The sequence below is a fragment of the Nicotiana tabacum genome, chromosome 14 (assembly GCF_000715075.1).
Source record: "Nicotiana tabacum cultivar K326 chromosome 14, ASM71507v2, whole genome shotgun sequence".
NCBI classification, from domain to species: Eukaryota; Viridiplantae; Streptophyta; class Magnoliopsida; order Solanales; family Solanaceae; genus Nicotiana; species Nicotiana tabacum.
The window spans coordinates 80,623,304-80,695,392 of NC_134093.1; the positions used below are offsets into that span (position 1 = coordinate 80,623,304).

The 72,089-nt window shown below is 39.2% G+C and overlaps 3 protein-coding genes across 3 annotated transcripts; 2 read left to right on the forward strand and 1 right to left on the reverse strand.

The window, feature by feature from the left end:
- Positions 1–31,823: 31,823 nt before the first annotated feature.
- LOC142169012 (uncharacterized) lies at positions 31,824–34,935 on the forward strand. Its single transcript, XM_075230204.1, has 7 exons — positions 31,824–32,462; positions 32,577–32,666; positions 32,730–32,793; positions 32,911–33,104; positions 33,318–33,551; positions 33,856–34,235; positions 34,386–34,935. Exons 1-7 carry the CDS (start codon positions 31,824–31,826, stop codon positions 34,933–34,935), a joined length of 2,151 nt encoding a protein of 716 aa, XP_075086305.1.
- A 3,300-nt stretch (positions 34,936–38,235) lies between these two features.
- Positions 38,236–38,856, reverse strand: LOC142169013 (uncharacterized). The gene has a single exon (XM_075230205.1). The coding sequence runs from the start codon at positions 38,854–38,856 to the stop codon at positions 38,236–38,238; it is 621 nt and encodes a 206-aa protein (XP_075086306.1).
- Positions 38,857–48,584: 9,728 nt separating this feature from the next.
- Positions 48,585–50,097, forward strand: LOC107814531 (uncharacterized). Its single transcript, XM_016639961.2, has 2 exons — positions 48,585–48,641; positions 49,291–50,097. The coding sequence occupies exons 1-2, from the start codon at positions 48,585–48,587 to the stop codon at positions 50,095–50,097; spliced, it is 864 nt and encodes a 287-aa protein (XP_016495447.2).
- The last annotated feature ends 21,992 nt before the right edge of the window (positions 50,098–72,089 follow it).

The following is a 72,089-nucleotide window of genomic DNA, read 5'->3' on the forward strand; positions in this document are numbered from 1 at the left end:
GGTGGTGGCAAGAAACGTTGGGCGGACATAGTTGAGGAGGATGGCAAGTTACAAAGTGATGGCACGCTATCGGACATAGAAGAAGCACCAAGCAGAGGGGTCAAGTTTTCTAGTAAGGTTGTGACCATGGAGGGAAGCCAAATAGGGAGTGGAAGCATGTACCCGATGCTTGAGAAGCTGTTAGACTTGGTCGAGTCATGGGGAGATTCAAGCCAAGAGTAAGGAGAGGCATCCGATGGGCGGATGATCGAGGCCATCATTGCTAGCCGACCAAAGTACAAACAGAGCAAGAAGAAAGGTAACCAGTACCTTGGGACATAGGAAGGTGAACCGCTCCATAGAGCATCATGACTAATGGACAAAGATCTCCAGCGAAACAAAGGCGAGGTACGCGCGTACGTGTCTATGCTTTGTACTGAGGGCGGCATAAAATTTGGTGGGGGAGAGTGTCATGATCTGCCACATCATCATTCCACGTAGGTGCCATTTGGCATATTTTAATGACATGTGAAAGCTTATATATGAAATAGACTAGCACATGTGGGAAGGTTCTAGAGAAATATGGAGATTTCTCATGCGAGTCGCTCATGGACTTCAAGATGGAGCCTGCCCAGTTCAAAGAAGGCAGTGCCGAGAGGGATGGGGGAGATCATGACAAGGACAACGAGAAGGGCATAGCGGAGGTATACATAGGCAATGGCAAGGGGTCATCCCACAATGGACTGGGATCCAATCGAAACGGCAAGGGGCCGGAAAACGGTAGCGAGTACGTGCCTAAGGGAGGGTGACACTTCTGTAAAGGATCACATCGGGCAAGTGAATGCCCAGATTTGGAGAGGCTTACAGCAATGATCGCAAAATTTGCTCAAGCACATAAGGGTGACATAGGAGTGACCGCCTGTATTGGGCAGATGCGCTTGGAATCTAAGCCGAAAGTAGGGGATTCCAAAGCCTATCTTGGCTCCAAGCAAATGGAGCATGGTGGTAGCAAGAAACGGTGGGCTGACATAGTTGAAGAGGATGGGAAGTTATAAAGTGATGGCACGCTATCGGACTTAGACGAAGCACGAAGCAGAGGGGTCAAATTTGCTAGTAAGGTTGTGACCACGGAGGGCAGCCAAATAGGGAGTGGAAGCATGTACCCGATGCTTGAGAAGCTGTTAGACTTGGTCGAGTCATGGGGAGATTCAGGCCAAGAGCAAGGAGAGGCATCCGATGGGCGGATGATCGAGGCCATCATTGCTAGCTATCGTAAGTACTAACAGGGCAAGAAGAAAGGTGACCAGTACCTTGTGACATGGAAGGAGAACTGCTCCATAGAGCATCATGGCTAATGGACAAAGATCTCCGATGAATTTAAGGCGAGGTGCGCGCGTACGTTTCTATGCTTTGTGCCGAGGGCAACACAAAATTGGGTGGGGGGTGTCATGAGCTGCCAAATCATCATGCCACGTAGGTTCCATTTGGCATATATTAATTCCATGTGAAAGCTTACATATGAAATAGACTAGCACATGTGGGAAGGTTCTAGAGAAATATGGAGATTTCTCATGGAAGACCTTAGAACCCTATGGAATTGCTAGGAAAGTCCTTAGAAGATTCTAACTATGTAGAATATTCTAGAGAAGGGACTTACTTATAAATAATAATGGCCTTGTGTAATAATTATTATTTACTCACTAGCCCCTATGAAACTAGTATATAAAGGGGGTTATTCATTTGTAACTCATCAAGCAAAATAATCAAGTTCTATGCAATAAAAAGCTTCCTTTGGAAAATTTCTCTTGTTTTTCTTTCTACCATTTTCTTAGCGATCTTGAGTGTAGTAAGGCTAACTTGGCATAGCAAGAACGTGAGCAAATTTTGCAAGATCGTGAGCGAGCTATCAAGTGCCACACGTGTACTTAGTTAACGACTAAGGACGTGACAGACCTCTTCTAAAAATGTGATACTATGTGCATGTATTTTTAATACTAAATATATGTAAGCAAAAGAGTATGGCTAATATTTTAAGCACAAATAAAAGTAATATAAAATAGAAAAAAAAATATGTGGTCAAGAATGAAACTAACAATCCAAAACCATGGGCCGAATACGGGTACTAAATACCACGGCTATATTACTGTGTACTCTTTATTTATCTATGTATACATATGTATATCAGTATAATTTATTTGTCTTACGGGAGAAGACATACCAATGGTCTTTACCCGTTGGGTATAAATTTTACTAGTTGGACAAAAGATTGTCAAGTCATATCGACATGTCAAGTCATATCACTTGTCACGTGTCATGTCACATCACATGTGTTGTGTTATGGGCTGCTATCCAGCAATGCACCATGACCCCTTGGACACGCCCCGTGGCGTCCTGGCAAGCTTCCCAATGCCTAGTGCTACGGTCGGCCCCGTGGTCTCGGCAACGCCAAGTGACAAGCACGCATGTGCCTCTGTCTCCCTACCGATAGCCCTCGCCAGCGTCCATCAGCTGGCCGATGGCAACAGTGCCGCGCGCACAGACCATGATGATGTTAAGAGTGTCGCGCACACAGATCCTGATGCCTCGCCAGCGCCCAACCGCAAGAAGACTCTAATAGTGTCGCGCGCACAAACAAAGGCGTGCGCGCAAACTCTTATGCTAAAGAAAACATTGTAGCCAACGGACTTGCTTCTACTATTACATCTCGCATTTTCATACGTTAAAATTTCGTCGTAAGTTAATCGACATAAGTTCGGGAAGAAAATTATTTTTAGATTACAAGTATTATGATATTTTAAACAAGGGATAAGTAAATTCGTGAAGGTGAGAGGGTAAGCGAATAGAAGAAAATAAGTTTTGTCAAAGTTTGGCAATTTAGAATAAAATACGGTCCGAGTTATAATACCCGATATTTATGAACTATTACCATACAAAGTACCATATGACCATGATAGTAAGATGTATGAAGTGTGTTAAAAGTGAGTAGTATTTTAAGTAAGTTGAGATAATTCTTAATTATGTGGGTAATTGGTTAATTATTGGGTAATGGGATATTACCTAATTTATTGGGAATATATTGGATAAGAATTAAAATGGCATTATGTGGCAGCACCCCATTCAGATTAAGTGACTCATAATCTAGATTGAAGGTGGCCAACTAAAAGTTATACACATGACACTTACGTGTAAAGACATAATGAGAAGTTTGGCATTTTGGCTTCATTTGGCCTTAAGATAATCAAGTAAAAAATCTTATCATTTTCTTCCTATTTCAAACATTGCAAAACAGACGTTAGCAATTCCTACAAGGATTCATAACATCTTCAAAGAGAATTCATAACATCTTCAACCAATTCCTACAAAAATTCTAAAGAGATTTCTTAGCACCATAGCAACGTGAGATTTTGCGATTCTAAGGGAGTCGGTGCAACCTTTTCCAAGAATATCATACGGATTTTTTCCTACTCCAGGTATGTTAAGGCTAATCCATTCCTTCATTTTGGCGTGATCTCATAATTACATGAGTTTGATAACGAGGCATAAAGAGAAGTTCATACTCCCGAATTTATATACATTATCCTACTCTCATAAGTTACAGCATTCTCCCTTATCGGGACTTTTTATTCAATTGCGTATTGTCTTCTTCCAGTCAATAGAGAAGAGGTTCTATATATACTTATTTATGGACTCTACCTAGCTCGCAGATTCAACAGTTAGCTACATGTAAAAAGGTTATTTGTGGGGACTGAGTCTGCATTACTCTTAGTTGAAGATGGATATTAAAATCAGTGTTTAAGAAATACAGGTCCTTTTATTACGTGACAAAAGTGCAAATGTTCTTTGGTATACAGAATAGCCTATGCTTCTTTTGTTTTCAAATAGCAGCATGCAGTTTGAAAATAAAACAATTGTTGCTTGGTTATGTTATCCTATTTCATTATCTCAAGGCAAAGTATTAACACGCTTCTGACCCTAAAATAGGTTTCCCATTTCTTGTGCATTTAGATATACATTATTATAGTATTTTCACCACCATCGAGCTTTAATCAGTGGGCAGGCCCCTATTGGACAACCTCTGATCAGATGGTAAGTTATATATCGAGCCTACTGTGGCCGAGCGCCTATGAGTGAGCCCAATTGGTCGAGATGCAAAGCCTAGTCTGGCCGATTGCCTATGAGCGAGCCTACTACGGCAGAGCAGTTATATATATAGTGAGCCTTGTAAGGCTAGGCATTTATTTTACTTAATATATTGAGAGAGTTGAGTCAGAATCAGCAGGTAAGTATACCTCCAGATCATCTTTGACTCCCAGTTACTTTTAGTTATTATATTATCAGTTTAGTTGTAGCTTTCAGTTATTTTATCGCCTTGCATACTCGATACATTATTTCGTACTGGCATCCCTTTCTCTGGGACGCTGCATTTCATGCGTGCAGGTTTAGACAGACAGATGAGTAGACCTCCTCGGTAGGTGTTGCCCGAGTTCACCTTTATCGGTAAGCTCTACGTCCTTCGGGGTTGCCGAGTCTAGAGTTTTGTATACATTTTGTGTATATACGTATATAGGTTATGGGTAGGTCGGGGCCTTATTCCGATCACAGTACATCCAGCAGTAGAGGCTTGTAGACATAACCTATCAATTAGTGCAGTATATTGGGCTTGTAGGCCTTGTATATATATTTTGTTGGTTTGTCAGTTGTAGTAGTTAGGACGGCCTTGCCGGCCCAGCTTCATATTGATGTGTAGTCAGTGTTAGTTTCCATTCAGTTTTATATTTTGCTTTGCAAATTGTCTTGCAATATGGCCCATGACCAAAGTATGACATTATATGTTCAGAGTCCCTTAATGGCAAGTTGGTATGCAAGGATAGGTGAGGCACCGGGTGCCGGTCTCGCCCCCCAGGTTCGGGGCGTGACAAAAGTGGTATCAAAGTAGTTCTGTCCTAGGAAGTCTGCAAGTCGTGTCTAGTAGGGTCTTGTTTATAGATGTGTTGTGCACCACATTATATAGGCAAGGGACTACATGGCATTTAGGAGTTGGTTACCCTTCTTTCAAATCTAAATCGTGCTATAGAACTGAGTTATAGGATATTTGAGTTAAACTTACGTGCTGGCATTTGCATGCACAGATGACGGTGACTAGGAAGACTACGGCTAGTTAGAGGAGAGATACAGCAGTAGGTGAGGGAACCAGTAGGGTACCCCAGTTGATGGGGCCTAATCGGAGGCCCAGGGTGAGACCCCTACCCATTCATTGCCGGATCCTCCACCACCTGAGGAGATTCCTAGGGATACCGCACATCCAGTTCCCCATCTGTTTCCATCAGATCAGGGCTTGAGGAGTGCGGTGCATTTGTTGACACAGTTGGTAGCTACCCAGCAACATTCTAAGGCACCCACTAGTGCAGGATCTTCTGAGGGGTCTGGGAGTTCAAGTGTCCGAGAGTGTATTATTTTGAGTCCCCCAGAGTTCATGTGGACGGATCAGAGGGAGGACCCACAGGATTTCATAGATCCGCTTCACGGGATCTTTCGGGTTATGCATGCCACGGAGAAAGAGGTAGTTGAGCTAGCAGCTTTTCGACTCCGAGATATAGCCATCCTTTGGTACGAGGGATGGGAAAGGTCTAGGGGGCGTGATGCACCTCCAGCTATTTGGGAAAAAATTTCAGATGCCTTCCTTGACCAGTACTTACCGCGGGAGATCTGACAGGCTCGAGTCGATCGGTTTCTAGCGCTCAAGCAGGGCAATATGAGTGTTCGAGAGTATAGTCTCCGTTTTGACTCATTGGCTCGATATGCACCATCCATAGTTAGTACTATACGGGACAGGATCCACAGGTTTATAGCAGGGTTGGCCCAGAGTTGACCGAGGCATGTGCCACCGCTGTACTGCAGGATAGTATGGATATCTCCCGGATTCAGGCATTCACCCAGAATATAGAAAGGGGTAGGCATCGGTAGCAGGGTACGGAGAGGACTGAGTCAGGGCAGCGTAAGAGGATGAGATTTGCCAGGTCCTAGGAGCAGTCTCAGGGTAGTTATAGGCTCCAGTACTTCGGACGGCCACCTAGGCCTCCGTGCACCTCAGTTACAGGGTTACAGGTATGACCGTTATACTCAGTCAAGATGAGGTGAGAGCTCACGGGCATCGGGTTTGCAGCAACAGTGAGGTTCAGGGCAGGCATGGTCATTTTTGCTGCGATGTGACATCTGTGGTAGAGAACACTTGGGCTAATGCCGAGCCGATTCTGATGCTTGTTATACATGTGGACGTCCGGGGCATATGATGCGAGATTGCCCAAATAGAGATTCTGGGGTATGGCATAACAAGCGAATTCAACAACATGATCATCTATGTCCGTGAATCCTTTAGGGCGTGAGTCTCAGTCTTCGACTGGTAGAGGTCGAGGCAGAGGTAGAGGTTCCAGTTCAGGTGGTAACCAGAATCGTAGTTATGCTTTAGCGGGTCGATAGGACCAGGAATCTTCACCAGACGTTGTGACAGTTATGTTGACCATTTGCTCTCATGATAATTATGCCTTGATAGACCCAGGATCTACTTTATCGTGTATTACCCCATTTGTCGCGGGAAAGTTTGGTATAGTGCCTGAAATGCTAAGTGATCCTTTTGCGGTATCTACACTGTTTAGAGAATCGATTATTTCTAGACGGGTTTACCGAGGTTGTACGGTGACAGTTTGTGGTCATCAGACCTCAGCCGACCTAGTTGAGCTAGAGATGTTGGATTTTAAGGCTATCATGGGCATTGACTGGTTGGCAGCTTGTTATGCCACAGTTGATTGCCGAGCAAAGACAGTTAGATTTCATTTTTCGGGTGAGCCAGTCCTTGAATGGGAAGGTAATATGGCGACACCCAGAGGTAGGTTTATTTCCTATCTGAAGGCGAGGAAAATGATCGCAAAAGGGTGCATTTATCATATTGTGCGAGTTAGAGATGTAGATGCTGAGATACCTACACTTCAGTCTATTCCAGTAGTAAAAGAGTACGTGGATGTATTTCCAGATGAACTTCCATGTGTTCCTCCAGAGTGAGAGATTGATTTTGGCATCGATTTTCTTCCGGGAACTCAACTAATATCCATCCCTCCGTATATAATGGAACCTGCCGAATTGAAAGAGTTGAAGGAGCAGTTAAAAGATTTGCTGGAGAAAGTTTTATTAGGCCCAGTACCTCACCTTGGGGTGCACCGATACTGTTCGTATGGAAGAAAGACGGCTCGTTGAGGATGTGTATCGATTATAGGCAGTTGAACAAGGTAACTATTAAGAATAAGTATCCACTTCCAAGGATAGATGACTTGTTTGATCAATTGCAGGGAGCTAGATGCTTTTCAAAGATAGATTTGAGGTCGGGGTACCACCAGGTCAGAGTTCGGGAGAACGATATTCCCAAGACAGCCTTCAGGACCTGATATGGCCACTTCGAGTTCCTTGTCATGTCCTTCGGGTTGACGAACGCACTTGCCGTATTTATGGACTTGATGAATAGCGTATTCCGGCCATATTTAGATCTGTTCGTGATAGTATTTATTGATGATATTTTGGTTTATTCTCATTCAGAGGATGAGCATGCGGGCCACCTGCGAGCGGTACTCCAAACCCTCTGTGATAGTAAATTGTATGCTAAGTTTTCTAAATGTGAGTTCTGGTTGAAGTCCGTAGCATTCTTGGGACACATTGTATCCAATGGCGGTATAAAGGTAGATACTCAGAAGATTGAGGCTGTGAAATCCTGGCCTAGACCTACCACTCCAACAGAGGTTCGTATTCTTTCTAGGCTTAGCAGGATACTACCGGAGGTTCGTAGAGGGTTTTTCTTCCCTTTCGGCACCATTAACGAAGTTAACACAGAAAGCAACTAAGTTTCAATGGACGGAGGCTTGCGAGCAGAGTTTCCAGGAGCTTAAGAACAGGTTGACCTCAGCGCCAGTTCTAGCACTTCCAGAAGGTCCAGATGGTTATGCCATGTATTATGATGCCTCAGGTATCGGTTTAGGATGTGTCCTGATGCAACATGGGAAAGTAATTGTATATGATTCAAGGCAGTTAAGGAAGCACAAACGAAATTATCCGACCCACGACCTCGAGTTATCTGCAGTTGTCCATGCACTTAAGATATGGAGGCATTATTTATATGGTGTTCATGTTGATGTATTCACAGATCATAAAAGCCTGCAATATATCTTCAAGCAAAAAGAATTGAATTTGCGACAGAGGCGATGGCTTGAGTTATTGAAAGATTACGATGTTAGCATTCTCTACCATACAGGCAAAATCAATATGGTAGCAGATGCCTTAAGTCGCCGATCTATGGGTAGCTTAGCACATGTAGAGGCCGAGAAAAGACCATTAACTAGAAAGATTCATCAATTGGCTTGTTTTGGGGTTCGGTTAGTAGACTCTAGCAATGGTTGAGTTGTACTCCAAAATACTGCAAAATCATCTCTCATAGCTGAAGTAAAGGATAGGCAGTACGAGGACCCAGAGTTGGTCGAGTTGAGAGAGTGAGTTCTACAGCAGAAGAAGCCGTTGTTAGAGCTCAAGGGAGATGGGGTTCTTAGATACAGGGGTCATTTGTGTGTTCCAGATGTAGCAGGGCTACGAGACAGGATTATGTCAGAGGAACATTATTCGTGGTACTCCATTCACCCTGGGTCGACGAAGATGTACCATGATATTAAGGATATGTACTGGTGGAACGATATGAAGAAGAACATTGCTGAGTTTGTCGCTCAGTGTACTAGTTGCCAGCAGGTGAAGGTAGAGCACCAGAAGCCCGGAGGACTAATGCAGACTATAGAGATCCCGACATGGAAATGGGACGCTATAAACATGGACTTTATCATGGGTTTACCTCGTTCTCATCATAAGTTCGATTCCATATGGGTGATAGTCGATAGGCTCACGAAATCAGCTCATTTCCTTCCGGTCAGATCTACATATACAGTAGAAGACTATGCAAAGTTATATATTAAGGAGATAGTGCGGCTACACGGGGTACCAGTATCTATTATATCTGACCGTTGGGTCCAGTTTACAACACATTTTTGGAGGTCATTCCAGAAAGGTCTAGGGAGTCAGGTGAATCTCAGCATAGCTTTTCATCAACAGACTGATGGACAAGCCGAGTGCACAATTTAGAAACTCGGGGATATGTTATGAGCATGTGTGTTGGATTTTAAAAGAAGTTGGGATGAACATCTACCTCTAATCGAGTTTGCATATAGTAGCAGTTACCACTCCAGTATCCAGATGGCTCCGTACGAGGCTTTGTATGGGCGTAAGTGCAGATCTCCTATAGGGTGGTTTGATGTTGGAGAATCTGGGTTACATGGGCCAGACCTGGTTCAGTAGGCCATAAAGAAAGTAAAGCTTATCCGGGAATGAATGTTGACAACCCAGAGTCGTCAGAAGTCGTATTCTGACGTGCGGCAACGAGACTTAGAATTCGGGGTTAATGACTGGGTATTCTTAAAGGTGTCACCTATGAAGGGCGTGATGAGATTTGGCAAGAAAGGAAAGCTTAGCCCACGGTATATTGGGCCTTATAGGATCATTCAGAGAGTGGGCCAAGTAGCTTATGAGTTAAAATTGCCGTCGGAATTGGAGTCTGTCCATCTGGTTTTTCACGTATCTATGTTACGGAAGTGCATTGGTGATCCTACCCGGGTGGTGCCCACGGATGATGTACAGATTACAGAGGACTTGTCGTACGAGAAAATTCCAATTTCCATCCTAGACTGACAAATCTGCAAACTACGGAATAAGGACGTAGCCTCCGTGAAGATTTTATGGAGAAGCAAGAATGTGGAAGAGAGACGTGGGAAGCGGAGGAAGAAATGAAGTCGAAATACCCCCACCTATTTCAAACTGAAGATATGGCTCGAGGTGGGATACCTCAGCACAGCTCTATTCAGGCCAGTAGGTCATCAGGTAAGCTTTTATTGTTGATTTTCAAAATTTATAATGGATAGCTATGTGAAGCCAAGTGTTTCTATTTATAGACATTGGCCATGTATGGCAAGTATAGTATGTTTTCTGGCTGCATACAGGTTGGCTTTAATCTAATGTACGGAAGAGACTCTGGTAAAGTTTTCCCAAAGTCTCTAAGAATAAACATTCGAGGACGACTATTTCTAAAGGGAGAAGAATGTTACATCTCGCGTTTTCATACGTTAAAGTTTCGTCATAAGTTAATCGACATAAATTAAGGAAGAAAATTATTTTGAGATTACAAGTATTATGCTATTTCAAACAAGGGATAAGTAAATTCATGAAGGTGAGAGGGTAAGCAAATCGAAGAAAATAAGTTTCGTCAAAGTTTGGCAATTTGGGATAAAATACGGTCCGAGTTATAATACCCGATATTTATGGACTATTATCATACAAAGTACCATATGACCATGATAGTAAAATGTATGAAGTGTGTTAAAAGTGAGTAGTATTTTAAGTAAGTTGAGATAATTCTTAATTATGTGGGTAATTGGTTAATTATTGGGTAATGGGATATTACCTAATTAATTGGGGATATATTGGATAAGAATTAAAATGGCATTATGTGGCAGCCCCCCATTCAGATTAAGTGACTCATAATCTAGATTGAAGGTGGCCAACTAAAAGTTATACACATGACACTTACGTGTAAAGACATAATGAGAAGTTTGGCATTTTGGCTTCATTTGGCCTTAAGATAATCAAGTAAAAAATCTTATCATTTTCTTCCTATTTCAAACATTGCAAAACAGACGTTAGCAATTCCTACAAGGATTCATAACATCTTCAAAGAGAATTCATAACATCTTCAACCAATTCCTACAAAAGTTCCAACGAGATTTCTTAGCACCGTAGCAAAGTAAGATTTTGCGATTCTAAGGGAGTACGGTGTAACCTTTTCCAAGAATATCATATGGATTGTTCCCTACTCCAAGTATGTTAAGGCTAAGCCCTTACTTTATTTTGGCGTGGTCTCGTAATTACATGAGTTTGATAACGAGGCATAAAGAGAAGTTCATACTCCCGAATTTATATACATTATCCTATTCTCATAAGTTACAGCATTCTCCTTTATCGGGACTTTTTATTCAATTGAGTATTATCTTCTTCCAGTCAAGAGAGAAGAGGTTCTATATATACTTATTTATGGACTCTACCTAGCTCGCAGATTCAACAGTTAGCTGCATGTAAAGAGGTTATTTGTGGGGACTGGGTCTGCATTACTCTTAGTTGAAGATGGATATTAAAATCAGTGTTTAAGAAATGCAGGTCCTTTTACTACGTGACATAAGTGCAAATGTTCTTTGGTATGCAGAATAGCCTATGCTTCTTTTGTTTTCAACTAGCAGCATGCAGTTTGAAAATAAAACAATTGTTGCTTGGTTACGTTATCCTATTTCATTATCTCATGGCAAAGTATTAACACGCTTCTAGCCCTAAAATAGGTTTCTCGTTTCTTGTTCATTTAGATATACAGTATTACAGTATTTTCACCACCATCAATCTATAATCGGTGGGCAAGCCCCTATTGGGCAACCTCTGATCAGATGGTAAGTTATATACCGAGCCTACTGTGGCCGAGCGCCTATGAGCGAGCCCAGTTGGTCGAGATACAAAGCCTAGTCTGGCCGAGCGCCTATGAGCGAGCCTACTATGGCAGAGCAGTTATATATATACCGAGCCTTGTAAGGCCTGACATTTATTTTACTTACTATATTGAGAGAGTTGTCAGTATCAGCAGGTAATTATACCTCCAGATCATCTTTGACTCTCAGTTACTCTCAGTTATTATATTATCAGTTCAGTTGCAGCTTTCAGTTATTTTATCGCCTTGCATACTCGGTACATTATTTTGTACCGACGTCCCTTTCTCTGGGGACGCTGCATTTCATGCGTGCAGGTTCAGAAAGACAAACGAGTAGACTTCCTCGGTAGGTGTTTCCCGAGTTCAGCTTTATTGGTAAGCTCTACGTCCTTCAGGGTTGCCGGGTCTAGAATTTTGTATACATCTTGTGTATATACGTATATAGGTGATGGGTAGGTCGAGGCCCTATTCCGATCACAGTACATCCAGCAGTAGAGGCTTGTAGACATAACCTGTCAATTAGTGCAGTATGTTGGGCTTGTAGGCCTTGTATATATATTTTGTTGGTTTGTCAGCTGTAGTAGTTAAGACGGCCTTGCCGGCCCAGCTTCATATTGATGTGTAGTTAGCGTTAGTTTCCATTTAGTTTTATATTTTGCTTCTCAAATTGTCTTGCAATGTGGCCCATGAACAAAGTATGACATTATATATTCAGAGTCCCTTAGTCGCAAGTTGGTACGCAAGGATAGGTGAGACACCAGGTGCCGGTCTCGCCACCCGGGTTCGGGGCATGACTTCTACCTTGTAGAATACTAAGTCATTTTCATGGTAAATATAGAGTAGTTTTACTTCACTTACTTTCAGTGTGCTTCTATAGCTTAGATAGGTCAAGTCATGTAATTTTGATTTTTTAAGCATTATTAAGGGGGATCAAGCATTCAAACATTCAAGCAAGCAAACATTTCTCTGTACTGGTGTCTTCTCTCCCCCCCCTCCCCCCTCCCGCCCCCCAACACCGCGTAGTCTTTTGTAATAGCTTTCATTCATTAATGCAATCATATTTCATTCTTAATTGCTCACGGCATTGGTTTTCCCGTACGGCACTGACAATCTCGGCTAGCGTACGGAGGGGACCTCAGTTGGCGAACAACAACCGCACTGACATCGGTTGCTTAACCTTACGTCGCCCTTCCAAGGAATCTCAGGAAAGCGCCGCGTAACAGTTGTCACGTCAGATGTTGACGGAACATTGGGTTTGACTATTTTTTATCCCTATTTTGAGATAAATTATACCGACTTCCTTCTAATTACTTGACTGCGCTATAAAGTTAAAAAAATGATTATTTAATTGGAAAATTTTGTAGTATTTATTTAAAAATATAACTACTAAAATTGTGTCGTAGTAATTATTATTTTATTTTTGAAAAGACAATAAATTGATAGAATATCCTAATATTTGAAAAATATGACAATTATCAATGAATTATTTGAAATTTATAAACATGGTAGTATTTAACCAATTGCAATAAAATAATAAAAAATTCTCATATTTTGTAAAAATAAGAGTAATTATCAATAAATTGCATTAAAGTCAAATAATGTGCAAAAATCATATTTTTATTATTTTTTACTACGAAGCCTGTAGAAGTTTATTTTTAAATACGGAGAAACAAAATTGAGTGTCAACGGGCATTCTTTGATCTTTTTGAGCTTAATTGCTTATCACAAATAAAATATATCCCTAGTAAACCCTTTTGAGCCTATAGACTTTTATTTGGCACTCACATCACGAGCCTATACCCTTTTGTTATTGATTGACATTATTTTGATCATGTTACCTCTGAAAGCACTTTAATTGTGAAATGAGCGCTAGAAGAAGTAAGGACTAAGCATGGGGTGGCTTTCGAGTGGAACCAATAAAAGAAAGTAAGGTGCACTTATTTTGTAAAATAATACACCACTAGCGAAAATTGAAAAAAAAAAAAAGAGAAGAAAGAAAAATCTGTGGGAAAAAAAAGATAAGGAAAAATATAGATGAATAAATTATTGTCTTGTTCTTGCTAGTGGGGTATAAAGTAAATTAGTACTTAAAGAAAGAGGAAATAATTTTTGGGAGTGATCTTGTTTGTGAAATTGAAGTGGATTGAAGAATTTGTGTTTAAAGTTTATTATGTGATGTGTTAAAGTACTTAGGAGGGTGAACCACTAATCCTAAATATATCCTACACGTCTCTTAACCCATATACAACCATGAAAAAGTCCTAATTGATTTTATATCGAGTGAGCCTATATTAGCAGAGATTTACATTATGGGCAAGCCTATGGTACCAATTGCATGCATGTGACTTCTTTGTGAGAGTCAGAGATTTTCTTCGATATGTGTGAGTCCTTAAAATATATTTAAGCATTTAATTTGAATGTGTGGATTCAACTTACTCTCGTGTTCTTGTTGTGAGGGCACATGGTTTCACGAGGGATAGGTGACGTTATTAGATTTCTCTATGATGTAAGTGTTCAAGCTATGAGTACATTGTGATGTTGAGTCAATTTTTGAGGCTAAGATTGTTATGAGCATATTGTCGTGGTTGAGAATATTTCTTTTGAGGCTAAGATTGTTATGAGCATATTGTCGTGGTTGAGAATATTTCTTTTGACGAATGGCATAAGTAAAAGGGAAGTGTATGTGATTGCAAATGCTCAAGCTTAATTGTTGCTATCGATCATAGTCATTTATTTAGTGTGCTTTGATTGTGTAATTGTAAAGTGCTGAAGAATAGTGTAATTTGTTGGTTCACTCGAGGACGAGCAAGAGTTTAAGTATGGGGTTGTGATGTTCGGCCAAAAATGTATATATTTACTCATTGTTGTCTCACATTATAATACTTTTATTCGTGTTTTGAGTATTAATTATATTATTTTTTGCTTAATATTATATTTTAACGGTATAGGAATAAAGCGGTATGAAAACGATAAAATTTGGAGCAAAAATAGTGAAGTTGAATAAAACGAGGTGCATCACGTCCAATATAGTGATGAAGGTTGACAATTAAAATGTGAACAGCACTAAAGTTTGGATGGAAGATTACTAACCTGCATGGAGATAAAACAAAAAAGTTAGATATTATCTTGACTTGAGCTTGCTACTACAAACAAGCACGGAGGATAAAAGGTTAAGGGATATTTGGATAAACATTGAAGGCAACGAAATGAATGCAAAGATAGTTAACAACTAAGGATTTGAAGCAAGCAAAAAAAGCTTCTGCCTCCGGCGCGAGGCGCTGGTCTGGACTCTGTGTGGCGAGTTTCTTTTCCTATTTCTCCCGGGAAAAGGTTATTTCGGTCCTACACAATTTAAATTCATATAAAAAGGGTCTTAAACCTAATTTGAAGGGAATCTAATATATTTTTGGGAGGAGAACAAACCACTTTGGAGGAGAGAACATAAACCACGCGTACCGACCCGATCGGTCATTTTGAGAATTAGAGTCTGGTTCGATGGTTTAAGGTCTCGAGCAGCTTCGTATTATGTGTTATGGCTTGCGTGTGTGGTCGAGTTCGGCTTTCGGATGATTCAGGGTCAATTTAGAAGAAAATTCTTGTGTTAGAAGCTTAAGCGGTAAGATTTGACCGGAGTGTGATTTTTATGAAGACGACTACAAAATGGCATTTTGATATTTTCAATAGTTTCGTATGGTGATTTTGGATTAAGGCGTGCGTTCGAATTTGGATTTGGAGGTCCGTAGGATAATTTGAAGTATTTTGGTGAAAATTGAAAAGTTGAAGTTTTGGAAGGATAAGAGGTTTCACCGGGAGTTGACTTTGTTGATATCGAGCTCAGATTGCGATTCCGAGAGTTGGATTAGCTCTATTATGTCATTTGAGACTTGCATGCTTGCATGCAAAATTTGACGTCATTCCGGGTTGATTTGATGTGTTTTGGCACGAGTTTTGGAAGTTGGAAGATTTGAAAATTTAAAAGTTCGATTCGGAGTGTGATTCGTAGTTTCGACGTTGTTTGATTTGATTCGAAACCTCGAGCAGGTATGTGTTATGTTATGGAATTTATTGGTATATTTCGACGGGATACCGAGGGCCTTGGGTGTGTTTCGGATGGGCTACGGGCCATTTCCTCCTCTTTTGGAATGTTGTTACTGGTGTCTGATGTCCTTCTATGCGATCGCGTAGGTACAACCGCGATCGCAAAGGCTGTTTTGGTGACTGGTCCTTTTTACCTCTTAACGTTCGCACAACTATGCTCACGATCGCGTGCGTATAGGTATTGCTACTTCGCGTTCGCATTTGATCATCCGCATTCGTGTAATGCCTTTTTGGGGCAATGAAATTTCTTCATCGCGATCACACCCTTTCTCTCGCGATCGCGAAGTGTATTATTGGCAGATGTTATTTTTCTTCTTCGCGATCGCGATTCATGTTACCTGGGCAGCAGAATATAATTTTCAAAATCGTGGGTTTTGTCCATTCTTTCATCTTTTAAGCTAGAGGCCTCGAATTTGGGAGATGTTTGAAGGGTTCTTCACGTGTTTGATTGGGGTAAGTGTTCTTTATCCGAAATTGATTATATTTCATGATTCCATAGTTGTTTCCGTAATTAAATTAGTGAATTGAATGGAAGAAAATGAGAAATTTTGTAAAAGTCTTTCAAAATGTAAAATGAGGATTTGAAGGGCGATTCGATGTCGGAAATTGATAATTTTGGTATGGTTGAACTCATATCGGAATGGGTGTTCAGGTTTTATAAATTTTATCGGGTTCCGAAGTGCGGGCCCGGGTGTTGACCTTTTAGTTTTAATTAAAGATCGAAGCTTTTATTATCCGAAATTGTTTCCTATGAGTTTTATTTATGATTTGAAGTTATTTTGGCTAGATTTGAACTGTCCGGAGGTTGTTTCACTCGAGAAGGTCATTTTAGAGTATCAGTCTAGCTTCTTTGAGATAAGTATCTTGCCTAACTTTGTGTGGGGGAACTACCCCTTAGGATTTGAGTCATTTGTGCTAATTGTGTCATGTGAAGGCCGTGTACACGAGGTGACGAGTATGTACTCGGGCTTATTTATGGAAATTTGACCGTTTAGGGCTCTTAGGTTCTTGTGTTCATCAGATGTGAAGTTGTCAATTAAACTCTTATGTGCCTTAATGAAAGTTGTTGCTTCTTTATTTTCCTTGTTGTTTTTTCGTAATTGCTTAACCTTAATTGAAGTTATTATTATCTTCTCCGTAATTATTTAACCTTAATTGAAGTTATTATTATCTCTTCCCTAATTGCTCAACCTTAATTGAAGTTATTATTATCTCTTCCATAATTGCTTAGCCTTAATTGAAGTTTTGTTATCCCTTTCATTATTGACGTATTCTTATTTGGGGTCATTGATTCATGCTCTCTCTTATCGTCGAATTGTATTTTTGTGGAATCGTTGTTATACATTATCTCTTCCTTATTGAGTTGTTCTTGTTGAAACCATTATTCCCTGTTGTGTCTTTCTTTGTGAGCTCGTTCTTCCATTTTCTTGTGTTCTAACGTTCTTGAGTTGATTTACTGGCCGTATTCTCGTGCTATTGTTGTTATTTCTGTTGTACTCAGTGTTATTGAGCGGAAGGCTATGTGTGGTTGTGGTATTGAAACTGTTTTGAGGAGATGTTGTGGCATATGGGCACATGTTGTGAAAGTCATTTTTATTGTGTTGTTATGTTTTGGCACGCGTGGTATTGCTGAGAGGATTATCGGGGTGTTCGCACGTGAGTTGTCTATGCTATTGTTACTATTGATATTTGTACATGCGGCGTGACAAGGCGGGTTTTATATGTGGGTTTGTGCATGTGGCAAGACAATATGGGAATATTATTGTGCACGTGCGGCAAGATAAGGCGGGCATTTACTTTATTATTGCGTACGTGGTGAGATTAAGTGGGCTATATCGGGGAATGATTTGTGCTGACTTGTGATGGTCTGGGGACATTGTTATTATTGATATTTGTGTAGTGGTGTGCCTACCTTGTTTGAGTTGTATCGTGTACATTTTGGAGTGGTCGTTACTTATATGCCATTCATTGTCTCTACTCTTACTTGTTGACTTAAATTATGGTAGAACACTTGCACAAGCATACATGTAAATAAATCACCCATATCGGTTTAAGACGATGAATACTGATGTATTTGACCATTTATATGTACTCCCGTGTACTTGCTTTCTGTGTGAGAGTTATCCTGTTGGCACGTGAGTTCACCGTGCAGTCATGAGTCATTGTTATCGTTGGCATGTGAGTGGTCCGTGCAGATATTAGATATTGTCACTCTCTTGCCACGTGAGTCGTCCATGCGGTTATGAATTATAATGTGGGCATAAGATGCCAAGTAATTAGGGTTCATGAATTGGGACCCGTGATTTATGATTATGAGGTCAGGTACCTCGTGAAACTTCTTGAATAAATCTAGTGTAAAAGTGGTTGTTCTTAATGAGTTGTTACTTGTTTTCCTTTATTTGATTTCACCGAACTTAGACTGTGTTCATCTTACCCTGCAGCATTATTACATGTTTGCTTCTTGTTGCTAATTGTTGTTTCTAGTATTTCATTGCGAGTATTGTTTTGTCGTCCTTACCATGCATAGCTTTATGTTAACATTGTTTCCCCGTTAGTTCACCTTCATACTTGTTCGGGTTGTTTAGCCCAGTAGATGTATTGACTGTCCCTCATCACTACTCCACCGAGGTTAGTCTTGATACTTACTGGGTACCGCTATAGTGTACTCATACTATACTTCTGAACAATTTTTGTGCAGATCTCGATATTTTGAAGTTGGCTGATCACTAGCTAGTTGTTCGGGCTTTGCTGTGGAGACTCAAGGTAAAATTGTCGTCGCGTTCGCAGGCTTCGGAGTGACCTTCTGATATTGTACTTGTACTATTTATTTCTATTCCGAAACAGTTGTACTTAGAAGACTTTCTAGTAAACTCAATAGAGCTTATGACTTGTACTGCCGGTTTTGGGATTGTAAGTTTTGTATAGAGATTTCTATTTCATATTTAACAGTTGTTGGTTGAATTTTGCTATTAATTCAGTAAGTGTTAGGCTTACCTAGTCTTAGAGACTAGGTGTCGTCACGACATCCTACGGATGAAAATTTGGGTCGTGACACCACGCTTGGAGGAGGCTTTCAATTAGTTTTTCTTCTCCTTTTCTTTTAATCTCATAGTTTATTAGTTCTAGATTTGTGGGTGCTACATGAACGTTATAGTTTGAAGCATTAATTGTTCTTATTATTTTATTGTATTAGTTTATTTATTCAATCTTGCGCTTAATTATTTGATTGCTTGATCACCAATTAAATACTATCTATGAATCTAGGATTGAACTCAGGAGAGAATATTCTAGATTGCATATAAGATTGAGTAGAGCGAGATCTTGAACCTTAGTATCGGGAACAGATTTGCGGTTAGGATAGGGATATACCTAATCTCCTTGCTTGGTTATTATACGGAAATTATTAATGTGTTCTTGTTAATCCTAATTCTATAGGAATATAGGCGTCAGGTTAGCTTGAATAGACGAGTAGTACTTCGGGAGAATACTACGAGTAATATTAACCCTGTCAATCGATAAACTAGATAAATTAATTAGACAATTTAAGTGGAAGGCTCAACGGGATTGTTAGCTAACCCATAGCTCTGGAATATTTTCTCCTATTGAATTCGTATCTAAGCTTGCCGACGTATTTTCTTTAATTTCTTAGTTTTTGACTCTAGATTAGTTGTAGTTAATAATCTTTAGAAAAACTCTTGAATAGATTAATTGTCTTAGTTTAATTTAGTAAATAAATCACAAGTCCATGTGGATACGATATCTGGACTTACAATCCTATATTACTTGTCGGCTACGTATACTTGCGTCGTTTTGGAGCAACAACGTACAACTCACGTGCTATCATATCTCAACTGTACGGACAACTCACGTGCCAATACAAATCACTTGCTACCAGTCCAATCTATACACACAAAATGTAGATATATAATATTACATGTACATGATTAATGAATATCAATTTCATACTCCAAGACCGGTATAAGTGATATGCTAAAGAGTATGCATGTGCAAAGTGTGCTATCATAGCTCAAATCAGGTAATTCCATTACGAAAGTAGCATTTATCAGGTTCAATCAGGAGATTAACCTCTATGTAAGCTCAAACATAGTTCAAATAGCTCACAAAGGGGTACAAATATAAGAAACATCACACCTTGAAGCTTAGCAATCAATTCAAGGCATATCATAGCCTAAGCACTACCCCGAGCATGAATAAATATTCCGATGCTCACACATGGGCTCAAACCCCACACATGTGTGCCACCCATAACACGTAGCTATCACGAATAACTCAGACAACTAGTGCCACAACCAAGTTTAGATAAGATACTTACCTCTAGCAAGCCAAATCAATACTCTAAGAAGCCCTTCCCGTGTGAATCAACCTCCGGACGGCTCAAATCTAGCCAAAATAACTTAATAATATCAATAAAAGCCATATGAAACAAGCCCAAACAATAAAGCTAAGATCTTGGTTCAATCATGCAAACCAACCTAAAAAGTCAACCCCCGGGCCCGCACTCCAGAATTCGACAAAACTCATAAATTCCAAACTCTCGTTCCGATACGAGTCCAAATATATGTATTTTATCCAATTCTCCAATCTCAAATCGACCCTAAAATTATCAATTTTCACTCTCCAAAATTATAGTCCAAAAATTCCCAACCCCCAAATCCTACCTCTAATTCATATAAATTAGGTGTAATAATCTATAAGTAATCAATATCTAACACCAAAATCAAGCAAGGATTAGTTACCCTTTCAATTGTGATGAAAAGCCCTCCAAACATCGCCTTCAACCGAGCTACACAACTCCAAAAATGAGAAATAACCAAAACCATTCGAAATATAAATCTGCCCAGCTAATCCACATCTGCGAACACTTGACCTCGTCTGCGGCTACGCTTATGCGGATAAAAGCCCGCATCTGCGACCCACAATCAGCTCCCGACCTCCCGCTTCTGCGGCCAACCCATCACATTTGCGGTCCTTCATCGCAGATGGGGCCTCGCACCTGCGCCTAGCCTACTGTATTTGCGGCATTCTCTAGCCTCCAGCCCAGTCCGCTTATGCGGCTCCAAGTCCGCATCGCGGACTCGCACCTACGGCCACCCTTCGCAGGTACGAAAGAACAAGAACTCAGAGCTCTAGCAATGCCATCAATATTCAAAATGATCTGAAATCAATCTGAAACAAAACCGAAGGCCCTGGAACCCACTCCGTCAAAGCACACCAACCAAATCTCAAAACATAACACAAACCTACTCGAGGCCTTAAACCACACAAAATAATATCAAAATCACGAATCGCACCTCAATTCAAGCCTAAGGAACTAATCCAAATTTTCAAATACAAAACTTACGTCGAACAAGCCTAAATAACTCAGAATGACCTCAAATTTTGCATGCAAGTCCCTAATGACACAACGGACCTATTCCAACTCCCGCAACCTCAATCCAAATCCGATATTAATAAAGTCAACTCTCGATCAAACCTATCAAACTTCCAAACCATCAACTTTCTAACTTTCGCCAATTCAAGTCAAAAAAGCCTAGGAACCTCCAAATCCAAATCCGGACACATGCCTAAGTCCAAAATTATCATACGAAACTATTGGATCCGTCAAAATACCATTCGGGAGTTGTTTGCATAAAAATTAAACTCCGATCTTAAGCCTTCAACCAAGGAACTAAGTGTCCCGATTCAATCAAAAACTCCAATGAAACCAAACCAATCACCCTGGTAAGTCACGTAACCACAGATACATATATGTAAAAGCATCGAATAGGAGAAACGGGGCTAAAATACTCAAAATGATCGGTCGGGTTATTACACTTTTGTGTTAATCCTAATACTTACTAAGTACTCTGTCGATGTACTCATATTATACTTCTGTATATTTTTGTGCATATACTGAACCAGACACCGGTGGGACTCAGGAGCCTGTATAGTTGCTGATACGGAGACTCAAGATTGAGCTGTTTGTTCGTCGCAATGCCTTGAAATTTTCTTCCTTCTTTTTTAATGTTCTTTCTATTTAGACAGTAACGTATTATTCAGAGTTGTGCATTATGTTACATTGTAGTTGCTCATGAATTTGTGACACCGGTCTTGGGGGTGTTCTAGATATTTTCGCATTATTTTAGACTTATTATATTTTTTATCTATGATATGACAGTAAGACTTTATTTATATTGGTTCTCCTAGTCGGCGTGTTAGGTACCAGCACGACCTTAATAGAATTTGGATCGTGACAATTTTATTTAATAAACTTTGCACTTAATATCATTCCATATGTAAGCTCACTGTTATTAAAACCATACTAGCTTAATTACATAAGTAACATGAAATACTTGGAGCCCTTTGCAAGATATGCTCATGCTTCCCAACCAAATTCGAGTTAATAATATATGTATTCAAGGTGAATAAAAGAATATTTAATTCTTTGATTTCTTAATTAGTGGCACACTAATTAGCATTAATTTGAGAAAAACTACAATGATCAAAATTAAGAGTTAGAACTTGACTACCATGAATCTACAAATTGAACACAAAAGCTAGAAACTTAAAGGGTAAGCAAGGGCCAAACTTAGAAAATTAAACCTAAAAAGACATGAATTTGATTTTTTTTTTTTAACACAAACATATATGCTTAACAAATTAACATACGCTAAATTCACAAAAATAAGTTATAACCACTGAATTCATATAAAAAAAAATTACTTCCCTGACCGTTAGTTTCTATCGGAAAGCAATTACGCGAAATTTTGCGCGAAATATGCCGACCATTGTTGTTAAAAATACGAAAGTTTCCAAGAAAATTCAAATTAAAACTTTTTAACTCATCTCCAACTGATGTGGTTGAAAATATGGTCGGATGTCCGTCGACCTTGTTGCCGTCGGAATTCAAATAGTTCCTAGTAGGGGGACTGAAAGATGAGTTAAATATATAACCAAACAATATTTTGAAGATGAGTTTTGAAAAACAAAAAAGAAAAATAATTATGGACAAACGGGTCTTTACACTTTTGAAAAATTAGGTGTGGTAGCGAATTTAGTTGATATTGATATATGAAACTAATTTCAACAACTGAGATAGCAGAAATACCTACATGGGCGTTAGTCATAATAAATTGATTAATACCATGTCCCTTTCACAACTAAGTTGGCAGCATATTTTATGATTTTATTTATCTATCTAATCACTTGTCTTTTATTATTGGGATGATATGAAAAGAAAAGCTCTTTGAACATGTTTCCAGAACAAGAAAATAATGTTTCCATCCCTGTCAACATTGAACATGAAGATGTGCTGTTTTTAAGTGTTACTATTAATTATATTTTATATTAATGTTTAGGAATATCTTTATGTTCTCTTTTCTTAATTCATCTCTTTCTAGAAATAGTTTTGTCCAGTCCTGGTCTTCTAGAAAGCGACTTAATTGCTATTTGTTCCCTCCAGTCTGTTTAGTTACGCGGAGGAAGCTTTACAGATCCCGACACCTTTGTACTAGTTTGTTTAAAGTTCGTGTATACGTACTACGGTTCAAAAATTTGACCTTGACCAACTTAAGTATTATAATACCAAAGTATCTAGAAGTGAATTTCAGTGATTTCACCTACACCTCTGTTACACCTTTATGTTTATGTTTTCATAATTGAACTTGTTGTATTAAAATAATTATTAATTCAGAACATAATATTTATCAAACAAATTCATGTGCATATTTATGTTATGTATAATACTGGGATAAAATCCGAAATTTCACTAAGAATATCTTAATGTTTAAACGATATATATTTTGACCAATATATCAATAAAATAATTTTCTACATACTCATTACAATTGTCATACGAAGGTTATTCAACTGGGCACATTCCACTCTACATGGCTATGCTACTGGTATAATAGTAGAGGTGGATCCAGAATTTAAATACAGGACTAGGAATCCCAACCACTGAATCCATCACTGTATTTGAGTTCTGGGTTTATCATTTAATACTTTTCAGCAATTCCAATAGGTTTTACACAAACAAACTCATATCTAGGCTAAAAGTTATGAGATCAAATAAACCGCATCAATATTACTAAATTTGCCGTTGATAATACATATTAGGTTCAAATGAATCCGTTGAGTATATATTGCATTCTATAGTGTCTACACTAACTAATGAATTCAATCAAGACATTTGTTTAAGCATATAAAAATTTGTTATTGAACCATGTTTAAATGATGGAAAAAAACATATTTAACCTATCCGTATCTCTTATGATTAAATTGCTCAATTTGACATAATTAAATTCTGACTACTGTATACCTGTAAAACGGTAAAGTTGAATTTGTAATGTAGTTTATAGACAAGCAAATCGATTTGATCCAAAAATGATAAAGAAATTGAACAAAAATAAGATTAGCGATTGAAATCAAAAGGAAGATAACAAGCCTAATTCTGAACTCGGTCTTTCCTAGAGCAAGAATAGTAACAATGATAAAAATGCATTTGATTGAGCTTGAAACAGTATGTTATAGCTTTTGTGTGCAGAATATTTCATGTCTTACAAGTGTTGCTAATCTGGTATTTATAACTATTCCTCGAGAGACATGATCTTAAAATCAAGCCCTTCTTGAATGAGAATAAAAATGTCATTGATGGGTGCATAACAACTGGCTTTGAATGCAGATATTCTCTGTAACGGCTGCTCATTAAATGTTATTCGATATCAAGCCTTTGAGTCTTTGTCATCGGTTGTGCTCCATTCGGGATCCATCTTGTACCGATTACGCACTTCATAACCGATGTCGATTATTCATCGGTTCAACTTCTGTCTGTTCCTGGTTCCACATGTCACCTCGTTATTTAGCCACTTGTAATCAACCAATTTTACCCCATACAGATAGTCCCCCTATTTTCTGCTGACGCAACTCTGTGTTACTGGGAAGTAGATAAGTATTCTTTTCTTGGCGGAAAAGTTCCTGAACGGTCTCTGACATTTGAAGAGACGTACGTCTCTTCGCTTTTAATACTCCGAACACGTGTTGCCCCGTGATTCAGCAAGTATTTTTGCCAAGTTTCGAGGTAATCATGACCATGATTTTTGCTGTCATATCTTCTTCACTACTCATTATTTTTACTTCTTCACTTTTACTACTTTCATAATCCTCTTCTTTCTCTGCATTTCCTTAGAGCTTTTTTACAGCCTTCAACTTCCTCAGTACGAATATTTTTACCTATCTTTTACTATCATGTATTCATCAATGCTTCCTTCGGGAACACCGATCTTTTCTTTTGTGGAGGCCCAAAGAAAAATAAATCCAAGGAGGTTGACGTTGAGTCTGATCCACCAACTGTTAACACCATCATACAACTTCATCTCAGCACTGCAAACGATCTTCAAGAAAAAATCCCTCCTGCAACTTCTCAAGGCCACCGATTTTGGCCAGTTTGCACGTACCCCTCCTCCATTCGTCCTTCTAGTATCCTAACTATGAAGGAGGACTGCAACTACCCCAATATTGAAATCCTCGCCCTAGATATGGTGGAGCGAGTTACCTACTCCAAGGAGGGATTCACGTGTATATATACAAATCTCTTTACCTTGTGCCCATTCGCTTTGGGGTCGAGTGAAGGGCTCGCCACAATAATTTTGGAATTTTACCACCGATATCAAGCCTGCTTAGCACAAGTAGGCCAATCTATATGGCGGATGGTGGCCTGCCTTCGTCAATCGTGCACTAAGACCGGGGAAACCCTAACTCTTGCATATATGATGAACATTTACTCTCCCAAGATTTTTCTTAGGGGAGTATTAAAATTCAGCAAGTGTGGTCACCAAGCCCTTCTCACCAGCGTAGATGATGACAACGATCGTAGATGGATGGAATGGTTCGTCGTTTTTGCTACCAGGATATCATCCCGACCATAACTCCAGCTTTTCCCGAGTCGTGGAACCTTTTTCGTAAGTCTTCGGTTATTTGCTTCCTTTTTTCGTAAAAAGATAATTTCCTATTTTGCTGATTTTCTATTTCCTTCATTTCAGCTATCTACTGGGAACCACCACGGGGTCAAGGTCTGGACCGAGGGGTTCAGTAAATTCTAGACATTATAACGCCAGAATCCTGACGGTGAAAGGAAATGTCTCCTAAATACGGGTGGAAGGACAAGCACCATGCTAAGCGAAAGTCCTTCTTTCTTTTATCCTACACAGAAATCTCATGAATAAATTGATAACTCCATTTTTGCCTTATGCAGGGATTCCGAGGGGTTCCATCACATGCCCCGAAGTCGACGCCCTAGATAACCCCGAGGAGGCCAGGAGGGTGTTACAAAATGCCATTGCCCGAAGTAGGGCTCGTGGAACTTCCCAAGCCTCCGGTGAAGGTGCTTTCTCTTGGAGTCCCCAGTCCACGGACAAGAAATCGAAGTGAAGATGTTCTTCCTCGGCTGGGACTCAGGAGAAGAGAATAAAGAAAACACCAACCGAGTCGGCCACAGTCACAGTGGTCTTCGATGACGAAGGAGAAGCCAGCGATGAAGAGGCTTCCCTTCAAAGGAGATCTTCATCAGCTCAACCGGATGCTCAGTCGGAGAGTTCCAAAACCCACCAAAAGAGGAGATTCAGGCACTCTGGGGTGACATGGACCTGGTTGAGAATGCTGATTCTTGCTTACCTAGCCCTATTGTTGTCTCCGGTCCAAGGAGTTCGGACCCTGAGTCTCTTTTGCCCCCAATCACTGAGCAAATAACAACCAACACTCCTTCTGCCACAGCTGCTTCTTCTCCTTCCACACTAATGACTCCATACCCATCAACACCCACTGCTTCTTCGCCACCAGCACTAACTGCATCACCTCCACCGGTACCAGTTGCTCATGAAAGGAATGATTCTCCCCTTGGTCTCCCGACCACGGGAACTTGGGGAACAACTACTCAACCACTTCTCAAAATCCTCGAGGGAGGCGAAGGGCCACACTTTCGGTTTCGAAAGAGTGTTATATTTTATCCAAGCCGGTGGAGCTTGCTAATTATCTAAGGCCGTTGGCTTTGAAGAAGGATTGGAAGAAGATGGGCTCCCTTTTTAGGGAGTGCCTGATAAACAACAGCATGCACAGTGTGGCACAGGTATCATCCTAATTCCCTTCTATCTTCTTTTACCGTTTATATGTTGCCATGATAACTTTAACTTTAACCTTTTTAGGCTAACCTACTTGCTTTTGAGAGTCTTCAAAGATTGATTCTAGATAAACAAGGACTTGCTTCCGAGCGAGATCAACTTTTGGCTCAGAGGAACCGACTTGCCACATGCCTCCTAGTGTTGGAGGCTAAAGTTGAACAGATGAGCGAGCTCGAAGCTCAGTTACAACAAACCGAGCAAGATAGATTAGCCCACAGCCAAGAATCTGCCCAATTACATGAAAAGATTCAAGAGGCTAAGGAAAAATCAGCCGAACATCATGATGCTGTGATCGCCGCTATCGAGAGCAAGTCTGCCTTCGAGGAACAAATTAATAACTTCAACGCCAACTTATGCTCCAAAACCGAGGAGTCCAATGCTACCGAGGAGAAGAAGGCCAGAATGGAAGAGAGGCTTAAGGGGTCCATGGAGCAAAACCGGCTTCACTCAACTACCAATGTTGAGACTTGATTCCTGACTCAGCGCAATGAAGGCTGAAAAAGAGGAGCTCCAGGCCAAAATTGATAAACTCCGAGCAAAACTCCAGGATCAGGAAACTTCCTTCGTCTTCGAGAAAACCTATGTTATATATCATATGAAGAGGAAGACCTTGGAAGAGGCAAAAATAGGCATTGCCGATATTGATGATTGCATTGCCAAGGCCCGCGAACTAAAGTTAACTGCTCATGAAAATCTTCTTGCTCGGTCCAGTGCAACTGACTCTTCGAATACTACTTCCGAGTATTCGGGAACCGAAGGGGAGACTGAAGAATATGAAGGCCCCGAACTGGTAGTGGATCCGCCTTCTTCTACCGGGGGAAACGTAGACCCTTCTCCCCCTTCGGGTTCTGGCGGCAATTAATAATGTATAATTTTTCTTTTTTTTTTTTATCATTTTTTATCTTTTTTTATCTTTTGTAATTATGCCAAAACTTTTATTGAGTTTGGCACTTTAATAAAAGAATTTTTTGCTTAAGTGTTGTGTAAAAATATCCTTTTTCCGTTTAGTTGATAAAGCTTTGGGTATATTTCCTCATCCGATAACTTTTGATTCTGGACATAACCACTTTCGAAATTCACCCTTTACTGTGAGATTTTCATAAGAGAGGGCCCTTATGTTTACGGTGCTCTTGAAAAAAATATCTCATATTCATTCCGGCACAAGCATTTGAAGTTTTTGTTAACTTTCAAATGATAAAATTAACTCATCAATTGGACAAGAAATAAGATAAAAATAAAAATAAAAAAACTAAACCCAAACCCGGTCCAATCTTCCTAAGGTCAAGGCGACTGATAACTATAGTAACGTCGTCTCTTGTCCATGGCTACTGATCCTTCGTCCGGTGGTGGAAAGCCACCAGACAACCACCAAGAAACACCCAACTTGATAATGCAGCAACCCCAGCAAAAACCTACTGCAAACATCTCCCCAACAGCAATAGATTCGCAAAATGGGATTGGAGTCACTGCAGCACCAAATCGCATGGGCAGTCCAACAACTACTTCGTTCGATTCAATATTAAATCAACCAATACCAAATACTGGAAATACTTCTCCAGATCAACATCAATACCCACATGATAATTTGGAGGCTCGCACCATAGCTACAGAGAGCCTCAACCAACTTAAATGCCTAGAAATTCACCAGTTGATTGAGAGTGTATTCCCAGAAGCTCAAATTGGCCAAGGCCAATGTCAATCGATCGGTAATGATGCAGGGATTGGTACTGAATTGCCCAAAGGCCACTTCGAGGAACAGAAAATAACAACAATACCAGAAAGTGCTGCTGAAAATTCACAAATACCAGCTGCTCGGCGAAATGCCACAGAGAACTACATCAATAATTTCAAGGAGAAAATCGATGGACATGCTTGTCAACATGATATTGAAGGTAGTCGTAAATGAGATTCCCACAGAAACCCAACAAAAAATGGTGCTCATTTGGTGCCTACTTCATCAGTGGGCCTGTTATCAAGGCATAGTGAACTGCCTGATAAGGCAACTGCGTCCCAAATGCAGGAGCAATATGGAGCAAAGAAGAACAGTCAGAGCATTCCTATACTAGTGCACCATCAGCAAAGTTCAACAAAGCCAAGCCACACAGTTACAAATGCACTGGTGAGCGATCAAAATACTACTCCTCTTGCACAAGTGCAAAAGAAACCTGCAAGGAAAGACCAGTTACACAGAAATGCCCCACAGACCCTTCCAGCTGCTGAATCACCTAACCTCACCAATTTTTCAAAGATATCATCCAACTTTGACAAGCAAACTTCACAAAACCAAAAGCTAACAATAATCAATACTCCAGTTACTCCCAACCTAAACCCAACACCAATAGATTTCAGCTCACAGCTCAAAAAACCACCCAGCAATCCAGCACCACCACCACCCACTGTTATACATTCCTTAGCTACCAAATTAAGAGCTAAACTACTTGGTAAGATGACACCAATTCGCTTTACCCCACCCAAGATCACCACTAAACAAGGCCAACCAGCAATCATATTCACCAGGAAGGATTACATGATCACGTTGGCTAGAAGGTATCAATACACGATCATAGGGAAGTTCTTTCACACTATGCCAAGGATGGAACAGATTAGGAGAAGCTTTATTGCACAAACAAAACTGAAAGGAGGAGTGAAAATTGCTCATTTCAATGCTAGAACTGTCTACATTGACCTTGACAATGAGTATGATCACTCTACTATCTGGACAAAACAATTCATGTTCATATAGGGGTAGAGAATGCAACTCCAAGCATGGGCTCCTAATTTTAAATCCAATGAAGACTTACCTATTGTCCCAACTTGGGTGATAGTACCAGAACTGCCCTGGCACCTATACTACATGGATATCCTCAAAGTGTTGCTATTACCAGTTGGCAAGGTTCTGCATCTTGATCTTGCCTCAATGCAGAAGACTAGGGGTAGTGTTGCAAAGGTAAGGGTACAAATTGATCTGTCAAAACAAAGACCTCATCATGTCTGGCTTGGATTTGATGAAGAACAAGATGAGAATGGCGATGGTCAATGGCTTGAAGTAGAGTATGAGGATCTGCCAACTTACTGCCTATACTGCAAACACCTTGGACATACAATCTGATTCTTATCAATTGAAAGAAGAGAGGAAGAGGGAAAGAAAAATGATGTTACTGAAACAACAGCTCACAAAGATACTTAGAAACTCCACAACAATTATGGGAGCACATACATGCAGCAACCACAGATACAAACAGGGCAGATGCAGGACAAGGACAGAAATCAGAAGCAAAAATTGGTCACACATAACCTAATCAAGGACCACACTAAAGGACATCATCAGAAAATAGCAACACAACAAGCAGAAAGGAATAACCATTCCAATGAACAATGGCAAACCCAAAGGAGGAAGAACTTCAAAGGTGTGAATGCTAAGACCATACAGCCAAAAAATAGGCAATCTGTGAACACAACAACTAGAAACCAGACACAAGTGATCACTCAGGCCACACACATGGCATCTAATCCACCAAATAATATTACAGTGGTTCAGGAGAATGGGGAGATAGGTGAAGATCATACAACTACCAATCCCAACCCCGTGTGTATAGAATTTGAAAGAGGGAAGTTGGCTGATCAGGGTGAACCTTCATCAGCAAGGGATGGGGAACCAAAGGAATTGGAGGTCCCCCTAGTGATGCATGATAGTGTAATGACATCTGGTAACTCCATACTGCAGATCCCCAGTGGTCATGAGAAGGGTCACATGACAATTATTGATCGAGAGAATGAATCCATAGGAACACAGCCACTCGCAAACAAGTCTAAATCTAATCCGAGCCAAAAGAAAAGGAAACAATTGACAAGACAAAGGGAAGCAGCAGATTTGAATACAAATGCAGAAACTACTAGCTTGACACAAAAGAATCTAGGAACAATACCAAATACGGCAGCATCAGCAGATAAAGAAGCTAATACAATGTCACAGCTTGCACCCTCACCTCACCCTCAAGTAGTAGAGTCACAAGTAACACCTTCATTGAGATCTCACAAACAGGGGGTAATTGCTAGAACTGCAGATTGCGACCAAGCTATACTCTCACCTCATGCCAAGGAAACAAGAACTGGAACATTAGTAGTACCATCAGCAGTATCTACCATGGATCAGATCTCACTATCACATAGGCAACAACAAGTAGGAAAAAAGACCTTGAATCACTCACACTTCATACAGAACAATGCCAGTTCAACAAGTTCTCTCTATCCAGACTAGAGGAAGATTATTCCAGGCACAATCAGACTCAAAATGAAGAATCGGACTACAACAGTGAGGACCTAGATGGAGAGGATCAACAAATCATGATATTACAGGAAAATGTAGGGACTATGGAGCACAGAGAGCTCAAGACTGAGGTGCAGACAACTACAGAAATTCCTAAGATGGGTTCCACATACAATCTTCAAACGAGGGAAGAAAATGTGGGAGTTATTGAGATGATTTCTGAGGTGTTAAAGGAGGCAACAATGAGGGCTTATGATAATATTGATCAAGCTATACTACCAAGGTAATCGGGTACAATTGAGACAATGCCCATTGCATGTGCTTCAAGTACTGGATATCCAATATAAATACAGATCAATGTACCATTAAAATCTCCAGAGCAGGTGTTACATGATATAATCACACACAAGGTCTTGCCTATGAAAATTCAAAATGCAATGGCGGAACAAGAGCAACAAGAAGATGAGGGTGATGATGAGTCTACTGCTGGGAACTTTAAAGTTATTGCTAGAGAAAGAGATCTATCACCTAGAGTTTCAGCTACATGTGCTAAGAAAGGTAAGAAACAATAGAATAAAGAAGCTCTACAGCCAACAAGAATATTGCCCAAGAGGGTAGCCTCAATGACTAAATAATAATTAAAACTTTAATATAGAACATAAGGTCTGTTAAGACTCAACAGGCATATCAGAGAGTCATAAACATGCAAAGAAAACATGGTTTTTTCATTGTTGCACTTATGGAGCAATTTCCAAAGCCAAGGTATATTCAGAACTATAAGAGGAGATTAGGTATGGAAGATGCAATATCAAATGTCAATGGGAAAATTTGGTTATTCTTTGATGCTATGGTGGAATGGGAGTTGGTGATTGATACTGAACAGCAGCTCACCATCAAGGTGTATCATCAGGATATTGGGAAATACATTATAATGACTTTTGTATATGAAAAATGTTCATCACTGAAAAGATTAGAATTGTGGGACAATCTATATTACCTTACCAATGACATGGAACTGCCTTGGGTAGTTAGAGGAGATTTTAATATAGTTCTTAGTGAAGAGGAGAAGATACGAGGACTACATGTATACCCACCAGAATATGAAGATTTTGCTTCTTGTGTTAACTCATGTGGATTGTTTGATCTTGGATATAAAGGCAGCCCCTTCATTTGGTGGAATGGGAGGCCAAATGTAGAATGCATTTTCAAAAGACTGGATATAATATTTGTTAACCTACCTTTCCAGACATTATTTCCTAATATAGAAGTGGAGCATCTCATTAGAACAGGGTCAGACCATGCCCCACTACTGATGAGTTGTGGTGATCAAGTTTTGCAATTTGTAAAACCATTTAGATTCCTCAACTTTTGGACAAAAAATGACTCCTTCATGGAGGTGGTTAGATAAAATTGGATGGCTGACTTCACTGGTGATCCTTTATTAATGTTCAAGCAGAAATTAAAGAGGACTAAAATTACACTATCTAAATGGAGCAAGCTCACATATGGAGATATTTTCAAGCAACTGGCTATTAGAGAAGATGTGGTTAGAGTGAACGAAATATGTTTTGAAGAAGAACCAACAATTGAGAATTGAATAATACTTCAGAAGGCCCAAGCTGAACTGAAGAAGTACCTGAGCATTGAGGAGCAGTATTGGAAACAGAAAGCAGGTATGACATGGTTTGCAGAAGGGGACGAAAATACCGGATTTTTTCATAACCATGTCAATGGCAAAAGGCAGAAGCTACAACTGAAGAGAATATAGAATAATACTGGTGCATGGATAGAGTCACAACATCTCATGGCTGAAGCTACAGTTGAATTCTTCCAGAAACAATTCACACAAGAAGTTGAGCCTATAAGTTTTGAACTATTGAACAATGTTCCTACTATGGTATCTGCTGAACAGAACAGAGAGCTATGTACAACTCATACAATAAAAGATGTAAAGGTAGTTATTTCTTCATTGAGTGGTGAGAGTGTAAGTGGTCCTGATGGATTCACTAGCATATTCTTTCAAACATGCTGGGAGATTATAGGGGAAGATATACACAACATGATGAAATAGTTCTATGGAGGAAGACCTTTACCTAAGGTTATAATACACACAAACCTTGTTTTATTTCCAAAGAAATCAATGGTCCAAAATTTCTCAGTTCTAAGACCTATAAGTTTGAGCAATTTTATAAATAAGGTGTTCTCTGGAGTACTTCATAATAGGTTGGAAAAGATTCTGCCTCCTTTGATCTCTACCAACCAATCAGGATTTGTCAAGGAACGTATTTTTGAGAACATTCTATTAACTCAGGAGATTGTCACTGACATAAGATTAAGGGGAAAACCTGCCAATGTAGTGATCAAACTTGACATGGCAAAGGCATATGATAGGATTTCATGGAAATACCTAATGCATGTGCTGAGGAAGATTGTATTTGCAGAATGATTAATCAATTTGATATGGAATCTAATTGCTAATAACTGATACTCAGTTCTGATTAATGATCAAGCATCAGGTTTCTTTCACTCAACAAGAGGTGTTAAACAAGGGGACCCTTTATCACCAGCCCTATTCATTCTTTCAGCAGAGGTATTGTCCAGATCTTTGAATAACCTATTTGAAGACAAATTGTTCAAGGGTTATGGCATGCCAAAGTGGACCGATCCATTGAACCACCTAGCCTATGTTGATGACACTATCATCTTTTGCTTCAGCTGATCAATACTGATTACAGAAGATAGTTGAGGTTTTGGCTAAGTATGAGCATATATCTGGGCAGTTAATTAACAAAGAAAAGAGCTCATTCTATGTGCATTTAAATACTACTGCAACATTTATCAATACAGTAGCAGACATCACTGGCATCTCAAAGGGTGAATTTCCTTTTACTTATTTAGGTTGTCCCATTTTGTATACAAAAAGAATAAATGAGTATTACAATGAACTTACACAGAAGGTGAAGGCTAAACTATATTCATGGAAGGGTAAGCTTCTATCTTATGGAGGAAAAGCCACTCTGATTTCCAGTGTACTTCAAAGCATGTCAACTCACATTCTCTCAGTACTTGATCCACCTACCAATGTACTACAACACTTACATAATACATTTACAAGGTTTTTCTGGAGCAATAAGGATGAAGGAAGAAGTAGACACTAGACAAAATGGCAAAACTTATGCCTGCCAAATGAGGAAGGTGGAGTGGGGTTTAGGTCTCTTATTGATATTGCAAAAGCATTATTTGCAAAACTGTGGTGGAACTTCAGGTCTAATAAATTACTATGGGCTAATTTCATGTGGAATAAGTATTGCAAGAAAGAACTTCCTACAGTGGTTCAATTTAAACAAGGCTCACATGTTTGGAGAAAAATGTTAGAGGCAAGGGAAGAAGTAGAACATGAATTATTATGGGAGATGAAGAGTAAATCTTTAAACATATGGCATGAGAATTGGACTGGTTTAGGTGCATTGTATAATGTCATACCCCCAGAATTTCATATCAATGAAGAACGTCAAGAAGTAGATGAATTGAGAGAGGAAAATGCCTGGAATGACCAAATGCTGGAACAATATTTTCCAACAGAAATTGCAAGTCACATAAGACTGGAGGTGTACTTTGAGAACAGTGATGACTATTGGGACACACCAAAATGGATGCCTACAGCATCAGGCAGATTCTCAGTAACCACTGCCTGGGAAATTTTGAGGCACAGGGCACATGTAAATGCTGAATACAAGCTGCTGTGGACCAAGGGGCTGCCATTTCAAAATATTTTTCTTTTTATGGAGATTATGGAAAGGCAAGATACCTACTGATGACTTGTGGAGAAGGAATGGTTATATGGTAGTATCAAAATATTGGTGTTGTGATCAACCCCAAGAGGATTCCTATCAGCACCTATTCCTACTAAATCCAATAGCAAATAGAGTGTGGAAGACATTAGTACAGGCAGCATGTATAATTGATAATCTAATGCAGGTTCATCAGGTCATTCGAGCTAGGTGGAATTTTGAATGTTGTCCCAAATTGAAGCCCTTATATCAGGCAACCCCTGCAGTGATCACTTGGGAAATTTGGAAGAAGAGAAACACCAGGAAGTATGGAGGTACAGTTTCATACAACAAGGTGATTCATGAGGTTAACAAGACACTACACAATCTAGCTAAGATTAGGTATCCTTGCATGCCAAATATCCCTCTACTTTGGCCAGACATGATAAGATTTTTTGAAGGATACAGACCTTATGTTATGACAAAGAGAATAACATGGGAGCCACCTTATGAAGGATGGTTCAAATATAGCACCGATGGTGCCTCAAAAGACAATCCAGGACCAAGCTCTTATGGTTTCTGTGTGAGGAACAGTAGTGGAGATTTGGCACATGCTAAGGCAGAGAGGATAAGAGAGATTACTAATATTGTGGCAGAAGCAAAAGCAATTGTAAAAGGATTGGCATTTGTGTTAATCAGCAGCTGCACCCTTTGATCATAGAGACAGATTCACTGGTAATGAAGAGAATCATAGAGGGAGATTGGGAAACTCCATGGTGTATAGTAAAGGCGGTGAAGAGGATTAAGAGAATGAAGGAGCAATTCAATGTGCTCTTTCAACATGTTCTAAAGGAGGACAACACACTGGCGGATTATTTTGCTAACATAGCTTTCTCTTTTGCAGGTACTATTACATTTAACTCATTCACTGACTTGCCAAGTGCGGGGAGGAGGATACTCAACATTGATAAGTCAAAAACTCCTAATCTAAGGATTAGGATTGCTAAGAGAAAATTTCTAGATTAAACATCGATGCAGCTGAATGAGAAGGCCACTTTGCTGCTCATTACATGTACACTGTTGGTCCAGTGCTTGAAAATCTGGAAGGCAACATCATGTAGTTGGTTATTAGTGGGGTCATTAAGCAATCAATGCACGAAGGTTCCAAAAAAGAAAAAGGTCAGCTGATGCTACTGACAGATAGTCATCGAGTAACACACTACTAGCAAGGACTAAACTCCAAAACAAAGCATGGACAATCGTTAAGTTAAATACATAATTTGACGATGGTCGTTGAAGAATCTCATTTGCCTACTCCTTGGGAATGCAAAACATGGCACCTAGTGAGAGCGTTTGAAGGTGATACTTTGAAGTTTTGCACTCGGCTGATGGATACGCACAACACCTCATGCTTCAAATTAATTTTTGTAATAGTTAGTTATTAATACTTTCATAGATTTAGACAGACAGACTTTGCAATTTGGAAACTTTGGTTTTTATATTTTATATAATTTAGCCACTGGGGTACGACGCAAGTGGTATATTTGCTTAAAAAAAAGATAAAAATAAAAGGACTTTGTTTTATTCCCTCTATCTTTAAAAGTACATAGAAATTCACTTACTTAAGTAAAGAAAGTTGCTAATATATGTGGCTAACTTGTACAACTTATTTCTATGGGGATGATCATGCAGTTCCCCGTCCTGACAAGACATTGATCTCGATTCTTATAGTCCCCGATTTTTGTGGAACTCTTGGTGTCGTATCATGCATTGTAGCTCCCCCAGTGTTCGAATGCAAAGTATGAGAATTCGAACACTGGAAGTCTTTTATACATACTGTCGCTTCAGCGGTGGAAATAAATTGTGAATGGTTAAATAATCTTTTTGAATAATGGAAGGCGGGGCTTTACATCGAGCCAAAGATTTTTAACCATCCACATAGCTATTTACCATTAGTGTTAGAATCTTAGTGCCTTGATAATTAAAGGTCTTGCCTTTGCCGATGACGCTTCCTTCGTAGTATTCTTTTCGTTGCTGCCTCATTAAAAACCTTGCCAGAAAAATTCGATTGGGATAAAAACTGGCCGAAGGAAAAAAGAGTGCAGCACATACTTTCAGTATCGTCAGCAATCATCAGCAATAATACCTTTTGAAGTGAGTCACAGTCCAATTGCTGGATAGTTTGACTCCATCTTGATTTTTCAACTCATATGATCCTTTACCGGTGATAGCTGAAACCCGGTAAGGACCTTCCCATGTTGGTCCCAACTTCCCGGTGTTGACTTCCCAGCGTTGACTTCTCGGGTGATCTGAGTAACCTTCCTTAAGACCAAATCTCCTACTTTGAAATAACGGAGATTCACCCTGCGATTATAATACCTTTCCATCCATTATTTTTGAGCCACAATCCTCACGTATGCTAGGTCCTGGTGTTCTTCAAGCAAGTCCAGCTTCACCAGCAACGCTTCATTATTTGCCTCTTCATTTGCTCGGGAAAACCTTAAAGTTGTCTCCCCCACTTCCACCGGTATCAGAGCCTCCGAACCGTATATGAGAGAGAAGGGTGTTTCTCCCGTGCTCGACTTCGCCATTGTCCGATACGCCCATAGTGCTCCTGATAGCTCATAGAGCCACTTGCCCTTAGCATCTTCTAACTTCTTTTTAAGGTTTTGAATAATTACCTTGTTGGTTGATTCTGCCTTTTCCGTTAGCACTCGGGTGGTACGGCGAAGAAGTGATTTTTTTAATCCTTAACCCTTCCAAGAACTTTGTGACTTTCGATCCTATGAACTGCGACCTGTTGTCACATGCGATTTCCTTCGGTATTCCAAATCGGCAGATTATGTGGTCCCATATAAAGTCAACTACTTTGCATTCTCCGATCTTTTGGTATGGACCTGCTTCAACCCATTTAGTGAAATAATTAGTTAAAACCAAGAAAAATCTTACATTTCCGGGGACCGATGGTAGAGGTCCAACTATGTCCATCCCATATTTCATGAATGGCCACGGAGACACCACTGAATGCAAAAGTTCTGTTGGTTGGTGCACCAATTGTGCATGATGTTGACATTTGTCGCATCTCTATATAAATGCCTTTGCGTCATGTTCCATCCGGGGCCAATAATATCCAACCCTGACCTCTCTCATCACATAGTCTGTCTCTAAGGGCCCCAAACACCGAGCCAGTGGTCCTTTGAACGATCTCCTGTATAATTGCCCATCTATGAGGTAGTAACGAGTTGCTTTGGTGTTCCCGGGACGACTTTGGGCCTTTGATTAGTTTACCATGCCTGAGATATTCAATGAACTCGTTCCTCCAGTCCCAAATTAAGTTTGTGGAATTTACTTCGCAGTAGCCGTCCACATCCAACCCGAATGCAGCAGTTGGACGACTGTACCGGAATCAGATCCTTTCATCTCCGTGGACGACCCCAAATTAGCCAATGCATCTGCTTCCACTTTTTCTTCCCTCGGAATATGGACGATTGACCATTCTCTGAATCGTTCAAGTAATGCTTGAACCTTGTTCAAATAATGTTGTATACGCTCTTTCTTTGCGTCGAAAATCACATACACTTGGTTTACCACCAGCTGGGAGTCGCATTTTACCTCAATGACCTCGCAACCTAGTCCCCGATCTAGTTCCAGTCCTGCAACCAAAGCCACGTACTCGTCTTTATTGTTATTTAGCGGTATAGTCCTAATGGCCTGTCTTAGGGTCTCCCCCAAGGGTGTGATCAAAACTACCCCAAGACCAGACCCTTTTACATTGGAAGCTTTGTTCATAAACAAAGTCCAAACTCCTGATGTCATTCCCGACACCAGAGCTGTTTCCTTAGCAGACAAAGGCATTAACCCCGGACTGAAGTCGGTCACGAAGTCGTCCAAAACTTGTGACTTGATTGCAGTCTTGGGTTTGTACTCAATGTCGAATTCGCTAATTTCAACTGCCCATTTAGGCATGACAACTCAGTTTATGAAGGACGTTCCTTAAGTTAAAAATCATCACAACGGCTATTGGGTGACATTGAAAGTAAGGCCTAAGCTTTCAAGAAGCAATCACGAGAGCTAAGGCAAACGTTTCTAGGTGCGGATATCATGTCTCTGCTCCCAATAGTATTTTACTAATGTAATAAATAGAAAATTGGGTACCTTCATCTTTTTAGACCAGAATGACACTTATCGCTACCTCCGAGACTGTTAAATAAATTAGCAGTTGTTTACCTTCCCCCGGTTTTGACAACAACGGAGGACTAGACAAGTACCTTTTTAGGTCCTTCAACGCTTGCTGGTGTTCTGGAGTCCATACGAAGACATTCTTCTTTTTTAAAAGAGAAAAGAAATGGTGGCACTTCTTCGAAGACCTTGAGATGAACGTGCTTAGTGCTGCCAACCTTCCGGTCAGTCTCTGCACTTCTTTCATGCTTGTTAGCTGATCCAGGATGTCCTCAATGGCTTTGACTTTATCATGGTTAACTTCAATCCCTCTTTGTGAGACAAGGACCCCTAAGAACTTTCTGGAGCCGATCCCGAAGGCACATGTCTCGGGGTTGAGTTTCATATTCTAATTCCTTAGAATGTCGAAAGTTTCCTGGAGATGTTTCAGATGATCTCCTGCATTCAAAGACTTAACTAACATGTCATCAATATATAATTTCATTGTTTTGCCTATCTGATTTTCAAACAACTTATTAACGAGCCTTCGATAAGTGGCTCCGGTGTTCTTAAGCCCAAAGGCGTCACATTATAGTAATGTGTGCCAAAGTTTGTTATGAAAGAAGTTTTTTCTTGATCCTCCGGGTTCATCTTGATCTGATTGTACCCGGAGTAAGCATCAAGGAAACTCATTAGCTGGTGCCCGACCGTAGCATCAATCATTTGATCAATGTTTGGAAATGGGAATGAATCTTTAGGTCACGCCTTATTTAATCTTTATAGTCTACACACATCCTAAATTTGTTATTCTGTTTAGGTACTACAACTACTTTGGCTAACTGTTCCGGATATTTTACCTCCCAGATCGAACTGATATTAAGTAGTCGAGCTACCTCTTCTTTAACAAACATGTTCCTAACCTCTGCTATCAGGCATTTATTTTGCCTAACCGGTGGAAGGTTCGGATCCAAGCTGAGCTTGCGGACCGCTACCTCCAATGGGATACCTGTCATATTTGAGTGCGACCATACAAAACAATCAACTTAACTTTAAAAAAATTATAAACTCTAACCTAAGCTTGGGATTTAACCTTGTTCCCAAATGAAATTTTCTTTCCAAAAACTCTTTAAACAAAGCCACTTGCTCGAGCTCCTCCGCAGTCGACTTGGTCGCATCGGTCTCCTCTAGTACCTGTAAATATCTCGGAACCTGGTAGGATTTCAATGACTCCTCGCCCTTATCATCTTCATTCAGAAAAGAAGAAGGCATCGGTTCCTGTAATTTCTATTTGTTGGACTCTTTTTCCTTGCTGCTGGAAACGGTCACAGCGTTCATGTCCCTTGCCGCAGGTTGATCTCCTCTTATTCGCCTAATACCTTCTGGAGTCAGAAATTTCAGCAACTGGTGATATGTCGAGGGCACGACCTTCATCTCATGTATCCACGGCCTTCCGAGGATCACGTTATAACCCATGTCGCCATCTACCACTTCGAACATGGTGGTCTTTGTTACGTCTTCGGCGTGAGTGGGTAGAAAAATCTCTCCTAGGGTTGTCAAGCTTGTTAAGTTGAAGCCAGCAAGGAGTTTTGTCACCAGAATGATGTTCTTGGTTAATTTCTCTTGCTCCAGAACTCTCCATTGAATGATGTTGGATGAACTTCTTGGATCAACCAAAACACGCTTAATTTTGAAATCTAAAACATTGAGAGAGATTACCAAAGCGTCATTTTGTGGCAGAAGAAGTCCGTCAGCTTCCTCCTCCGTGAAGGTGATGTCGTCCTCCGAGACTTCTCGGTCTCTATTGCCGTGAGTCACCGATATTTTTCATTTTCTGCATTGCTGAAAAAGTTACCCCATTGACCTTGCTTCCTCCGAAGATCATGTTAATTGTGATCCAAGGTGACTCCGCCGTTATCTCAGAGGGCTCCGTATTGTCCCAATTCCAACCATAATTTCTCTGGTGTGGTCAGTTAAAAACTCTCTAAGATGGCCATTCCTTAACAATACTACCACCTCCTCTCGAGGATGTCGGCAATCTCCAGTTCTGTGGCCGTGAGTCCCATGGTATTCACACCATAAACTGAGATCCCTCTGGCTAGGATCCGATCGATTTGGATTTGGGAATCGGGCTTCTTTGATATTTCTCATTTTCAGCACCAATACTACCAAACTGATGTTAAAGTTATAATCTGACAACCTAGGACATGCGGAGTCTCGGTTCCCCGACATCTCTCTTTTATGTAATGACCTGTTAATTCGGCCACGATCCGCCCTTTTGTCGGGTGAAAACCTATCCGATGGCTAAAATCCTTTACTGATGCATCCATCGGTCCTATCATATGGTAGGAAATGACCTCTGGAGGACCTCCGATCTACACCAGAGTCATTTTTAAACTTGGAACCGAAGAGCCAAGTTGGTCGTCCTCTATCCTTATCTTTGACTCGTAGAGGTTGTGGACATCCGCCCATGTGGTTGCCTGAAACTCAAGACTCTCATTCAGTTTTCGAGAGTCATCAGAACTTAGTGGGTTTAGACTCTTCGTGAATTCCCCCACTTCCCACTCATTCGGAACCGCTGGTAGAAGCATCCTTGACGAGTTCGAAACACACACTTAAATTATGCTCGCTAATTCAATATAATATAGAATAATATCGTATCCACAGTGATTGGATTTAAATATTATTCCCATAGTTTCTAGCTTGGTTTCTATCCAAGATGATCAACAATTGAGATTTATATGTTTTCTAACTAAAATTAACTAAGAATCTAAAGTTATTGACTAATAACAATCGAAGCAAGGAATAAGCAAAGAAAGGTATTAATGGGAAAAGATAGGGGTTGATAGGATAGGTGCAAGATAATTGTTTGGAATCTAACTCTAGACAATTCACTTCTAATGTTCAAGTGAGTCTCTCGAATTCACTCAATTATTAGTTCAAACGTTCAGTAAAAACTCCTCTCTCGATTAAGTATTGACCTTACGAGATGAACCAATTTAAGCACGTGAAGATATGCAAGAATGCGTAGTGGATTGGTCTTTAGGAAAACCTCTTTCGATTATTCTCCTAACTAGGTTTACTCAATGATTCAACTAGCCTTCTTCGATTACTAAGAAGAATTAATGAACTCAAACAACAATATAATGCAAGGATATCACAAGTTATGCCTCTCTCGATTACATGAACAAGTGAATATAGATGCAACAATTAATTCATCCAAAAATGCTTCAACTTAAAACTAGAGTTATAATCCACAAACAATCATCAATATACCAAATCCATCAAACCCTAAAAAGAACTACTCCATAGATATGGAGCAATTCATCACAAATAAAATTAAAGTATAGAAAAACATAAATTCAATCCAAACTCGTGTCTTGAGTGAGGAAGGAATGATGAAATCCTTGTGCTTTTGCTTTTCCAACTCCTCCTTATCTTCCTTAGGTCTAAAGTATGTCAAAAGTTCAGAAAGTTTTCCATGTATTTATACCAAGTAGGGTCGGGCCCATACGAAACCACTTTCTCCTAGCCGAAATAGGATTTTCACTTTGTAAAAGTTGCACAGGCGCACTGCATGGGACGACGCACCATGCGGGGCGTTAGTGAGGAAATCCAGAGAGCTAAGTTCTGACAGACAGCAGGAATTTGTACAAGTGCGGCGTCCCACGTGCCGCAGCAGTGGGATTTTATCAGAGTGTTACTTGTTTCTTGCATTTTAACGTCCAGACTTAGTCCTCAACCCCCGAACATGATCACGGCTTAATCCCTTGGGCTTTTACTCAGATTTCAAAGCTTCAAATAGCTCGAATTAGCTCCACAACATCTACATAATTCAGAATCACTCCTACAAGGCATAAAAAACACAATAAGTACAAAACACTATCAATTAAAGCTCAAACATGAATAAAGTGCAGTGAATTAGAGTGTAATAAACAACTAAAATATGAGATTATAGCTTATCATCAATCCTTTCCTTCTGGAACCGGATAAAAAATTCTCGCAGCAGCTCAAATTCGCCCTGCGAAATTTTGAATATATTTGTCTTCTGGTCTGGACCTTCCTTGCTCTAGCATGGGCCTTAATGAATGAATCTGCAATTATCTCAAAAGAATCAATTGAATGCTCGGGTAATAGGGACTACCGTGTCAGGGCTCCCTTCGTGAGGGTGTCACGAAACGTTTTCAACAGAACCGACTTGATCTTATGTTGAGCCAAATCATTTTCTTTCACCGTCGTGGTGTAGGTTGTGATGTGCTCTTGTGGGTCCGAAGTCCCATCGTACTTTGGTATGTCCGGCATCTTGAATCTCTTCAGAATTAACCCTGGTACTACAGTTGGCTTAAACGGCAACTGCGTGCACCTTTTTGAATCTGGTCCCTTTAACACTGGTGGTGCGTCCGGAATCTGATACATCCGAGCGTGAAACTCCTTCACATTCTTATCCATTCGTTCGTTCATTTCTCTCATGAATATCATGAGCTCGGTTTTGAAAGGATCACTCCAGTTGTTATTCCCAGATCCGCTACCGGTCCCTCCGGCTTCGTCGAAACTGACTTCGTCCCTTGGGGTGTTTTTATCGGCTCTCTGAACCGTTTGATTTGCGGGAACACTAGGAGGAATGGGGACCCTCCCGTTCGCATTATTAGAAGCTCCTGACAATGCTTGTTTTAATTTTGTCATCACTCGATCCTCCCTTGAGAGGTGATCCATGATTGTTCTATGATGTTCCCTCAAGAGTTTGACCGTCTCTACGACGTGTTCCTTCTCTGCATCATCAAGAGTTGAGTTTCGTATGTTCCGAGTATACTGACCTTCACGAACCGGAGTTGTCTCGACCCCTTCATTGCGGGTCTCGCTGATTGAGTCATCACGCTGGGACAATTCTTTCCGTTCAATGCGTGCTTGAATGTTCTGTGCATTGTTGACATTATTAGATACCATCTCTGATTCTTACTTAGAAAAAAACCAAAACTTGTTATTAATAAACGAATGGATCAAAGCAATTACACAGCTGTTTATGTCCCACGGTGGACGCCAAACTATTTACCCGTAAAGTAGTACAATTGAATTTGTAACATGGTTTATAGATAAGCGAATCGATTTAATTCAAAAATAATAAAGAAATAGAACAAAAATAAGATTAGCGATTGAAATCAAAAGGAAGACAGCAAGCCTGATTCTGAGCTCGGTCTTTCCTAGAGCAAGAATAATAATAATCATAGAACAATGATAACAATGCTTTTGATTAAGCTTGAAAAAGTATATTATAGCTTTTGTGTGCAGAATATTTCATGTCTTACAAGAATTATTATTCTTGAATGAGAATAAAAATGTCATTGATGGGTGCATAACAGTTAGCTTTGAATGCAGATATTCTCTGTAACAGCTGCTCATTAAATGATATTCGATATCAAGCCTTTGAGTCTTTGCCATCGGTTGTGCTCCCTTCGGGATCCATCTTGTACCGGTTTCGCACTTCGTAACCGATGCCGATTATTTATCGGTTCAACTTCCGTCTGTTCCTGATTGCACGTGTCACCTCGCTATTTATCCACTTGTAATCAACCAATTTCACCCCATACAACTACTATTTTATTTTTTTTAAATTGCACCCAACGCTCTTTGCGAGGATTTAAACTAAAAGACACAACAATGTCGTTCCTACTTCCAAGGTTATATATTGGTCTATGTGACTGAATTTCAAGATAGTATTATGAGAATTTTCTCCCTTTTTTTTTTGTTTAATTCCCTTGGGCTCCTGTGTTGCATCTTCTTCTATTTTTTCTTTTTTTTGGGGGGAGGGGGCATTGGAAACAGATCAATTGGGGGGGGGGGGGGCTGGCTCCCTAATTTCACTTGTCGTTGAACTTAAAAAATATTACTACTTTTCTGCTGATAATGTATGAGTCGCTCAAGAAAATTTACGGTGAAACATTTTGTTGGCCCAAGTGAAGTTTGTTTTAACGGAAAAGGGCCAAAAATACCCTTGAACTATTTGAAATAGCTCAAAAATGTCCTCCGTTTTTTTTTGGTACCAAAATATCCATGACGTCTATATTTTGGACCACAAATGCCTTTAAACAGTTAGTCTTACCATTGAAAGTGACATGACAGTCCAACTGGGCTAGATTTACTTACATGGCCATCTACCTAAGCAATCCAACATGGAAAAATTATTTTTTCACAAAAATTATTTTTCCAGAAATTTTTGTTTAAAATACAAAATCAACACTTATTCCGAAAAAAAAGTATAAAAATTTCCGAAAAAATTATTTTTCCGAAAAAATATTTTTCCGGAAATTTTTACTTTTTTCGGAATAAGTGTTGATTTTGTATTTTAATTAAAATTTTCGAAATTTTTCTGGAAATTTTTTACTTTTTTCAGAATAATTGTTGATTTTGTATTTTAATAAAAATTTCCGAAATAAATAATTTTTCCGAAATTTTTTTACTTTTTTCGGAATAAGTGTTGATTTTATATTTTAATAAAAATTTCCTAAATAAATAATTTTTTCGGAAATTTTTTACTTTTTCGAAATAAGTGTTGATTTTGTATTTTTTTAAAAATTCCGAAATAAATAATTTTTCCGGAACTGTTTTACTTTTTTCGGAATAAGTGTTGATTTTGTATTTTTTTAAAAACAATCGAAAAAATAAATTTTCTGAAAAAATAATTTTGCCATGTTGGATTGCCTAGGTGGATGGCCATGTAAGCAAATCTAGCCCAGTTGGACCGCCATGTCACCTTCAATGGCAAGACTAACGGTTTAAGGGCATTTGTGGTCCAAAATGTAGACGGCAGGAATATTTTTGGTACCAAAAATAAACGGAGGGCATTTTTGAGCTATTCCAAATAGTTCAAGGACATTTTTGTCCATTTTCGTTGTTTTAATGATTGACAAAGGAACTCAAGCATGAACCAGGTCCGTACACAGTGTACACAGATACGGACAGATTCGAGCATAAGGGATGCACGTGAAGGAGATAAGCTTAAGTTGTTATTCATGATCGAAAAGGTTGCATAAATGATAAGAAGAAGGACTCCTTACTCGAAGAGAACTTTATCCAAGATAAGGGAGGAGTTAGAAGTTGAAGATAACTAGAACTCTTCCACCAAGAAAGAGTAGCATTAGAACTCTAGTTATTTCTTATTCTACTAACTCTATATATCGCATGATGTTCTCATTTTACAGGCACGTACAAACGCTGAAGTTAAACGTGAGTTGAGAGCAAAATAGCAAGGCATTTTGCAAACAATTCTTGTGTGATTCAAGTGTGCGAACCTGAAGCTACATGAACCAGATAGAAGAATCAGTTCCAAGTATCTGTCTTTTATTCTAGTTCAATTGTAGTATGTGTTTTTCAAGTTGTACCTTTCAGCTTTATCTACACTACTAGAAATTCGGCAAAAATCGTCCAAAAAAAACCGATTAAAGTAGGTCGGTAATGGCCAATAACCGTCCAAAATGCAATCATTAACGTGTGGTCGGTATTTTGAAGGTCGGAAGGGCATGCTGACCAAAGTTGGTCGGTCAATTAAACCGACCAACTTTGGTCGGTCAATTAAATTCAAAAAAAAAATACCGAAAACACCAACCAAAGTTGGTCGGTATTTTAATTATGTAATTAAAAAATGCACCATCTGGGAATCAAATCGGGGTCTGTACTATGGCAGGATACTATTTTACCACTAGACCATTTGTTGCATTTTGTTTTAAGATTCTCTTTTATTTCATTTGTACTCTTTAATTGTATTTTCACACGAAAATAACCGACCAATGTCGGTCGGTTTTATTAAAAAATAAAAGTACTGATCGAATTCGGTCGATTTTTTAAAATGATAGGCCGAATTAACCGAACAATTTCGGTTGATTTTTTAATATTAATTTTAATTTATTATAAATAAAAAAACCGACCAAAGTTGGTCGGTTTCGTAAAAAAAATTAAAAAATAAAATATTTTGAAAAAACGACCGACTTTGGTCGGTTGTTTGGCCGGGTTTTTGACCGACCAAAATTGGTCGGTAGACCGCGGTCGGTTTTTGTCGAATTTCTAGTAGTGTTAGAAGCGATTGTATTAGGTACTCTGAGTATTCAAGTTAGAGTTAACTTGAAGTTGTCGCAACAGTTAGAAGCTGGATACCATAACAGGATTAGATTTAATCCTTAGGCTTACAAAGAGTTTTGTAAATGCTGTTTTGGCTCAGTGATTTAGTGAAGTGTTGGGAAAAATCCTACTGAGTAATAGGTCATGATTTTTTTACCTTTTGAGCCGAGTGTTTTCCACGTAAAAATACTTGTGTTCTTTACTTTTCGCATTTACTATTTTCACAACAGTAGTATAAGGAACACATAAAAAAATCAGGTCCTTCTATAATCAGTGCACACAAAAATTGAACACCACACAAATTACCCGTCTTGTGTGGTAGTGAAGTAAAAAACATCACATTTATGCCATAGCAACTCCAAAAAATGAAGAGCAGCAATTCCATTGATTTGGTCAGAATGCATTATGCGGCATCAACTTGACTTCTATCATTAATTAAAGGAAAAAGGTCCAAAAATGACCTTGTGGTATTCGAAATGGATTAATTATAATCTCCGTTTAAATTTGAGTCCAAAAATAACCCTGCCGTTATAAAATGGGTCTAATAATGCCCTTGTGTTATTCAAAATAGATCAATTATAAAATGGGTCTAAAAGAATGGGTTATAATTTATCCATTTTGAATAACACAAGGGCATTTATTAGACCCATTTTATAACGGCAGGGTCATTTTTGAACTCAAATTTAAACGAGGGTTATAATTGATCCATTTCAAATACCACAGGGTCATTTTTGGGCCTTTTCCCTTAATTAAATTCATGTACGAGAGAAATCAAAATAGAAAAGGAAGTCAGCTAGTAAAAGTACTCTGTTTTTTTTTTGTATGACTCCTGCTTTCTTAGTTAATTCCATAAAACTTATATATTTTTAATTTATTTGGATGAATTTTAATCTTAATATTCTTGTTTTGCCCTTAATATGATACTCTCTTTTAAAAACTATTGATATCACATGTTTAACACCATTACTCCTTCTAGATGCAAAGAATATTCTTGGTGTGCACATATAAAACTTATTTATCAAAAGTATTTTTCGCTAAAAATATTGTAAAAATAATCTCTTATGATCAAATACAAATAGAAAGCAATTGATATTGATACAATTTGCTTCCTTAATTCAATTAGTAGGACCCGTAGAGTTCACTTTTTCCCCACACTACAAGCGAAAGAAAAATTTAGATTGAAAAAAAATGATCCTAGTGATCTCATTGTCATATTTACCAATCTCCTATATTAGATATTACCGATTTTCGGCGGAAAGGTCAATATAACCAAAGTAAGAGTCTTAATGGGCCATAAAGGCATAAAATGGATCTTCACCTTTTTTTATCAATTAAACATATCATACTATATAACATGAAATAGGGTGCACACACAAAAGAAAGGAAGATTTAAAACAAAAAGAAAGGGTAAGATGATAAATGGGCCTGAAATGACGTATTGCATGACAAAAGAACGTGGTAAGAAAGGCGAAAAAAAGAAGAAGAAGGTAACTTGTTAAATATGCCTGAATGACGTATTACATGACTAATTAAAGAACTTGCTAAGAAATACATTAAGTGGGCTTTTGGACATAAGAATTGTAAAATTCCAAAAAAAAATTCAAGTAAAAATGGTATTTAAAAATTAGAATTGTGTTTGGATATAAATATAATTTTAGATTTTTTTGAAGTTTTATGAGTAATCTGAGTGAAAATTTTAAAAAATAATTTTTTTGAGTTTTTCAAATTTTCAAAAAATTTTAAAATGCATATTCAAGTAAAAATTAAAAAAAATTTGACCAAACACTAATTTCGAAAAAAAATAAAAAATTTCTAATGTCCAAACGCCCCATAAGTTCATAAAAAAATTAAATTAAATTCCATAAGTTTAGTCTTCTAGAAACAACCGTGTGAAGTGATGGGCCCGCCAATCTCTTTTCCTACAAGGGAAAAAAAGTCACTTTCTGAGAAAACAAAAAGGAAAATAAGAGCACTTCCTAAAACCCCTTAATTCAAACACTATATAAAACCCCCGCACAGCACAGAACAGAACAGAACAAGCAATTCTCTTTCCCTCATATTCACAGCATAAAAAACCAAAACAGAAAAAACGAATCTATACAGCTATACTTAATCACGCAAAACAAAATCATGCAGGAAGCCATAGACGATAATTATTTGTGCCCTAGCTTTAGCAACTTCGGATACTTGGCTGAAATTGCCGCTAAAATCTCCGATGAATTTCAGGAGGCAGCGGAGGAGAACGCTACCGATAGCTTCGACGGAGATAACAGCGAGGAATTAGATTTTGAATTCTCAACCATGGAACTCATCTACGGCGGTCAAACTGAATTTCAGTCAATTTTCCCTGTTTTCAACCGCGATCTATTATTAAACGTTAACAATGAATCGTCGTCGTCGGATGCCGTTGATAGTGAAATTCGAATTCCGTTGAAGAGCTTTTTCCTAGAAGAACTGGAATCCACAACGACGACGTCTGCGTCGGAGGCGTCATCGGATGTGGATGAATTGGAGATTTTACCGCCGGGAACTTATTGTGTGTGGAAGCCGAAGATAAGCGACCCGTTACCGGGAAAATGTAAGAAGAGTAAATCAACTGGATCGGCGCCGAAGCGATGGCCGAAGCTTCGAGATTTGTTACGGCGGAGTAATAGCGACGGCAAGGACACTAGTTTTGTATTTCTCACACCGGAAAAGTCAATAAAAAGCGAAACAACGAATTTAGGTGAGGTCGTAAAGGCGGCCGGAAAATCGAAGCAGCTGAAAGGAAGTGGTACGGGCGGAGAGTCGCCGGTGGCGGCTTACATACGGAATAGAGCGACTAACCAAGTTGATAAGAACAGAAGAAAATCGTATTTACCGTATAGGCAAGACCTAATAGGATTTTTCGCCAGCGTTAATGGTTTGACTAATGGTTTGAGTAGAAGTTATCGGCCATTCTAACACCATGCAGATTTCAATGGATCGGAGGAAAAAAAACTAAGTTATTTTTTTTTTCCATATATTTAAGTTTTGAAGGAAGAGTTGTCTCTTAGTATCATATATAGGAGATTGCCAGTATCTGGTAAACTATTGGCACGATAATACTATCATAAAAAGAACCGAGTAAATGCCTCAAGTCATCGATTAATTTCAAGTTTTTCCTTTGTGATTTTTTCACCAACCATCTCAAAATATATGTCACTTATTTAGTTCCCAATTTCTAAATTAAAGATTCACTAATATTTTAAAATGTTTCTTATAGTAACATTTCCCTGAGAGAGGTTACTGCAAAGTGCAAATTTTGCTTGTCTGTGATCTTTCGGATTATAGATTATATATGAATTTTTTGATGCTTTATTGCTTACGAAGTTAGCAGCGAATACATCAAACCTGACAGAGAGGAAAGTGGACTCTTTTAAATGGAAAAAAATGAAATGAAAAAAATTAAGCAAGTGTTGTCTAATAAATGGCGAATAGCTATTATACCATTCATTTCTGGCCGCCAGCCCCTACCTGTGTTTATTAAAAATATAATGCCTATTATCAATTTTAACTCGCATCAGAAACTATTTATTTTTGATAGTTAAAAAAATGTATAAAATTTGTATAATTTTTGTATATAGCATACAGAATGTATGTATATACAAAAAATATACAAATTTTATACTCCCTCCGTTTTAATTTATGTGAACCCATTTGACTGGGCACGGAGTTTAAGAAAAAAGAGAATACTTTTGAACTTTGTAGTGTAAAATGTGACACATATATTTTATGTGGCTATAAATCATTGCATAAAGGTAAATTATTTCCAAATAAGAAAAAAGGTCATTCTTTTTTGCACGGACTAAAAAGGAAATAGGTTCACATAAATTGAAACGGAGGGAGTATATTTTTTCGGCTATTATTTTTACAGCGGCTACAGTGTCATTTTTCTAAACTATTATTATTAAAAGGTAATAGTGAACCCTCTATCATAATGTGCTTTTACAAACCTATTTTTAGTTTTATAACTTTATTTCTTTTTTTTTTTCACATGAGAGATTTATTTTTACACGTAAGAGAACTGTCTTTTTTACACATAAGAGATCTAAAAATATTTTTTTCTTAATTTTAAAATTGTAAAGGGGCATAATGTACAAATAACACCATAACGTGTCTTATTTAGGAAGAAAAGTAGTACTCCCTCTCTTTCAATTTAAATGAGGTAGTTTGACTCAGCACGGAGTTTAAGAAAAGAAAAGAAGACTTTTGAAATTTGTAGTTTTAAAAGCTTAGGGGTAAAAACTTTGTGTGGCCATGATATTTGTGTGGTTATAAAAGCTTCTCATTAAGGGTAAAATGAAGAATTTAAAGTTGAATTGTTTTCAAATTTAGAAATGTGTCATTTATTTTGGAACAGACTAAAAAGAAAAGTACCTCATCTAATTTGAAATAGAGGGAGTAATAAATATTGGCGTCCTATCTACTAGTCTCTAAAGCTATATACTTTATCCGTTCCAGTTTATGTGAACCTATTTCTTTTTTGGCCCGTTTCAAAAAGAATGACTCGTTTCTAAATGTGGAAACAATTTAGCTTAAACTTTCAATTCTACCCTTAATGAAAAGTTTTTATAACCACACAAATACTCTGGACCCCTTTTTAACTTGTTTAGAACCAAAAATTCTAAAAGTTTTATTTTTTTATAGAATTTGTGTATAATCAAACAAGTTCACGTAAATTGAAACAACCAAAATATATATTTGGTGCAATCAGAATAATTGATGTCAACTGTTTGTCAGACAACAAAGCAATAAGCATAGATAAGGCAAGACGAGCTTACAAGAATAGCTCTAACACGAAGAAGAACCCAACTAAGTGCACCATTTTAATACAGTATGAAACCTATAAGTATACTTGTCACACCCCCTTTTTTCCGGGGATAGGGAAGTTTTTCTAATTAAAGTGACATTAATCGATATGTGATTATTTATTTATTCAGAGTCGTCACTTGAAATAATTTATGGTGTCTCAAGTGACCGGTTTATTTTAAATCCCAAATCGAGGAAATTTGACTCTCTTTTATGGTCCGCAAAAATCAGAAGACCGGGTAAAAAATTTTGTTAACCCTGGAGAAGGTGTGAGGCACTCCCGGATTCCGTGGTTTTAGCACGATCGCTCAACTATTAATAATTGGCCTAATTATATGATTTATTACATATTTTAGAACCCTTTATGTGTTAATGCTTCTATATCGCTTTTAATTATTTTAAATAATTATGAAATTTATTTAAACTAGTCGCGATGTCGCGCACTCGCTTGTTTTTGTACATATTGTGAATCGCGTCACGTGAAATGCACCCGCGATCTACAACATATTGATTTTTATTATTTGAAGTTAGGGTCAAGTCGCGTGAAACGCGCACTTAAATTTGGAATTACGTATCGGGACTATGTTACGAGAACCGTACCTATAATCACGATGATTTATTAATCACGCCTGAAGCAAGCTATGAATATTTATAAGATTGTTTACTCAAACTATTTTGAAATTGTTATAAGGTCATGAATTATGGAATTATTTGTAAAAGAATTGAATTTATTATTTATAGAAAAGTGGGCTAGCTTAGAGAAAGATAGGACAGCTATGTTATTTATTACTTTGGGCCTGATGAGACTAAATCTTTTGGCCCAAAATCTTTTCTTCTCCAACAACCCAAAAACCAATTTCCTTAGAAACAAATCGTGGCCCAAGCAAATTATCCAACCCAATATCCCATATTCTGTACATTTCTTAAACAAAACTAATCACACCACAATCTCATGAACAAAATAAGTAAACAAGCCAAATTACAGTGATTCAATATACCCTTTATCCAGTTAAATCAATTTAGAATAAAACTTTGTAACTCTAAAATTAACATCATGGTCCAATAAACATATGATCAAGGAAACAATCAGATTCAAATGATCCAAATATCTGTCACGACCCGAAATTCTCACCTTCGGACCGTGATGGCGCCTAATATTTCACTTGCTAGGCAAGCCAACGTTAGAATAATATTATCCATTTTTAAAATAATTTTTTTGAATTTGTTAATAACAAAGAACAAATGCGGAAGTAAAGTCTAAAATATAGTGAATAATCCATAAAAACGACGATATCTAAATACCATCCCAGAATTGGTATCACAAGTGCACGAGCTTCTAGAATAAATACAAATAAAGGTCTGAATAAAATAAAGCTGTCTAGAAACAAACACACAGCTAAAGTAAAGTAGACGGGGACTTCAGAACTGCGAACGCCGTGCAGTTATACCTCAAGTCTCCTCTGAGTAGCTGAAATCCAAGCAAGTCTAAGGTACGCCGCTGGGACCAAATCCAAAATGTGCACAATAAGTACAGAATATAGTATCAGTACAACCGACCCCATATACTGGTAAGTGTTGAGCCTAACCTCGACGAAGTAGTGACGAGGTTAAGGCGGGTCACTTACATTACTTGTACGCAATATTAGTAACAACAACAATAATAGAAATAAATCAGATAACTCGTTTATAATAATTGAAGCCAACTCAACAGTCATAACCAATTATCATTTTCATCAATTCTGTTGCAGCGTGCAACCCGCTCTCACTATATATTCACATTCAATTCTGTTGCAGCGTGCAACCCGCTCTCACGATATATTCATATTCAGTTCTATTGCGGCGTGCAACCCGCTCCTCCAATATATTCATTTTAATCAAGCCCGTTATATATTTATTTCAATAAAGTATATATAGACTTTTTAATAAGTCGGTTGCGGCGTGCAATCCGATCCCCCCAATATTGACTTTTAATAAGTCTGTTGCGGCGTGCAACATGATCCTCCAATATGGACTTTTTAATAAGTCTGTTGCGGCGTGCAACCCGATCCTCCAATATATCCATTTCAATCAATTTTATTGCGGCGTGCAACCCGATCCCCCAAATATTTATTTACAAATTCTTATAAAAAAAATTTTCCCAATAAATGCGACAATTAATATAAAATTTTAAGACAACAAGCATAGAATAATTATGATTTAATTATGAAATAAATAATGACAAATAGCAATTTATTATGGAAATCAGGGAGAAAATTGGCAGTTTAATATTTAATATGCTAAATGTCAAAGAGCAATTAATACACATAATTCAAATAAGATGTAACAATTAATGCAGAAATTCGAGAATTAATATTTGACAAAGAATAGGAGAGAAACAATTATTATAACAATTAATTCATGATTTAAAATAATTTATGATTTTTCAAGTAAATATGCAAACAATTAATTTGACGACGTATAGACATTCGTCACCTCGCATATACGTTGTTCACATGCATTTCACATAACAAGTAATTTAAGGGTTCTATTCCCTCAAGTCAAGGTTAACCACGACACTTACCTCGCTTTGCAAATTCCAATCAATTACTCAACCACAACTTTTCCTTTTAAATTTGTCTCCAAAAGCTTCAAATCTATTCATAAACAATTCAATATACTCAATACGAATCATAGGAATCTATTCTCAAATCCCGAAAAAACTTGCGAAATCTGAACACCCGTTCCTCTACGAGTTCAACCATACAACAATTATCCAATTACGATATCAAATGGACATTCAAATCTAAATTTTTCGTTTGGAAGATTTTAGAAAAATCTGATTTTTCTTCAATAAATTCACGGATTCATGATATAAATGAGTATAGAATCATGAAATATAATCAATATAGGATAAGGAACTCTTATCCCAATGTTTCCCGTGAAAATCGCCCAAAAATCCGCCTTAACCGAGCTCAAAACGACCAAAATGTGAAAATAATATCGGACTCTTAGATATATACACTGCCCAGGCATTTTCGCACCTGCGGTGCCCGGGCTCGCACATGCGAGCTCGCATCTGCGAAATGGGGCTGCCAGGCGATGCCTCGTACCTGCGGAGGAAAAATGCGTGCCTGCGCTGCCTTCCGCTTCTGCGATTGCCAAGTCCGCTTCTGCGGATGCGCGTGTCACACCTCTTTTTTTCCGAGGGGATAGGGGATAGGGATTTTTTTCCAATTTAAGTGACATTATTCGAAATGAGATTATTTATTTATTCAGAGTCGCCACTTGGAATAATTTATGGTGTCTCAAGTCACCGATTTATTTTAGAATCCCAAATCGAGGAAAATTGACTCTTATTTATGGTCTGCGAACACAGAAGACCGGGTAAGGAATTCTGTTAACCCGAGAGAAGGTGTGAGGCACTCCTGAGATTCGTGATTTTAGCACGGTCGCTCAACTATTAATAATTGGCCTGGTTATTTGATTTAATACATGTTTTAAACCTATATGTGCATTTTTATTCCTTTTACCGCTTTTATTACATTACTGCATTTTAAACTTTTATGGAATTAATATTAGACGAGTTACGTTGTCGTACACTCATTGTTTATACACATCACAAATCGCGTCACGTGAAACGCACCCCCAATCTACAACACGTTTAATTTTATTTATTATTGTTTGAAGTTGTGGTCGAGTCACGTGAAACGCATACTCGAATTAGGGATTGCGTATCGTGACCATGCCATGGGAACCGTATCCACAGTCACGATGATTTATTATTAATCGCGCCTAAAGCAAGCTACGATGTTCGAATATTATTCAATTACTAATTTTGAGATTATTGTAAGGTCATGAGGTATGTAATTATTTGCGGAAGAATTGAATTTATTATTTATAGAAAAGTGGGCTAGTTTAGAGAAAGATGGACAGCTATGTTATTTATTACTTTGGGCCTGATGAGACTAAATCTTTTGTCCCAAAATCGTTTCCTCTCCAACAGCCCAAAAACCAATTTCCTTAGAAACAAATCATGGCCCAAGCAAATTATCCAACCCATTATCCCATATTCTGTACATTTCTTAAATAAAACTAATGACACCACAATCTCATGAACAAAATTAGTAAACAAGCCAAATTACAGTGATTCAATAGACCCTTTATCCGGTTAAATCAACTCAAAACAAAACTTTGCAACTCTAAAATTAACATCATGGTCCAATAAACATATGAACAAGGAAACAATCAGATTCAAATGATCCAAATATCAATAGAGTGAACTACTACTTCATGCTACCCAATAATCACACCAATAGACAAGAAGGTAAATGGACAATTATAATCAGTGAAGAAAGGGAAATAACAGACCTTTGATATAAATTAACAGAGTTGAAATTACAAGAGCGCTAAACAATTCGACGAGTGTTGACTGGAGCTTTCACCGGCCACGAAACCTCGAACAAAACATCGCGACTTGCAACCCCGATCGACCTTGCAAGACCGGTAATTTAGTGTCTTGTTTTTGCTGGGTTTAAAGCTATATGTTTAAAGCTATTTTTTTGGGAGGGGTGATTTTGCTGGATTTTTCGAAAGAAAGACGAAGAAAGAATGACACGAGTAGAAATTTCCTTATCCTAGAAGAAGAAAATAAATTTCTCTCAATTCCTTCCTCCCTATTTTTTTTCACTCTCTCCCTCTTTTTCCTCACATTTGTCTTCTATTTTTAGAAAAAGTTTCGGAATTTTCAGATTTTTTTTAATTAAAAAGAATTTCCACTTATCATTTTTCTTATGTTTTTTTAAAAAATAATTCCCCACTTTACTTTACTTTTATTTTTTAATTTCTTACTTTTATTATATTTAAATTCCCATTTTTATACTTTTCTTTTTTTATTTCCCACTTATTTTACTTTTTTTTTTAATTTCCATTTACTTTTACTTTTTTTTTAAAATTTTCAGCTACCCTTAATTTTATTTTTTAATTCCAACTTTCTTTTACTTTTCATTTTTTAAATTTCCACATTCTTTTACTTTTATTTTTTTTTAATTTTCTACTTTCTTTTACTTTTTTTATTAAACAATTTTCACCTACTTTTACTTTTACTTTTTAATTTTATATTTCTACTTTTCCTATTTTTTAATTCCCATCCGAAATTTGTTTTTAAAAAAATTAAAATAATTTTTATTTTTTTTGGTTTTTTAATTCATTTTATTTAAAAATAAAGATAAAAATAAAAATAATACTAATAGTAATAATTGACCTTTTAAATTATTATTAATTTTTACCCTATATAAAAAAAAGTATAAGAAAGCTAAAAATATATATATATTAAATATACGTGTATATAACGCTAAAAAATATATATTAAATTTCTGAAAATATTTACATAGTAGAAGGTGATAAAATTTCAAATATAGTCAAAAATTAGGTGCTCACAGCTGCCCCTCTTTGCTTGGAAACATGAAGAGTTTTTAGGCAAAGAGTAGGTGAGCTATGTGACTAATTTGTGACCAAACCATTATTCAAAAGGAAAAGAAATAAAAGATAGGGTGCAACCGAGTCCTGATTTTGGACAGCCTACATATTCCGGGTTATAGGGGAATCAGGTCGCGTGTAGTTCAAGGAGAATAGTGGAATGATGAGTTGAGGAGTCAAGTGAGGTTCCGTCGAGACTCCGGTCCGCGGTCCTGCTATTATATCAAAACAAAAAAGAAACTAAACAAGCCTATCAGTTATGAGTTACAAGATTCCTATCTATGAGTCTTCAGAAACTTGATCTTGAGTCTTGACTGGTTCTTCATGCAGACTCTGATCTAAACCTTGATGCTCGCTAGCTGTAGGTTCTAGTTCATTGTTCTATAGCTTCTTCTAATCAAAACGGGACTCCAATGCTCGTGACTTTAGTCATGTCTTGAGCATTCCACATCTTTTCAATTGCATTTGCATTTTTGATTCACTTATTTTTTCTTTTCTTTTATTCTGAATTGAGACTTCTTATTTTGGTCATCTCGAACCCTGTGTCTCGAGGTAAAACCTACTCAGACACCAAAACAAACAAACGAACAAAATTTTTCTGCCCCAATTTGCACTAGGAAACTTTCGTGAGTTATTGTAACAAAATTCTAAACTACTTCTTTATTGAAAGCAATAAAAGGCCGGGAGTGGTGTACCCTGAAAAAGTCATGTTTTTTTTCTTGGGATGGTGTTCTTTTATTGTCAAAGGATGTCCCAACTAAGGATTAATGTACCTTATGTTGGGAAAATGTGGCCAGGGAATGGGATACCCTATATTGGCAAAGATATCAGGGAGTGGTGTACCCTACATTTAAGATCAAATCAACTAGGGAGTGGAGACCCTATATTGGAAAAACATACTAGGGAGTGGAGACCCTATGTCTAAAAATATCAACTAGGGAGTGGAGACCCTATGTTGGAAAAGCGACTAGGGAGTGGAGACCCTATGTCTAAAATAATCATAAACTAGGGAGTGGAGACCCTATGTTGGAAAAGCAGACTAGGGAATGGAGACCATATGTATAAAAACATCAACTAGGTAGTGGAGACCCTATGTTGGAAAAGTGACTAGGAAGTGGAGACCCTATGTCTAAAATAAAATCAACTAGGGAGTGGAGACCCTATGTTAGAAACATCAACTAGGGAGTGGAGACCCTATGTTGGGAAGAAACTAGGAAGTAGAGACCCTATGTTTGAAATAAAATCCACTAGGGAGTGGAGACCATATGTTGGAAAAGGCGACTAGGGAGTGGAGACCTTATGTCTAAAATAAAATCAACTAGGGAGTGGAGATCCTATGTCTAAAAAAAATAAAAATCAACTAGGGAGTGGAGACCCTATGTTGGAAAGAAGACTAGGGAGTGGAGACTCTATGTCTAAAATAAATCAACTAAGGAGTGGAGACCCTATGTCTAAAATAAAATCAACTAGGGAGTGGAGACCCTATGTTGGGAAAGAGACTAGGGAGTGGAGACCCTATGTCCAAAATAACTTCAACTAGGGAGTGGAGACCCTATGTTGGAAAAGCAACTAGGGAGTGGAGACTCTATGTCTAAAATAATCATCAACTAGGGAGTGGAGACCCTAAGTTGGAAAAGCAGACTAGGGAGTGGAGACCCTATGTCTAAAAACATCAACTAGGGAGTGGAGACCCTATATTGGAAAAGCAGACTAGGGAGTGGAGACCCTATATTGGAAAAGCAGACTAGGGAGTGGAGACCCTATGTCTAAAAACATCAACTAGGGAGTGGAGACCCTATGTTGGAAAAGCAGACTAGGGAATGGAGACCCTATGTCTAAAAACATCAACTAGGGAGTGGAGACCCTATGTTGGAAAAGAGACTAGGGAGTGGAGACCCTATGTCTAAAATAAAATCAACTAGGGAGTGGAGACCCTATGTTGGAAAAGGCGACTAGGGAGTGGAGACCCTATGTTTAAAATAAAATCAACTAGGGAGTGGAGACCCTATGTTGGAAAAGAAACTAGGGAGTGGAGACCCTATGTTGGAAAGCGACTAGGGAGTGGAGACCTTATGTTGGAAAGCGACTAGGGAGTGGAGACCCTATGTCTAAAATAAAATCAACTAGGGAGTGGAGACCCTATGTTGGAAAAATGACTAGGGAGTGGAGACCCTATGTCTAAAATAATCTCAACTAGGGAGTGGAAACCCTATGTTGGAAAACGCAGCTAGGGATTGGAGACCCTATACTACCATTATTTTTTTTCTTTTCTTTTCTTTATTTTTAATTTCATATATATATTTTTAAGATAATGAGTAAAATGCGGGAAAGAGTTTGGAGAAGACTACCCTTTGGAGTAGTTGCTGCAAAATTGTTTCTAGCCTTTGCACAATTTCATTTTGGTTGCACCTGCTTCTTGCAAGGTTGCTTTTGGATTGCACCTGTTTCCCTATTGTTTTCAAACAAAGAACAATTTGTCAGCTTGAAACAGTGGTTAGTTTTTTGGCCTTGGTTGTTTCAGTCACTTGGTCTCGGTCCTTTTAGTTGCAATTGGTTATTTCCTGAATATCGATTGCATTTCTAACCTCGGAGAACCTCTGCCATGATGGTTAGTCACGTGGGACTTAACCTTTTCAACTTTTATTTTGCCCTTGTGGGCATTTGACTTTGAATTTCCTCTTTCAACAGTTTTTGATTTCGAAACATAGGCCAACATGGCCAGTTGGAGTCAACTTGATGCCCCTGCCGAGATTGGGTGCCTTTTCTTTTGCATACTGGCTTGTATCAAGTGAGAACCTTGTAAATTAGTCCTGCCTTCCCTTCTTTGTCTTAGTTTCGGAACAGAGTTAAACCGAAAAGGATTCAAAGAAAAGCAAACAATGGAATGGACAAATGAATTTAGACAAGAGGTATCCCTTTTGGGGAAAAGAAAGAAGGACTTATCTGGAGTGTATACAAACTTCAATAAACATGACATGCCTCTTGGACTAGATACCTGATCTGTGTAAACCGTCCAACTCTCAGAAATTCATCACAACTCTTGCTTTGAGACTGAGAAACTTTGCCCAAGACTGTGTCGATGCTAGTGACTGTGAGGATCCTCTTTTCGATCAGTGGTGCCCTTTGCTGGTTTTCACCAGTTGGCCTCTCTCATTTCTCTTCTCACCATCGCCTTATAGTGATCTTTGTGAGTTTTCACTAATAAGACTCTCATTTTCGAATTTCTCTGCTTACCATCGCCTTATGGTGCCCGTGAGGTTTTCACCAATAAGACTCTCTCATTTTATTTCTCTCATTTTGTTGTATCAGATCCGAGTAACTGTATCCTCCCATTTTGAATCTCTTTGCTGATTGATCGGAAGGACTTGAAAAGGATTTGGGTAAAAAGGATTTGGAGTGAATTACAATTTTGGAACCTTTCAGACAAAACCATCGCCAAACCATTATAACATCTGCCCCAGTTTCACTTTTGGGGGAATTTGGATTTTTGTTTTGGTGTGACTAAACCCCAGAGAGAGGTTGCCTACGTATCCTTTCGGAATGAAGTCGAACGTAGTTCAAGGAACTTTGTTTTTTTTATTTTTTATTTTTGATTTATTTTATTTTATTTTTTTATATTTTTTTTTCTCCTTTTCCGTAGTAACTTCCAGGTTCCAAAGAGGGTGATCAAAGAAACAAAAAAGAGTCAAACATAATACCTCTTGACCGCATCTGCATTGACGGCTGTTTCGGGGTCATTTCCTTCAATGTCTCCCAAGTACAACGCTCCTTTCGGCAATAGTTTTCTTATAATGTACGGACCTTTCCAATTTGGAGCAAATTTTCCTTTTGCTTCCTCATGATGCGGGAGAATACGTCTCAGAACGAGTTGCCCCACTTCGAATTTCTTGGGCCGCACTTTTTTGTTGTAGGCACGGGTCATTCTTTGTTGGTACATTTGCCCGTGGCAAACTGCGGCCATTCGCTTTTCATCAATCATAGTTAATTTTTCCAACCGGGCCTTGATCCATTCACCATCCTCGATCTCGGCTTCAACAATGATTCGAAGAGAGGAGATTTCAACTTCTGCAGGTATTAAGGCTTCAGTGCCATAAACCAATAAGTAAGGCGTATCCCTAACTGATGTGCGCACGGTTGTGCAATATCCCAATAATGCGAAAGGAAGCTTTTCATGCCACTGTCTAGAACGTTGAATCATTTTCCTGAGGATCTTCTTGATATTCTTCTTTGCAGCTTCAACAACGCCATTAGCTTTGGGCCGATAAGGGGTAGAATTACGATGCGTAATATTAAATTGTTCGCATACCTCCCTCATCAAGTGGCTATTCAGATTTGCAGCATTGTCTGTAATGATAGCTTTAGGAATACCAAAATGACAAATAATGTTGGAATGCACGAAGTCCACCACCGCTTTCTTGGTGACGGCTTTGAAAGTGACTGCTTTAACCCACTTTGTGAAATAATCAATGGCAACCAAGATAAATATGTGCCCATTTGAAGCTTTCGGCTCGATTGGCCCAATGACATCCATACCCCAGGCAACGAACGGCCAAGGTGCTGACATAGGATGCAACTCTGAAGGTGGTGCATGAATCAGGTCACCGTGTATCTGACACTGATGACACTTCCGGACAAAACTGAAGCAATCATTTTCCATGGTCATCCAGTAATAACCTGCCCAAAGGATTTTCTTTGCAAGGACATATCCGTTCATGTGAGGTCCGCATACTCCCGAATGCACTTCGTTCATGATCTTTTCAGCTTCTAGGGCATCTACAAACCTCAAAAGATTTAGATCTGGAGTTCTTTTGTACAAGATTTCTCCGCTCAAGAAGAAATCGCTAGCAAGCCTTCTAATGGTTCTCTTTTGGTCTCCACTAGCCTGCTCGGGATATTTCTTTGTTTTCAAAAACCTTTTAACATCATGATACCATGGCTGAACATATGGTTCTATTTCAATTGTATTACAATAACCATGCCTTTCTCGAATTTGGATTTCCATCGGGTCAATATGGACATTGCCCGGATACGGCAGCATTGAGGCCAAAGTAGCTAATGCATCAGCTAACTCGTTGTGGAATCGAGGAATATACCTGAACTCGACGAACTTGAATCATTTGCTAAGCTCTTCCACATGTTGCCTATATAGGATAAGCTTGATATGTCGAGTTTCCCATTCACCTTGGGCTTGCCGAATGATCAAATCTTAATCTCCCATGATTAACAATTCTTCCACATCCAGGTCAACTGCCATATTCATGCCCATAATGCAGGCTTCATACTCAGTGGTGTTGTTGGTACAGAAGAACCGAAGTCGGGCTGTGGCCGGATAGTGCTGACCGGTGGGCGAAACCAAAATTGCCCCAATCCCGACACCTTTTGCATTTACAGCTCCATCAAAGAACATTTTCCAAGCATTGGTGTCTTCTGGAATTACTTCAACTGAATTTACTTCCTCGTCCGGAAAGTAAGTACTTAGGGGTTGGTATTCATCATCAACCGGGTTCTCAGCTAGATAATCCGCCAAGGCTTGAGCTTTCATCACTGTACGGGTGACATAGACAATGTCGAACTCAGTGAGCAGGATTTGCCATTTTGCTAACCTTCCCGTGGGCATTGGTTTCTGGAATATGTACTTCAGAGGATCCATTCTAGTTATGAGATATGTGGTGTAGGCCAAAAGATAATGTCTGAGCTTCTGGGTGACCCAAGTTAGGGCGCAACAAGTTCTTTCTAACAAAGTATACTTGGCTTCATAAATGGTAAACTTCTTGCTCAAGTAGTATATGGCCTTCTCTCTATTCCCGGTCACATCATGTTGCCCCAAGACACAGCCAAAGGAATTTTATAAGACTGTCAGATACAAGAACAAAGGTCTTCCTGGCTCGGGTGGAACCAACACTGGCGGATTTGACAGATATTATTTGATCTTATAAAAAGCCTCTTGACATTCATCTGTCCATTTGATCGCTGCATCTTTCTTCAGCAACTTAAATATAGGCTCACACGTGGTAGTAAGCTGAGCAATGAACCTGCTGATATAATTCAATCTCCCTAGCAGACTCATGACCTCTTTCTTAGTTCTCGGAGGTGGAAAATCCTGAATAGACTTTATCTTTGTCGAATCTAACTCAATACCCCTCCGGCTGACTATAAACCCCAAAAGTTTCCCAGATGGAACTCCGAATGCACATTTGGCTATATTCAATTTCAAGTCATACCTGCACAGATGCTCAAAGAACTTTCTCAGATCTCGCACATGGCTTTCTTGTGTTCTGGATTTAATGATCACATCATCCACACACACCTCAATTTCTCGGTGCATCATGTCATGGAAGATGGCAGTCATGGCTGTCATGTAAGTTGCCCCGGCATTTTTCAAACCGAATGGCATGATTCTGTAACAATAAGTGCCCCACGGCGTGGTGAAAGCCGTCTTTTCTGCGTCGTCCTCATCCATCAGAACCTGGTGGTACCCAGCATAACAATCCACGAAAGACTGTATCTCATGTTTGGCACAGTTGTCAATAAGAATATGAATGTTTGGAAGTGAAAAGTTGTCCTTGGGACTTGCTTTGTTCAAATCCCGATAATCAACACACATTCAGGTTTCCCCATCTTTCTTCGGCACTGGGACCACATTAGCCAACCACATGGTGTATCAGACCACCCGAATCACACCAGCTTTTAATTATTTGGTGACTTCTTCTTTGATCTTATCACTGATTTCCATTTTAAACTTTCTTTAATTTTGTTGTACGGGTGGGTAACCGGGATAAGTTGGCAATTTATGTACTACCAAATCAACGCTCAAACCTGGCATATCATCATAGGACCATGCAAACACATCCTTGAATTCAAACAAAAGTTGGATCAATGCATCCCTAGTTCTTTTATCGGCATGAATGCTTATCATGGTTTCTCGGACCTCTTCTGGACTTCCCAAATTAACTGGCTCGATTTCATTTAAGTTTGGCTTAGGCTTATTCTCAAATTGTTCCAATTCTCGATTTATTTCCCTAAAAGCCTCATCTTCATCATATTCTGGATCTTGATTCATTATTTCACAGTTAGACAGCGTTTTAGGATCTGGGCATGAAGTCCGCAGGCATGTCATGTTATTTAACTCCGCATTATTAGAACTGAAAAAGAAAAGATAAGAAAAATAGCAAAATTAGAATAAAGAAAAAGGAAAAATCCATTGATGATGAAATATTGATTTCATTTCATTGAATTGAAGATAAGAGGGTTTACATCGAAATCAAAAGACAATAAAATAAAAACATTCGAGTTACACCCTGAAATAACTCGTAATGTAGAAAAAATGGCAAGACTGGACTACCGGGATTCCCGCCTGACAGGGAATTGGGTAGCTTTCAAATTCTGAAGCTTGGCATTTGGTCCCATGTATAACACCTCAGCAGTGCTCGTTCCTTCCCCCGGCTGGACCATGTGGGACTTATACATCATTTGTTTCATGGCTTCACAAATATCCTCAATCTCTTCGGTCGTGAAGGCCTCTTCTTCTTCTTCTTCTTCTTCTTCTTCTTCTTCTTCTTCTTCTTCTTCTTCTTCTTCTTCTTCTTCTTCTTCTTCTTCTTCTTCTTCTTCTTCTTCTTCTACATATTTGGGATCAATAAATGACTTGGCGAGATGCGGAACGGGCTGAGGCACGACCCACCCATTTTTCTTGCGCTCATCAGCCCATTTTCTATCGGCCTCTGTAGCTCGAAAACCTACGCCGAAGAACTTCTCATTGGCGGTTGAAGTAACATGCTCTATGATGCCTTGCAGAGATACCCCGAGCCCTTTAGTCATTTCAGTGGCGACCATGACCGAGGCATTAGATAAGCAAGGTTGAGGGAACGGGGGCCCTTCTTCGCATTGGTTGGCGACCACAATTTCGAAGGCTTGGTAGATAATGTGCTCACTTCCTTCTCTAACTTCGAGACATGGGACTGAAGGGTCCCTGTAAATGGATTGTTCATCCTCCCCGTGGACAATAATTTCTTGGTTTTCATGTTCAAATTTGACCATTTGATTAAGAGTGGAGGGCACAGCTCCTGCAGTGTGAATCCATGGTCTTCCTAGGAGAAAATTATATGAAGTATCCATGTCCAGAACCTGGAAAGTTACTTCGAAATACATAGGGCCAATGGTCAAAATCAAATCAATTTCCCCTATTGTGTCTCGCTTGACACCATCAAAAGCGCGCACATAGACATTGTTTGGCCGAATTCTTTCTGTTCCAATTTTCATCCTCTGGAGCGTTGAGAGAGGGCAAATGTCGAACCCAGACCCGCCATCTAGCATGACTCTCTTCATAAATAACCTTCGCATTTGACAGTCAAGTGAAGGGCTTTGTTGTGGGCGGCTCCCTCTTGGGTCAAATCATCATGGCTGAAGGAAATTCTATTAACTTCGAAGAATCGTTCGGCCATTCTCTCCGGTTGTTCAACTGAAGTTTCAACCGGGACATATGCCTCGTTTAATATTTTCAGGAGTACCTTCTGAGGTTCATTTGAGCTAAAAAAAAGAGATAAAAATGAAACCTGGGAAGGAGTCTTCCTAAGCTGGTCAATTATTGCATATTCCAAAGTTTTCATTTTTCGGAAAAACTCTTCTGCTTCCTCAGCGCTCACAGGCTTCATAGGCGGAAACCGTTTATCCTTGCTCAGTTTTAACATCTTTTGCTCTTCTGGGTTGTGGTACTTCCTAGGTTGGTTCATTTCGTTCACCTCTCCCATAATCTTTTTCCCCTTGTAAGTAACCATTGTTTTGCTATAATTCCAAGGGACTGCAGTGGGGTCACTCATAGGGCTCTGTGGTGCACGGCTAATAACCACGGGCTCAGTCAGCCTTGGTGAAATTACCGGCCCTCGCGCCACATAAGTCCATTTTGGCACATACAACTTTGGAACATTTAGCGTGACTTTCCTCTGCTCAAATATTTTAGGAGTGTTCAACATGAGTTGTTCTTTCCTTGGGGACCTAGGAACATAGAGAATTGCGTCCTTAACAGGTGCTGCCCCAGTATTTGTTTCCACAGCTTTTTCTGTAACTTGAGGAGTTGGAGTGATTTTCTTCTCATTTCTGGCTTGTTTCGCCACCGCTTTAGGTCTTGCCTCTGAATCGACAATGGCGATGATAGCTTTCAAAGCTGGATAAAACTCTTTATCATCATAAATAATTCCAATGACCAGCCCGTTGTTGTGAGCCGGTAATGGATTGTTAGTCACATTGGGGACTTCCTTGTCCCTCAGCACCACTCGTTTTTGTTCTATAAAATTCTCAACGGCCCTCTTGAGAGTCCAACAATCCTCCGTATCGTGACCCTCTGCCCCCGAATGATAGGCACACCTGGTACCGGGCCGGTATGATGGAGATTCCGGATTTTGTCGGTTTGGAGGCACAAGTTGCAATAGACCCATCTGGACTAATTTTGAAAACAGGCTAGAGTAGGACTCACTAATAGGGGTGAAGTCGTTTCTCCTAGGATGCTCACGAGGGCGTGTATTATGTTGGTAATTGTTTTGTGAGGGACGGGGGTTATATGGAGCTTGGTAAGGATGGTTATTTCTAGGAGGTGGAGCTCGGTTTTGGTTGTAGTGTTGTTGTGGTCGTGTATAAGGTTGGGCATTCATCACCGCATAGGGAGGCGGTGCCATGGCATATGCTGCATCTTGATGGGGGTAGTAGTGTTGTGGGTTCTGGAAGGCAGGTAAGAATGATCGCGGGATCGATGGGGGCCTCTCAAACCTGAAGCCATCATGGCTCCTTCTTCTCTCTTCTTTCGATTTGCTAAACCTCTAGAGCCATTCTGGATGTCTTGGGAGGTGGCTCTCAAAGCAGATTGACTTATGATTCAGCCAGTTTTCAGGCCATTTTCTATCATTTCTCCAATTTTTGTGGCCTTTGCAAAAGGTTTGCCCATGGCAGACATCACGTTCTGAAAGTAATCGGCCTTTTGGGCCTGCAAGAAAACATTGACCATTTCAGTCTCATCCATAGGCGGTTTCACTCTGGATGCTTGCTCACGCCACTTGATAGCATATTCACGGAAGCTTTCCGCAGTTTTCTTCTTGAAATTGGTCAGAGAATTCCTATCTGGAGCTATATCAATATTGTATTGAAATTGCCTGATGAAATCTCGGGCCAAGTCATCCCATATATGCCAATGGGAGATGTCCTGGTCTATGTACCATTCTGACGCAATTCCCGTCAAGCTCTCCCTGAAATAGGCCATCAAAAGTTATTCTTTTCCACCTGCCCCTCTCAGCTGATTGCAATATCTTTTCAAATGAGCGATCGGGTCTCCATGCCCATTGTACTTTTCGAATTTTGGCATTTTAAAGCCAACGGGCAAATGAACATGAGGAAACATGCACAGATCGGAGTAGGAGACACTCTTTTGGCCACTCAGGCCTTGCATGTTCTTCAGACTTTGTTCGAGGCTTTTCATCTTCCGAACCATCTCTTCTTGCTCCGGGTTTCTCATAGCTCTTTCCTGTTCCATAGGAGACTCAAATTGTGGGTGCTAAGGGTAAGAGTTTGGGGTAACATAAGCGTTGTCTAGCTGAAATTGCGGGACTTGAAAAGTGAAAGCTGAAGGCTCGAAGCATGGCCTGGGAACTGTTGGCTGTGCCGTAGTAGAGACTGGTGGTGCGGTGAATAATGTAGAAGGTACCCCTGAAAACGGTGCCTGGGGGCGAACCTCAGAAAGGCATACCGGTGATATTGGCTGATATAGTGGGGTACCCAAACGGGATGAATGGGTTAGTTACGGGGATGGGGACATTGGAGGTTCCACTCGTCCTAGGAAGCAGTTCAGGAAATCCGAGGATTATACTGGGCGGTTCTTTGCCATTAGACCAAGCATCCTACATTTCTAACATGCGGACGCACAACCTCCTATTTTCTTCAGCGACTGCAGACTCTGACTGTGGAATAGCCGATACCGGACTTTCCTCAGGCTCAATAATTGGTAGATGACTTTCGGAGGCCATAGGAACACTGCCTTTAGATCTCGTGAAGTAAGGATGGGAAGCCAGATTATCACAAAACCAACCACCTAAACAGGACTTTTGATATTTTCACACACAACAACCTGGTTAGTTTGAGATATTTAACAGATAAGGAATCGCATATTGGGGATACAATGCACTTAAACAGTTAAATGTTTCTAAATGTCTTTGCAACGGCTGTAAGTTTCATCCCTGCTTTACTATCTCTTTTCTCAAATTTCGAATCCTGATTTCTTTTTCCTTCCCTTATTGTTATTTTTGCTCTTTTATTTTTCACTCTTTTTTCTTTCTTGTTCACATAATTTTCCTTCTTTTTCTCTCTTTTTCTTTATTTTTCACTGAGATTGTCTATAGCTACGATCGAATCCGGTGGGGATTGCCTGCGTATCATGACGCTGCATGAATCAGATCATTACGTAGTTCAGGAAATAAATGCAGAATAAAAGAAAAGAAAATTTTGGTTTTTGTTTTTTTCAATATTTCATTAAATAAAATCTTTTTGGGTTTTTCTATTACAAAGACTTTGAAAATACTGACGATTAAACATACATACTCAAAATAGAAAAAACAGACTCGAAAAGGTAAAATACGGACTCATAGCCAAAAATAATAAATAAAAAAAATCAGGAATACATAAGAGCCTCCAATAATACTCTAGGGCCCCGTGGTACATCAGTCGGTCTCGACGCGGGCCTGCGTGCAATCGCTTCTTGAAGGTACTCTAAATCATCCATCACCAGACGGACAAAAGTCATCACAGAAGCAAAGAACATGGACCTGGTCATAACTTCTCATTCATGGCATTTCATTGTGACATAATCTGCGATTTCTTTAATCCTCATTCTAATGACGCCCTTTTCTTGGAGCAAGCGTCCAATTTGCTGAGACTGGGCCTCCAACACCTGCGTGGACGTATGGTTATGGTCTTGCAATTGCTGTATGTCTTCTTCCGATCTGGAAATCAATGTATAGCAATGCTCTCTTTCAGCTTTGAAATCCTTTGTCTGTTGGACGATTTTATTTTCGAGATTAGTCAGCTTTTCCCTTAAGATCGTGACCCCTCCATCATACTTTTGCTTTAAATACTGAACACACCTTGCCCATTCTTCTTTATTATTCGCCAATTTTGCCCGAGCTTTTGCCAATTCATCCTCGTCCTTTGTCAAATCAAACCCATAATCATGAACTTTCCGCCTCAGATTTCTTATGAGTCTTTCATCTTTTTTGCTTCTTACCGGGTTTTCAGCAACTATTTTCATTTTCTGAATCTGAGCTCGGAGGGCTTCATTTTCTCGAGCCAACCTTTTCTTTTCTCCTTCATCCTCGACAGCCTGCAAACTACTGTTGAATTTGAGGTTTTTGATTTGATCCTCTAGCTTGCTTATGGTGGTCCAGTATTCCTTCTCTTTAGCTAACCAAACCCACTATTCTCGCGCTCTATCGGTGAATTGTTGGACATGGGATCTTTTGGCGGGCTGTTCTGTCTCTTGATCGACTCAAACTCTCTTACCATACCAGGCTGTGTAGTTAGATTCTACTTTACCCGAGGAACAATCCCATACTTGAGTCTGTGGCTCCAGAAACCTACATTGGTGCCAAATCTGGTGAACCTTTTCTTCTGGGAATGCGGCTTTTGGGCATAGTTCAATAACCTGTGGACTCAAATCTTCATCATAAGGGACTGTTTGGTATCTTCCCAATTGGCGTAGGACCCGATGCGGAGCATATGGCTGAATACTCCAAAGTCCCATCAATAAAAGAAAGCACACTCCGGTAGACATGTAAATAACCTCGTTGACCGTGAGCCAACTGAAAGTCCACTCAATTCGGTTTGTGGTCACAAAACCCAAATACGCGAACCAAGCCTCAGTACCCTCCGGTAACTCATGACCGTTTGCCCGATTTCCATATTCTTCAATGCAATCGAGTCCGGTCAGACCGTAGTTCATGTACCTCGGGCGATGGAAAAGATGTTCCACCAACCATATTTGCAAAAGCAAGTTTCAACCCTCAAAGAACTTTGTCCCAACTAGACAGGCGGTTAGAGCTCGATAGATTTCTGCAAGAATCATCGGTATAAGAGTGTCGTTGGCCTTTTGACCATAAAGTCGGCCATTCCTGCAAGTCCCAGCTCTATATGTCCATCACTCCTTGGGCATATCAGAGTGCCTAAAAATGCAACTATGAAAGCTAAACCTCTGCGTGCTTCCCATTTGTTTTTATTTCCCTGATGACTCAAACCAGTGTCCGGAGCCTCAAATCCTCGGGGATCCCCATACCGGCTGTATAAGAAGTGGAATGTGCAAAATCCTTTGGCCAAATTTCCATCTTTAACCTGCCGGCTAATGCTCAGAAGGTCCAAAAACTTATGAGGGGTTATAGGTCTTGGTGCTACTGGATATCGGTGCCTGAGATTCCCGTCAAGACCAACATAACCTGCCATCTCCTCTAGCAAAGGGGTCAATTCAAAACCAGAGAAGTGAAAAACATTGTGCGTCAGGTCCCAAAACGGTATCAAAGCTTCAATTATATCAACCCTTGGTTTAATTTTCAGAAGCCCGGTGTGCCCACCTAAAGCCTTTGTCACATAACGCTTGCTGATCTCCCCTAGGTCATTCCACCACATGTGGAGTCCCAGTGGAATCTCATCTACGACCCGAAAAGGTACATTCTCAACGGTGCTCATTCTGCACACAAATTGAGGACAAAGATCAAAACCGACACATTTTTCAAAAACACAAAGTGGTTAATTTTAAAAATCCAAATCAATAAATTTCGTGACAAAAAGGTTTTTTTTTTGTTGCAAATACGGCCCTTCAGCACTTGAGGAAAGGTTTTAGGGTTATTTCTGCCAACTGAGGTTGGTTATTGGAGAAAAGACTGACTTGGATTTACATTGTGGCTATTCTTGTGAAAACAGCCTTCCGGCGCTCCAAGAGAATGTCTTAAGGCTATTTTGACAAGAACCGCCCCGTGTGATGATCATGTTTCAAAAGGTTCTTATTTTGGTTAGTTTTGAAAAAATGTGGCCGGACCTGATAGGGGTTGCCTATGTATCTCATATCCGGTGAGAATCAGACCCGCGTAGTTCGATAGGTTTTGGCGCAATAGGAAAACACGACTTATTTTGGAAATGGCTTCTTTTTTTTTTCTTCAAAATTTCGGCAGAGTTTTAGTACTTTTCAAATACCTAGATTTTCAAAACCGAGTAAATTTGTTTTCTCTCCTACCTCACTCTTTGTTTTTTCTTTGTTCCCTTTCCCTATTCTAGAAGCCGGTCAACATGCAAGCCGAAACAAACATATGCACAAGTAGCACGTAAAATGCATCAAGATGGTCCTTTATATTGGGTACACCTGCCCTAGACGGACCCAACCCCTGTGTTGAGTCCCCAAAGTCAAATGCACGTGATGCAAATAAACATTCCTACTAGGGATCCAGCATGAGGCTATATTATTCTAGGTTTAGATCCTGGGTGTGTTGTTCTAGACCTGGCTTACCCGAGCAGACAACTCGAGCCGGGGGGGGGGAGCGTACCGGGAATACAGAAGCTTCACTGGCTTTGCAACTTGTCCGATCCTCGTTCTAAAATTAGGGGTATGACTCTAACAGAAAAGAAGCCACGCG

Coding starts and splice junctions, on each gene's coding strand:
- LOC107814531 (XM_016639961.2), top strand. CDS start 48,585: ATGACGTATTGCATGACAAAAGAACGTGGTAAGAAAGGCGAAAAAAAG. Junction 48,642..49,290: donor GCGAAAAAAAGAAGAAGAAG/GTAACTTGTTAA, acceptor AAAATCATGCAG/GAAGCCATAGACGATAATTA.
- LOC142169013 (XM_075230205.1), bottom strand. CDS start 38,856: ATGCCTAAATGGGCAGTTGAAATTAGCGAATTCGACATTGAGTACAAA.
- LOC142169012 (XM_075230204.1), top strand. CDS start 31,824: ATGCAAAGAAAACATGGTTTTTTCATTGTTGCACTTATGGAGCAATTT. Junction 32,463..32,576: donor GTGATCAAGTTTTGCAATTT/GTAAAACCATTT, acceptor ATGTTCAAGCAG/AAATTAAAGAGGACTAAAAT. Junction 33,552..33,855: donor TGCATGTGCTGAGGAAGATT/GTATTTGCAGAA, acceptor TACTGATTACAG/AAGATAGTTGAGGTTTTGGC.